The sequence below is a fragment of the Columba livia genome, chromosome 2 (assembly GCF_036013475.1).
Source record: "Columba livia isolate bColLiv1 breed racing homer chromosome 2, bColLiv1.pat.W.v2, whole genome shotgun sequence".
Lineage (NCBI taxonomy): Eukaryota > Metazoa > Chordata > Aves > Columbiformes > Columbidae > Columba > Columba livia.
In genome coordinates, this window is record NC_088603.1 from 47,583,348 (window position 1) to 47,647,195 (window position 63,848).

Genomic DNA, 63,848 nt, shown 5'->3' on the forward strand with positions numbered 1-63,848 from the left:
CTCTCCAATTTAGAGAACGATGTTGTTGGGGACCGTGTCAAAAACTTTACGGAAGTCCAGATAGACGACATCTGTAGCTCTTCCTTTGTCCACTGAGGTAGTTACTCCATCACAGAAGGCCACTAGGTTGATCAGGCAGGACTTGCCCTTGGTGAAGCTGTGCTGGCTGTCTGGAATCACTCCCTGTCTTTCATGTGCCTTAGCATAGCTTCTAGGAGGATCTGTTCCATGATCTTGCAAGGCAAAGAGGTGAGGGTGACAGGTCAGTACTTCCTGGGGTTGTCCTTTCTACCCTTTTTAAAAATGGGTGTGAAATCTCCCTTTTTCCAGTCACCATAGAATTCACCTGACTGCTATGACTTCTCAAATGTCACAGAGAGTGGCTTGGCAATTACATCAGCCAATTCCATCAGGACTTTGGGATCCATCTCATTGTGTCCCACAGATTTATGTATGATCAGCTTCCTCAAGTGGTCACGAACCTGATCTTCACTTGTAGTGGAGAGACTTTGCTCCCCCAGACTCCCTCCTGCAGTTCATCCACTCTCTTCAGGTGTGGGAAGAGATCTTGCCCATGAAGACTGAGGCAAAGGAGTTGTTGAGCACCTTCAGCCTTCTCCTTATCTGTTCTTACCAGTTTACCAGTCTTTCTCATCAGTGGGGGTACACTTTTTTTGACCTTCCTTTTCTGATTGATATACCTGTAGAACCTACTCCTTAAGGAAAACAAAGGCAGTTCCCTTAATCTGAAGTTCATAATGATTGCAGTAATTCAGCTACCCAAAACCAACTCCCCTCCCAAGTAAACTCCATTAGAAAGGCAGAAAACAAGAGTCTTTTCCTAGTACTTTGCTATTTGATGACAAGTGCCAGCCCCATCTTCTTCAGGAGAAGACACAGAGGCTACAGTGTGTGCACACCTTGACAAGAAGGGATGGCTGAAAGGAAGGCTGGACCTTGGGCTGAGGGCATTCAATCCCTGTTCTTGCATGGGCTGCCTGGTTGATCTCGAGCATCGCTTTGCTTCCATTCGCCATATGTCAGATGGGATTATTGCTCCACTCAGGCACTGCAGGATGGGGCTGGACAGGAGCCTGTAGCAAGAGGAAGGCTCTCTGATCTTGCATATCCTGACATCTGTGCCTACACTGGTAACAAAAAGGCCACTGGTGTAGGTGGCTTTTTGATGTGGGAACAGGGACGAGACCTGAAATGAACTGAGGCCACATGCTTCTTTGCCTTAACAAAAGCAACTGAACAAAGAGTGGAGCCTCTTTATTTCTAACAGGTTTGATCTATGAACAAGAAGCCTGGTTCTCTGAGGGATTGGGATTATCACTTCCCATTAACGTTCATGCTGCTCCCCAATAATACCTTCCCTTGTCTTTTGCTTGTGTCCTCCATTTTCCTCTCAATTCCCTGTTTCTCTCCCACTGCTCCTGCTTTTACTTTCTTCCTTTCCCTTCTTCAGTTCTCGGAGTTTTTTCAAAGCAAGCCTAAACAGTAGAATCACACCCTTCTTTCACAAACTGCGACTCAGGCTCTCTGCTCACATTTTAACCCAAATTTATTTTTCCCATTCTACCTCTAGGTGGTTGAAATTATCAGAATCCATAAACACACTGAGGAGCACATTCATAATGGGTAAGGGTGGGAGATTAAGGAAAATCAATAGCCCTGAGACTCCCAGGCGTACTGGGAGTGGGCACTGCTCCTTTCCCACAGCACTGCAGGTACTGAACTGCTTAGTCCCTAATCCGGCGGCTGGGCTCACACTGATGTGATGGTGTCTATATTCACACTGTAATCAGCATCCACCTCCTGGCTATTTTTTAAGTTGGGTTAGGGTGTGAGTTTCCTTCTCACTTTACAATCAACATAAGCAAATGCTTTGTTTGTCAAAGCAGTATGAGCAATGCATAATGGAAAGCACTGGATTTGTCTGGAACAATTATAACAGTGAAATAGATGCATTACAATAATGGGAAATCTATTATGCTAAAAGCTTCCTTCAGGATCATTATCTAGAGACCTAAACCTGTAATTGTTCCCTCAGGACAAGGATCCTCTTCAGGAAAAAATAAAGACCACAGTGGTCTGGTTCAGAGTACAAACAGTCTGGCTTGCTGGTGCTCTGATGCAGGCAGCTCCCCATGTGAACACAATGCTTCCCTCCCCTGGATGAGAAAATACAAATTAAGCACTTTTCACGGGGATTCTTTACTAGTGTAAATCCTTCTTGTTTAAAAACATTGAGGGAAAGATTACCTCCATGTCAAACTGTCTCTTTGATTTCTTTTTAACTAAAGGGAAGAGTTTTATCTAAATTAGTCCCGAAGGTACATTTCGGAAGAATGAGAGACTGATTTCTGTGTACAAATCAATAGCATCCATTTGTACAAAGCCAAGTATTTACTGTGATATTTTCATAAAACTGTTGAAAAAAAAAGTTGCTTGCTTTCTTCTCAAGGATGTTTACTTGTTTTATATATGGACAAGAAGTATTACAAATTAATTTTTGAATGAATTTTTCCTGGGCTTATCAAACAATTCACCTATAATCCCAGCTTTTACAGCGTTTATGATATTTTATTCGTCTGACTGATTTTGCTATTTAGAAAATTATTTGTATCAAGACACCTTATCCTCAAACTTCTTCACAAACTTGTTGCTATGACTGTCACCATGTGCCTGGTAAAACAGACCTGTTCAGCCTAGCAGCAGACCTGGCTTGGTCTGAGCAGAGTAGGGACTGAGCCCTTTCTTTGTCTACAGCTGGTTGGAGGCTCTGCCTTGGGCTCAGTCTACCTAGGTTACCATAGAGGTTTGTCCTGCCTCTGCACAAGGTTACTCCTGGTCTGTCTTGGCTGCCAACTGGACCGTTAAAACTCTCGATACCTGAATATTATCACAGAAACCTCCTTTAGTTTATCTACTTAAATACTTAAACAAGCATTAAGCCTTTCTTGTTAGAGCTTTGGCACTCACAAAAACAGATGCAAAAATAATAATGAACCAAAATGAAAAAAAAAAAAAAAAAGTACAAATAACAGCAAGACAGTCAGACTTGCAAAGGAGATGATTAAGAGCCTTGCAAGGTTGTGCTGCTTATCTCCCATGATTAATCCCAGGAGGCACCTCAGTTAAATTGGATACCCTTGGAAAGGCAGCATTGGGTGAATAACAGTTGGAGGAGGTGGAATCAGAGGGGAAACACTTTATCAAGTGGATATTTGAGTGTGTTAGATATAGAAGGGAAAACAAAGGCTGGGCAGGTGAGTAATATCTGTGGCAAAGCAAAAATCTGCAGAGAATGAAAAGCAGAGACGAGGCCAGGAGGGAGCTCTGCAGTGATGGGAAAGGAGAAGCTGAAGTCAGGGTGAGAGCTCAGCACCCTGTGGTTCTTGCTTAAAATCCTGGCTTGAACACAAAGTGCCTGTGTGACACTGAGCTGGTTGTTTTGGGCAGTAGATTGCACTAACCATGGCAACCCACGAATCAGGGCAAAATCATCATTCTTTGAATGTCTGCCAGCCAGTGTAACGTCTCCTGGTGTATTACTCCTCTGTTAGAACCTGTTCCAGCCGTCCTCAAGCCTACATCTGTAAATCAATGAAATTGAACTAATTTTGTAGCTGTCCTAGCTCTTTCAGAGTGGCGAAGCCTCCCACCACATCAGTAATATGCAGCATTCACAACAGGGAAATATATGGCATTGTTCTGGGCGTGCTTTTGAGGAGATACTTCTTGGGCAAAGAACTTTTTAGTGTGTGGAGGGAGGGCTTTCGCCATCCACAGTACCTGTAGATTTCACACCAAAAATAGCTTTTTTGGTGGTATAGTTTTAAAAATTTCATTATATTATATCATATGACATAACATGACATGACATGACATGACACAACACGATATTGATTGCATTATTATTGTATTATATTGGGTTGTATACATTATTTTTAGGAACATTAAGCATCTAAATGATTTAAAATCACACTTGAAATCCTCGCAAAGATCAAGGGCTAATCGTAGTAATGATGTTTCTGCTTTTTGGAAATCCTAACCCTTAGGTTTCAAGGCACTGAGGATAAGGGATTTTATTGAGGACCGATACAACACTAAAAAGCTACTGTCTCTAAAGACAGCAGAGACCTCGGGGAGGTGGGTACCCTTCTCCCTCTGATAAAGGCTGCACGCTGCTGCTAAAGAAATGTTGATTTTCCGAGCAAAGTAACCACCTGCTAAAATGAGCCAGGACTAGATCCATCTGCCTCTGAAGTCAAAATAAAAACTCACATTAAATCAGGTCATTATGGTCTGGCCACACAACATCAGGAACATAATTTTTATTTCTATTACATACTTTTTGCTGCTGGGAACGGAATAAAGAAGCTCTTCAATGCCTATCAGCAGGACAAAAGCATGTTGTTCATCTGCTGGGAATGCGTTAGAGGGACGAAGACGCCAGAATTTGGAGCGAATAATGTCTTTTATATAGCAGTCTGATGCAGAGACCTGCATGCATCAGCTGCACTTGAAGGACTGGAAGAAGATGTACAAATAAACAAGCCACAAGCCAATATCCATTTGAATTTTAAATACATTCATTCTAGTTGTACTGTCACGTCTTTTGTGTTCTTTTTCTCGCAGATATGGGGGAAATGGTGGTTTCTAAATTCAAATAAACTCAGAAGAAAATTTTTAAAATTTTTGTGTTGACTATTAAAATAACTAAGCATTACATTCATGTTTATGAACATTTGTATTGGAAGTGACTGCAGATTTATTCCACCAGGGAATAAAAATGACATTACTTGATTTATCTGACCAGCCACTAGAAAATATTGTGCATATTAATAAATGTGAATAATTACTTAAAATTAACATTCAATCTACAGAGCAGTAGGATCATTAAGATGTATCAAATAAACTTAACTAAGGAATAAATTCAAAAGAAATTTGTGATCTTCTAGCAGTTATTATATAAATGGGTGAAAAGACTGCATTAATTGTATAAATTATTCATTTTTAATTATTTCCTTGGCTGCAGTAAGTATTGATAATATTCTGTCCCAGGGAGGGAAGAATAATGACAAACAAATTTTGCTTATTCTACTCGCAATGGTAAAGTAAACAAAACTGAGGAACAAACTGAAAAGTCTGGGAGTGTTTTTATGTGCATTGGGGAGATCTTGTTCATTGTTTTTCCTTCTTTCTGCCCTCTTTCTATGCTTCCGCACAGCAGTAGTAAGCCTTCCTTCCAGACCTATTTTTTGAAAACTTGACTGATTAAAATGTTGTTTGGAAGAAGAATTACACAAAATAAAGCAAGTTTTGATCCGTGGAAAGGTCAGATGATCCACGGCAAATATACTCTCTACAGAAAGCACACATATGCTTGGCTCCAAATTAAACTTGCAACAGCCTGGTGAGCCATTTTGATCCTCAGTGCTGTGCAGGTAGAAACTTTGTGTGCTTTGGGGATCCATGAGCATGCAGTAAAAATAAATTAAGATTTTTCTACTTCTCAACGTGTAACCTCCAGCTTTCCACAGCTGCCAATACACAGTGGTGGTCCCCGAGCTCCTGAGACCTGTTTCCTGGAGCTGGTGTTGGGTGCAGAGGGCAGCAGGGATGGTGCTCATGGAAGTGCCAGCAGATCATCCTCCTGCTTTCTCCCCACCGAGATGGGCAAAGCTGTGCACCTTCCTTGCCAGGCACAATGCTGGAGACCGGGCTGCAGACCTCCTGCTGGGATTTCCTCTGCTACTTGCTATGGGATCTGGGTGGATGGAATTTTCAGGTAAGACAAACTTTTGCCAAAAGTGTTTGTTCTGATGTTTTAGCCTGAGACACCGTTAGAAGTCTTACCATGACTTACAACAGGACTGCCATGTCTCCTCCCTCTTTGCCTTTCACACGTTATCTCTAGAGCTTGTTGCCACAAGCTTGTTGGCTCAGCAAACTGGGGCACCTGAAAACTACACGGTAGCAGCAACAGAAGCCAAGGAGCTTTCAGACTGCTGGAAATCTTGGAAAACTCCAGACAGACATGCTAACTCCACACTATTTCTAGTTCTTGCTACAAAGTGTGTGAACTGCAGAGCTTTTTAGAGAGGAAAAAAAAGAAAGGGCAAAAAAATGCTCATCTTTTACAGGTAATAAAATGATGATTTTATTGAATCAGTTCAATCAATTTGTCTAGAATGCATGCAAAGAATCCAGGTTGAAATACATAGTTGGCATGAAAAATTTCAGCATGAAGAGTATGGTAAGCTTACAAACAATCAAAATCAATTTTAGAGCAGGAAGCATCAAGCAGTCTTAACCAGAGGTGCCATTTCCAGTCTATAATGGGTGAATATCATATACTCCATCAAATGCCACGTATGATATTATGGGTACCTCCTATGGTATCGAGTTGTTTATGATGAGGGTGATGATGATTATTATTATTATTTCCTTGCTGTACAGTTATATCTTCAGGTATTCAGCAAGCACTTTTATTAAAGAAGCACTGTTCCCCCATGCAGGAAGTATGACCTTGGCAGATCCAGTATAAGTTTATACTACTGGTATAAGACTTTTGACTTCTGCAAAGAAACGTATGTCCCAGTGAACTGTTGGGCACTGATTTTTTTTTCTGCTTGCAGCTGTTATCGAGTGAGAAATGAGAAACTGGCTTTGCATTTAGCATAGTGTCCCTCCAAAATGAACAAGCCATCACTTTAAGTAAGTAATCACGCTGCTGACATAACCTGAGGGTCACTCAGCCTCCACACAGTGAATGTGGCATTCGGCAGAGCAATCAGTCTGAATCACCCCACCAATCTCTGTTCCCTTCCAGGAAACCTGCTGGCCTCACCGTTTTCCTGGGGACAGCGTATAAGAAATTACTGCATGATCAGGAGGCACCGATGACATAAAAGGATGCTGTAAGCTGTGACATCTTGTATAGCACACAAAAATGACATCCGACAGCACGAAGGTGTTCAAGAATATTTCAGGAGGCAATTAGCATCTGTGCACTTCATGCTCCCAAGTGGCTAAGCTTTAGGAACACTCACTAGGATTTTCAGCTGAGTTTGCATCCCAGCTCTAAACCTAGAGAGTGTTTTTTGCATTTGCTGCATACTGCTGGGAAGGAGGGGACAGAAAAGGTGTCTCGTCTCCTTGTTCGTCCCTACAAACCTGCACCGAAAGCCTCTCCTGAACTCATCTGTGCATAGCTGGCTACCCCGTTGTTCTCTCTGGGGACTCAAGGATGCAGCACCTTCTTCTGGGGCTCTTGCTACAGAACCTGGTGCCCCTCTGCCATGTTACCTCCACAGGACACCAGCTGTAACCTCTCTTTCGAATGCCTTGCAGAACCACATGTGCAGAAAGCCAGGAAAGTTTAAGCAGCTAAGCAGGGGATAAGTATAGATGTCATGCCAGGATGTGCCCCTACTCACTTCCATGAATGTGAAATTCCCTGATGTAAAAAGCCATCAGATGGGCAAAGGTGCCAGCAGGGGATAGGTTTGTGCATGATCTCTTGGCAGCAGTGACATTTGCACTCAGCTGCCTCTACCTGTGTTGAACAGCAGGAATGTTTGACAGCACAAAGGAAAAGTCAAATGAAACCAAGCAAGGAAAATAATATAATTTAAAACATACAGCAAGGGCTTAGGTTATGTCCTGTTACAGAATTAAATGGAGACATTTCACACCTACTTTTCTCAAAATATTTCTCTGAATTAGAAGATGTGAATTCATGTTTTAACAAACGTGGAGTGAGAGCCAACTGATTTTTACAATTAATTCGTGGTACGGATGCAGCGTCCTAGAGAATGTGCTCTCTCTCCTGTTTTCTGTACAGCTTTGTTAGGAAGAAGGTAGCAGACTCAGCCTGTAAGGGCTCATTTGAGAGGGCTCGGTGCCCTCTGCTGAGCTTGAATGCACAGGCAGTGATCAGGAAAGAAAAAGACGTTAAGAGTTTTCAGGAAGGATCTTAAATTGTTATGCCATCACCAGTGCCTTCTCCTTGTTCAATAAACTAGGGATTTGTAGAATAATTTTTCACCTAGACTGTGTTTCCCCTAGGGATTTGGTAAGCCTTTTTAGTATAAAGTAGATGTTTTCTGAAATCCAGCTCTAAAATCCTAGGAGAGAAGTTCTCCTTACTGTAGACATTATTTGCTCTTGAAAAAGCTAGTGTCTGTTCCAGGTAAATGCATTCTGACTTGCAGATACAATGGTATTTGTAAAATCATCATAGGTAATGTGTGGCAATTATCTTCTGAGAAATGCTGATTTTCCTGTAATGACTGCTATCATGCCTTTCACCTGAGTTTTGGTCTTTCATATACAAGTGTTGTGGCTTAACCCAGGCTAGCAATACAACCATGACAGGCGCTCACTCACCCACCTCCTCACCCCCTCCCCAAATAGGGGAGAGAATCAAAACAGCAGGGAGAAACTTGGATTGAGATAAACACAGTTTAATAAAGTAACAAAATAGCAATACACTACTAGTAAATACATATCTAAAATAGAAAGAGAATATAAAATAAAAGATACTCAAGGGAGTTCCTCAGAAATGATGCTAAAGGGATGGAATACTCTTATTGACTAATCTGGATGTCAGTCAAGCTCTGCCCTATCCATGCCCCCCTTCCTTGATGCCTCACACCTGTGGGCAGAGTGCTCAGAGTGTCCTTGGCTCTCAGGCCAGAGCAATTAAAAACATTCACTCTGTCCTGGGGTGTTATCTCCTGTTCTCAAACTAAGTCCAAATAATGACCGTGATAGTTATGAAAAATAAAGGTGTCTAACTGCATGAAGAAAATTAACTCATTTTCAGCCAAACCAGCACAAGTCTGGGGATTCATGAATGTGTCGTCTCTGTGGCAGAAGTACAGCAGCACACATTAAAAAGTCAGTACCTAAGAGAGCAGCAGATGATCTGTGGACGCAAAAATAGAGCTAGACCTCACCCCAGGACTGTTTGTTCTTGGTATTAACAGGTTCTACAGAAATTTTCTGCTGATCTGTGCCCTTTCAGCACCCAGACTATCTATCTTCTAGGACGGGTTCAGCTCTTCTGAAACCCAACTCCTCTGCCCAGAGGGCAAAGCAGCCTCTTCTCCAGCTGCTTTTGAAAACAAGAGACCCACTGAAGTCTGACAGTAGAATTTCTCACACTTATACAATGTCGATTTCCACAGAGTCAGAGAACAGCCGCCTCCCCCCTGCCCCACCTTTTAAATGTATTTAATCTTTCTAAACACTGATGAAAAAGGTGCTGCTATTTTTCCTTGTTAAGCATTAGCCAACTGAGGCACAAGAGGGGCTAAAACTACAATGGTAGGACATAAGGCAGCTTTCAACCAGCAGGATCTAAAGAAGGTGACACAAAACCCAGTACAGCCCAGTAAGTTCTCCACGTAGTTTACTCACTCCTCTGGGAAGCTTGGTGGAGCAGGGCTAATGAGGTGCAGAACAAGGCTGGGTGGGAGATGATGGGCAGATGTCTAATTATTGCCACATGTAAGGACTGACTGCTGTGCTCCCATTCCCAAGCAGGTTTTTTAATATCACACTTTGCTCCTACAAACCTGAGTTAGGGTGCTGGACCTACACACCAAGTATTCCTGGAAAACTGAATTCAAATCTGAATGGCAGCTTCTTAGTTTGGCATCCTGTAGCCTGCAGAAATCCTTACAGTAACATCAGGAGCTGCTTGAACAACCAAGGTGTAAATGCCACATCATGGGAGCATCATGTCCAGCTCTTCCAGGCTTTGGTGACATCTAGATCTAACCACAAAATTTCCAGTTCAGACAAAAAAACTTTAACACTTCACATTACCCTGTTGGGCTGAATCTCGCTTTTTTGATACATTCTATATAAGTTAAAATAGCCTCAGCATATGCTCGCTTCTTTCTCATTAAACATTTCCAGGAAAGTCTTAGCAATTTTATGAGTGGAATAAGAACTTTCCTTCAGTTTCCTGGACAACCTGCTGCAATTGCACATACATCATTACCACAAAATCTCATTGAAGTCCACAATTGTCTTTAATCACTGACCTAGTCCTTTTTTTTTTCACCTTGTCCACGTGAGATGGCAAATATTTTGCCAGAATGGAACGAGGTATGAGTGACAAAAAAAAATCCTGGGATGCAAACCCCCTGCTTGGGAATCTTTATACGTCTGTGATGGAAAGACTGTCAGTGCCAGGCATAATTTTGTCTGTGTGAACTGGATCATTTCAATACCTAAACCAGCCCATTTAAGGGCAGAATATTATACAGGAGGCACCTGAATCACTTTTCTGATGAAGCTGTAGACCTTTACACAGACACGGGAATGGTAGACCACAGGGAGGAAACCTCAATGTGTCAAGCTCTTTCCAAATTTCCTGTTTTAATCAGAAAAGCTAATAGTGCAGGCACATCACTAATAGCTCACATATATTAAGGACCCATTACAAATATGTCAGTGTGAGAGCCATGGGGAAGTGCTGGTCTCTCCTTGGAGTCCCTTACGTGACTCACACTGTCCTTGGGGTTGCTAACTACACATATAGGCAAACATGTTATTTGGTTGTGGCATCCTATTCTACAAGATGTTTACCACACATACTATTTATATCTTTTGTTATCAGGGCCTGAACATCCGTATCAGAGATGTCTGTATAAACTGACAAAGAGATACATACAGTATGCAGTAAATAACCAGTCCTTACGCATTAAGGAATGTTCCTGCTGTTAAGCTGGTTTGTTATGATTTCCCTTAGCAACACATAAAGATGATGGAATATGACTTCTCCCTGACAAAAAATTGGGTTTCTTCCCAGAGGCTCAAAAATGCCTGAGCCTCAAGACTCTCTCTGCTGTCTCCTTTGCCTGTTTGTGTGATGTATGATCACACAGATCCTTCCTTCCTATACAAGCAGGTTACCCCTTTGAGACCATGGTGTCGCATCTGGCAAGGCAATATGTTTTATGCTGAACCACCATATGGAAGCAGAGGGATACAAACCAACCAAATATCCACTCTTGTGTTCTGATGTGTTTTCTTCCCCTGCATTTTGCATAGCACAAAGCAGAAGAGGGGCAGGCAGGCCATCATAAAGTCCTGCTTCTACTTCTTTTCCTGGTTAAACTTCCTTTAAAATATAAGCATGAAGAAAACAATAACTTTATACCAAAGAGAAATGAAATGCACCGGAGGCAGCAATTTCTTTCCCATGCTACTGTAACAGCACCACATTCTTTACACCCAGTTTCACAGGAAAATTGCAAGCTATCTGTTTATTGAAGCATGCTCGGGGATCAATCCTTGTCTTTATGTGAATGAGTAACTCCAATATGAATGAGCTGTTTGGCCAGGGGCAGAGTTACCATGCAGTTGGTGACCCACCTCCTCCTTTGCTCAGAGGGCAGCTTTTTGGATCCCCTCACTGCTTTGCCACTCCATCCCGCCCCTCTTGTGAAGTCTCAGGCAAAGGGCAAAAGATTGAAGAATAAGACCTTTCACATGTAACTTGGCATCTTTAAGGTAAGCCTGTTTGTCTAATGAAGAGCTGCAATCCAGAATTTCCCCACTGCTATGATGAGAAAACCCCCACACACTAACTAATTGTCTGAAGGGTAACTCCAGTCAGCTCAGGGCGGCTTCTTTTGCAGCATAAAATCGTTAAACAAGCTGTAACAAATGTTTCTGTACTCACTGTGCCATGTACCTGCCAAGTCAAATCAGAGATATCAACAAGAGTATTATAAATGTTTTGGAGAGAGAAAACTTCCTTTAGGCTATTGGGGTGCTTTGTGGGTGTATTTTCAGGTAATAGGCCTTGGCTCAAAGACCTGCATCCAAGCATCACTGAATCTCACTCATATTGAAAAACTAATCAGAATCTGTATTCAAGTGCTTCAAGCGGTCCCTATGCTTCCTGCAATTAATCTAACCACCATGAATAACTTTGAAATAATTAAGCTTTTGACCAAAATTATGTTCTGCATGACTTAAGTCTATGGAAGACTGATTTGTTGACTCCAAAATATCCCACCCATCATTATTATAGCTGGGTCTAGTTCTTTCCTCCATTTTTTGTGATCAATGATGTATATATTATGACAGATGATGCAGAGCTCTATTGCTTATTTAACATCACGTGTCCTTGCTAAACACTGTGATTGAGTAACTCCTAACTAGAGCGAACAGGTGTGTTACAGCTGTAGCACAGATACACTTAAACCCAGGAAACTCTTTATTTCAAGAAGAGCCTTAAGCAAGTGCCTAACTTGAAAGTAATGGCATTTAAATACATGCAAATAATAGTATTTTATTGGGAAATTCTATTCTGCCCTGCAGAGATGGGCTTAGCCCTGTGTCTAGAGGGCTGAGTGAACTAGAGCCAGTGTCAATATGGCATTGATCATGCTGACTACCAAATTATCTGACTACCTACCTACATTTATCAGAACGGCCCTGACTTTAATGCATGTTGGTATTTATGTTTACTCCCTTCCCTTGCTCCTCCTGAGTCACCTGCTTCCCCTGAGAAGTGACTCACCCAACCTGGTCAGGGGCACTGGGGCAGACTTACCCTGTGGAATCACTTTAGGAGAAGAATTTCTCTAGCAGAAGAACTGCTTTAGGAAGTTATCAAAGGAATGGAAATGTGCTCATACGGCTCTCATCTTCACAAACATGTAGAAAACTGTGTGGGGCTGTAAGCCCTGAAGGCAATAAAAATCCCATCTCCTTCCATATTTGATGAGGTAGTCATGAGACTCTAACTCCTCCTTCTCCACATAGCTGCCACACACACAGCAGAGAGATGTCGCATCCCCTGAGTGCCATGACAAATGTGCTGTATTACTCTAGCTGGATATTCCTGCTAGGATTGAAGGAGAGGTAACAGTGACTTTGATTCTCTTGAACAGAGACAAGGGAACATAGGGATGACATTGAAGTGCTGGAGAGAGTTCAGAGAAGGGCAACAAAGCTGGTGAGGGGTCTGGAGCACAGTTCTTATGAGGAGCAGCTGAGGGAACTGGGGCTGTCCAGCCTGGAGAAAAGAAGGCTGAGGGGAGACGTTATCGCTGTCTACAACTATCTGAAAGGAGGTCAGAGCATGGTGGGTGTTGGTCTCTTCTCCCAAGTAGCAAGTGGTAGGACGAGAGGAAATGGCCTCAAGTTGAACGAAGGGAGGTTTAGATTGGATATGAGGAAAAGGTTTTTCACAGAAAGGATTGCAAGGTGCTGGAACAGGCTGCCCAGGGAAGTGGTGCAGTCATCATCCCTGGAAGTGTTTAAAAGACATGTAGATGAGGTTCTTAGGGACATGGTTTAGTGCCAGTGTTGGGTTAACAGTTGGACCCAATGATCCTGAGGGTCTCTTCCAAGCAAAATGATTCTATGATTCTTGAGAAAGGATTCCAAGGGCAGACCTGTAGGCTCAGTGTACCTAAGCCAGACAGGTTACTGGGATCCAAGGAAGAGCTGGCTAGGCCTTCTCCTGAGCAACACTCACAGACATCCCTCACAGCACCACTGGTTTGTGATCCTTCTCTTCCCAGACACAGCTCCAAAAGTCCCACCAGACTGCTGCAAGAGAAATAAGTACATGTGGGTCATTGCAAAGCCACCCATCTGCTTGTGGGTCCAGTCCACTCCCCCTGCATGTATGGACCCTGCAGGAAGAGAAGCACACATAGCTGTAGGGGAAACTATCTCACACGACGGTGACACGTCATGAAGAAAACCGTACAGAGTAAGTATGAAAATTAAGACACAATTCAGAGCCCTCCCGACTGGTCTGGGTCTTGCTTCCAACAATCTCAAACTTGTTACACAAGCATTTAGATGAAGATCTTAGGGACATGGTTTAGCAGTGGACTTGGCAGTGTTAGGTTAATAGTTGGACTCAAAAATATTAAAGGTCATTTGCAACCTAACGCATTCTAGATTCTATGGAGGATGCTGGGCAGAGGGGCAGCAGGTGTTGCTGCGGTGGGCAAGGCTGCACATGAGGGGCTCTGTCACTCCCATGTCACAAGACCACCACCTGGCAATGCAGAGGTGACAGTGCCCTGGGGCAGGATAAACGGGAGCAGCCTCCCATGTTCACTTCTAGAGCTAGCCTGGGGGCAGCCCGAGGACATCTGAGAGGAAGTACTTGAGGAGCCATTGGAATCACTTGGTGAGGCTGAAGGAGGAAGACCTGGATGAGGCTGCTGGAGGTTCTCTGCTGCAAGGCATCTCCCAGCAGGGCCACGTTCCAAGTTCATCTGATGGATGAATATCCTTTTGAGCTGGATAGCAGTAGGAAAATCAAGGGAATGCCTTCTTGAGGAGCAGAGCAGAGCTCACCGTCCTGATGGACTGGGGAGCTAGGGTCAGCAGCTGTAAGAAGTGGAATGCAGAGTGGTTTCAAGGGGGCGCGGTGCTGTCACAGCCACCAGAAGGTACATGGCTCCTTTCCACAAGGTGATGGAGTGAATGGCTAAGCTGGGCAAGGTTACAAGTGTTTGTCAGGGATTTCCTGAGCATGTACTGCTAGTGAAAGGAGGGGAAAGGAACAGAAGGGGAGAGAAGAGGAAGAGGAGAGAGGGAGAGGGAGAGGGAGAGGGAGAGGGAGAGGGAGAGGGAGAGGGAGAGGAGAGGGAGAGGGGAGAGGTGAGAGGAGGGGAGGGGAGGGAGGGGAGGGAGAGGAGAGGAGAGGAGAGGAGAGGAGAGGAGAGGAGAGGAGAGGAGAGGAGAGGAGAGGAGAGGAGAGGAGAGGAGAGGAGAGGAGAGGAGAGGAGAGGAGAGGAGAGGAGAGGAGAGGAGAGGAGAGGAGAGGAGAGGAGAGGAGAGGAGAGGAGAGGAGAGGAGAGGAGAGGAGAGGAGAGGAGAGGAGAGGAGAGGAGAGGAGAGGAGAGGAGAGGAGAGGAGAGGAGAGGAGAGGAGAGGAGAGGAGAGGAGAGGAGAGGAGAGGAGAGGAGAGGAGAGGAGAGGAGAGGAGAGGAGAGGAGAGGAGAGGAGAGGAGAGGAGAGGAGAGGAGAGGAGAGGAGAGAGAGAGAGAGAGGAGAGAAGAGAAGAAGAGAAGAGGAAGAGAAGAGAAGAGAAGAGAAGAGAAGAGAGAGAAGAAGAGAAGAGAAGAGAAGAGAAGAGAAGAGAAGAGAAGAGAAGAGAAGAGAAGAGAAGAGAAGAGAGAGAAGAGAAGAGAAGAGAAAGAGAAGAGAAGAGAAGAGAAGAGAAGAGAAGAGAAGAGAAGAGAAGAGAAGAGAAGAGAAGAGAAGAGAAGAGAAGAGAAGAGAAGAGAAGAGAAGAGAAGAGAAGAGAAGAGAAGAGAAGAGAAGAGAAGAGAAGAGAAGAGAAGAGAGAGAGAAGAGAAGAGAAGAGAAGAGAGGAAGAGAAGAGAAGAGAAGAGAAGAGAAGAGAAGAGAAGAGAAGAGAAGAGAAGAGAAGAGAAGAGAAGAGAAGAGAAGAGAAGAGAGAAGAGAAGAGAAGAGAGAAGATCATCATCCTATCATTCTATCATTCTGTGTTCTCCTGGGAGACATGACCAGCCTGTGGGCCGAGGAGCCAGGTCTTGCTCAAATGCTCAGGGAACAGCCGATCGCCAGTGTTGGGGTCAGGAAGGAGCACTTGAGGGAGCTGGGGCTGTTTAGCCTGGAGAAACGGAGTCTGAGGGAAGACCTGATCGCTGTCTACAACTACCTTAAAGGAGGTTGTAGCATGGAGAGTGTTGGTCTCTTCTCCCAAGTAGCAAATGATAGGGCAAGAGGAAATGGCCTCAAGTTGTGCCAGGGCAGGTTCAGATTGGATATTAGGAGAAACTTCTTCACAGAAAGAGTTGTGAAGCACTGAAACAGGCTGCCCAGGGAAGTGGTGAATTCACCGTCCATGGAGGTGTTTAAAAGATGCATAGATGAGGTTCTTAGGGACATGATTTAGTGTCAGAATTAGGTTAATGGTTGGACTTGATGATCTTGAGGGTCTCTTCTAACCAAAATGATTCTACAATTCTAAGTTCTTTGGATTTTCCTTAATATTAACCTGCTCTGCCTTAATTAGTCTGCTAGGAAGATGCAACTACTGTACAATGGAAATAGATCACTTTCAAAAGCTTGGTAAGTAAAACCAGCTTTAAAAATATGTGCTATTGCATTTTCCCATGCGTACCTCAGTCAGGAGATAGCACATTCAGTATATTCCAGTAACAGGCTTGAGATAATGAAAAAAAATATGCCCGGAATTTGCTAGGGTTGAAAAATGCAGTATTTCCTGTGCTCTTGCAAGAAATACTGTATTTCTCACCATTCTCCTACCATACTGATCTGAGCTTCCAGCATGGGGAAGCAGATGCTGTGTATCGTTGCTATTCTGAGCTGCAGCAGAACTGGAGAGCTAGTGCATAGCAATTAGCCCAGTATGTCAGATCCCAGTAAAGTGAAGCTACAGTCACCCCAGTCCACTGCACACAAACAGCCCTGGGTTCTGCTCCATCTAACACATCCTCTTCTCCGTTATGGGCTTCTGCCACCTTTTGCTTATGTATTTGCAAGCTCTGTGGCACACAGCTCGCTCTCAGCGTTGGCTCGGTGCCTAAGCTGTCCCTGGTAGGTATGGTCTGTAGGCATCACAATAGTATATAGCCATAAAGCAGCTGCTCAGTCTGATCTTTTTAATAACAGAGAGATGAAATACTTGTAAAGTCAGCTAGAATACCCAGTGAGTGCCATATTTCCTACCAGCACTGAGTACTCTGGTACCCTTTGGGCAGCTGGATGAGTGACACATAGCTGGCTGAAAGCTGCTTGGGTTTACACAGTGAAAGCAAATGGTATCTCATACAGCAGCTGTGTTTCAAGCATGATGAACTGCATCTTGATTACTCTCTTGGAGATTGCATTGCCTCTTCTACCACCTGCCTCATGGACATCTGCACTAAATACACACCGCACCGTTCCAGGATTTGCTGAGCTTGTTTTGCTGTTGAGAGTCACAGAACAGTAGAACCACCAACCTAAAAATTACTCAAGTGAATTTTGTCTCATTAAGACAAAGATCACTTTTACCTGTGTCTCCATCTGAGGATATTGAGTACTTTCTCAGCAGAATTTTCCCCAGGCTGACTTTGGGGGTCTATGCCCATGTGCCGCGTGGGGTTGTTACTTTAATGATTTCATTCTAGGTGAAAAAAAGTAGGGAGCAGAATCTCTCATTAACAACTATGTGTAGGAACAACACCGGCTCAGTCTTTGAGGTGTTCATTTAGCAATTGAATGTGGGGATAAAGGAGCTGAAGTGGGAGATTTGTTCCTCAAAAATAGTATGGTTTAGAATTCATGGGATTCAATTTGTAGCTTTTCAGTGTTTTCTTGTAACTTGCTCTGTGTTAGTCTACAGGGCATTTCCAGGCAAAGGTTATGATTCCCATAGACAAAAGAGAGGAATAGTTTTGACTAACCACCACATGCGTGGTTTTGTGGTTTTTTTTCTCATTTTATCCATTTTTCCCTGGTTTCTCTGGCTAAATTCACATTTCCAAGATGATTAATCTCAGCTCTTCCTCAAAAGTGTATTGACACTGCTGTGGTCAGCTGGTCAGTAAAACTCACCACTGAATGAAGATACATGGCCCATGTGAAAGAGCTACTCCAAAGCACTTCAAGACTTGCTGAAGAAAAATACCATAAAACCAACAAATTACACTGAGGATTAAAACCTCTGATTTTCTACACCATTTCCAGCTGGACCAGGGCACTGTGCATTAAGCTAATGAGAGGTAAAAGCCAAATTAGCCAGTTTTGATGAAGCTTTCATTGTGTGTGGGCACACTCTGACTGCAGATGCAATTATTTCTCAGTCCCTGGGAGCTTCAATCTATAGACTTTCATACCACATTAAACTGATCCAGTAAGGCTGGCCCCCACATCTGACCTCACTGACTCCTGTTCTGAGCAAATGACTGTGGAGTGGGAAGGAGGAATGTAAAATGATACATGCTGCTTTCACTCACCTCCAGAATGAGATAGAGGTGAGAGCTGCCTGAAGGATGGTAGGTCTGCATACAGACACTTTCACATTTAACTCACATTAGAACCAAATCAGAATCCTTCCCATCAGTGTCACTATACAAGCACAACTAAAAACAGAGGAAAATCAGAAATATCTTGAGCACAGAGGAAAAAAAAAAAAATAAAAGGACAACTAAAAAAAATTCTCTGTTTTCAAGAAAAAGACTGATTTTGGGAATTGTTCATCAGCTGCATCAACCAAAATAGACACATGATCAAATTGACAGTTATCACAAGAGTATTCACCTTCTCAAGAAAATACACTGAAGTGCAAGTCCATAGCTATTTCAAAGGAAATTCTGGAAAAATGTGTGAAAGGATGAGGTTCCTTACTCTTCCTCTTGTTTTCCTTCTTACTTAATTTTAAAGACAAAGTTGAAGCAATCGAAGTCATAGCGAAGTGTGCTAAGTTACTTTTATTCTCAGCAGATCAACTCTTGTCACTAGAATGACGTTTTTTCACCTCTGCTCCTCACTCTCTGCAGATGGAAGGAGAGAAGTCTGATTTTAGTGGGTACCTTCAGAGCATGCTTTCTTGCCTCCTGGATGCTGGAGCATCATCATGGAGAGTGGTACCCCTCCATTTGCAGCGTGCTCTGAGGGTCAGGGATTTTCAGGGTGGACATATGAAACAACTCTTTAGCTTTAACCCTGCCAGCCCCCAGGACTCCTCTATCACATCCTGTCATGTCTAGACAAAAAGTTTTGATGGAGGTTGACTTCTTAAGTGTAGCTGATACTACAGGGTTGCTACAGCTGTAAGGACGTGCATTATCTGTGCAAACCTTCATGAAGACAGCGGAAAATGCCTTCACTTTGTGTTGGTGTTTTTTTTTCCCATGGAGTTAAGTGTACAGACAGTCAACGTTTTCTGACTTGTAGTGGTCGTTTCTGTATGCTTTCCCATGCCAAATATTTTAAGCATCTTATTCCAACTATCTACACTGTTTATGCAACAGCAGATGTCCAAAACCACTAGGAAGTGATTCTCATAACTAGCCAGTCTGTCACTACACAAGCCCTCTCAAACCTATGGAGAAGCATTTACTGTCCTGTCACACTGAGGGACTCATAAGGGCTGTCTGTCTCTTGGTTCATCATCTCCAAATCAGAGGAAACTGAACTCAACTGTCTCACAGGAGTGGTGTTAGACTGGCTAGCTGATGTTTAGAGTTTACGAAGGAAATTAGATGACAATGTGCTCATTTGGAAATTCTGGTGACCAGAGGGGTGACTGAGGGGAACATAAGAACAACCAGACAGGAGGTGATTTTTAGTTCTGTGTTCCTACATCAGAATGACAAACAACAGAATAGTGTTAAGAACTATAATGGACATAAAGCCACATCTATTCTGGCAAGTCTACCGGTTTTCATCTGGAAAAGAGCAAAAAGGAACTGCAAGGTAATATGAAGCTGACAAAATAATTACCTTCAGTATTGAAATTTATGAAGATGTGAAACTTGATAAGACACAACTAACACAAATTGAAAGCTATGAGTTAGCTGAAAGTCTTCCTATTTCTCCAACAGGATAAAATAAAACCCTTAGTCCTTTCTTATTTCCTTATGTTAATGAAGTGGCATCAGAACTGATTTGAGTCTAAGACACCAGTCTGTTTCTCCCCATAAGGCTGCAAAATGCCTATCCATTCATTCCTCTACAGATAACCACTTAATTACTTTCTTATTAACAATTAATTTAAAATTACTTATTAATTTCCATTCCTAAAGACTTAATTTTTTTGTCATATACATTTTCTTTTAATTGCATATTCTTCATTAGGATGAGTAAAAAGCCGTACTATGCAGAAGACCACTGAATAATAGATTTATTTATAAAAGAGGTGTGAAGATCTCCCAGGAGACCTAAGTGTGTCATTGCCAGCTGAAATCAACAAGGGCAAAGGGTCTCCAGTCTTCTCAAAAGCTTGGTCTTAAATCTGTATCAGGTCTTGAACTTCTGACATAGTTTGGACTTTTCTCCTTCTTTGAACATGAGTATTCTGTGTATGTTTCTGTAATAGCCAAGTGCTGTTGTGGGCTAGTAGAAACATACTGGGTTTTTTTGCAATGATATTGCCAAAGTAAGAAATGATCCAAAGCAATCGCATAGAATTCCTAGGAGATGAGCTGTCTCATGCTAGTAAGCTGGGCAAACATCTACTCCTGACTATGTCACAATGGTTTCTGCTCAGAGTTTTTTATTGTAAAGCCACCAAACATTTAATCAGCATGATACAAACCACTGTTCACAGGGAGAAACCTAATTCTGGGTAAAATGTGGCACTTCCAAACATCAAATCATAAAATAGTTGGGGTTGGAAGGGACCTTCAAATGTCATCTAGTCCACCCCCCCTGCAATGAGCAGGGACACCTTCAACTAGATCAGGTTGCTCAGAGCCCCGTCCAGCCTGGCCTTGAATGTCTCCAGGGATGGGGCATCTACCACCTCTCTGGGAAACCTGGGCCAGTGTTTCACCACTCTTGGTGTAAAAAGTTCAAAACTCTTTTAGTAGGAGTTCATGATGTCGGAAATGTATATAACAGCAAAAGGAAAAAAATCTTCCTAGAAAGGGCTGTCAGGTATTGGAACAGGCTGCCCAGGTCAGTGGGGGAGTCACCATCCCTGGAGGTGTTTAAAAGACGCAGATGAAGTTCTTAGTGACACGGTTTAGTGACAGGTTAATGGTTGGACTCGGTGATCTTGAGCGTCTTTTCCAACCAAAACGATTCTGTAATATGATTCTAAGTAACACGGCAGCAGCAGCGCGATCCCTCTCACGAACTGCGACCCGCACCTCGCACGTCCCCGCCTAGCCGCCCGCATCCCGCCGCGCCGGGGCGGTGGCAGCGCCCGGGGCCGCCCCCAGTCGAGCCCGTCCCATCCCATCCCATTTCACCCCCGCCACCGCCCGGGAGGAAGAGGAGGACCTTCACCTGCCTGTCCCGCCCCGCCAGGTGCGAGGTGGAGCAGGAAGCGACGGCGGCGCCGGAGAGGACCCGCGCCCGCCTCGGCGCCGGGCCCATGCGGGGAGATGGCGGCGGGCCGGGCGCTGGCCGCGCTCTTGGCCCTGCTCCTGGCCCTGCTCCCGGCCGCCTCGGGGCAGATCCTCCAGCGGGAAGGTAGGGACGGGGCTGGGGACGGGGCGGTGGCCCCTCACCCTCGGGTCGCCCGGTGGGGCTGCTCGGGCAGGGGGGGACCCGCCCGGTGTGAGGCTGAGCCCTCCCTTGCTTCGCTTGGCCGCACCGTAGGCGAGAGAGCGGTGACTCTGTTTAATCTCTGTGTGCTCATTTAATAACTATTAGTTACTAAAAGAGAGGGGGCAATAGGGTCGAATCGCATCTGTAATGTACATACGGTGCTTTTTGGCAGTGGTAGCCGTCGGTGCTTTATGGGAGGCGTGGGGTTTGCACGTGCGGTGACCGGTCTCCTTCCCGGACGGAAGATTCACCGCGGCTCTGCCCGACTCCCCGTCCCGCGGGTGCGGGTGACGCCCGGCAAAGGCGTCCTGCTGTGCCGGGGTGCTCGGGCATCGCTGATAAATAACGTTGAGACGGGGACATCTGCTTTCAGCACCTCTGCTTTAAGCATTCCTTTTTCTTTCTCTATGGAATAAATGCTAACAAGATAATTGATTTGATCTTTACATCCTCGCTTGCTAGAGTATTGATTATGCGAGTAACTTCACAAAGTCCTTTTCCCTGGATGCCAGAGAGACAGCTGGAGTATCTGTAAGGGGCTCACAGGATTGTGCTCTGTGTCTATCACACAAGCCTTTAGGCAAGGGAATGGTATTTATGTAGAGCAATGGATGAACTGTGTGTGCACGGAAACAGAATGATTTGTACGTGTATGCCCACGCGTGTTCGGAAGTTTAGTGGCAGACAGCTGCTCACAGCCAGCTCTGAGGCTCTTGACTGGATGCTTGATGCAATCCTGCGTATATAATCCATGAATAATTTTCTTAAATCCTGTCTGTGACCACAAAAGAATTCTGTTTATGAACACAGAGACAGCGTGGAGGGTTTTCCTTAGTTTCCAAAGCTGCTTGATTGCAAAAAATGTTCATCTGCAAATTTTAACAGTCGTTTTATAGCTACTGGTCCTGTTAAAGACTCCTGAAGTATAACTCCTTTTATACAAAATAACTGCTGAGTTATTTGCAGTGACTATGAAAGAATCTGATGTGGAATTCCTGCCTTTTTAATGTTTCTATTACCTTTAACTGCGTTGGTTATGCTGAAGTGTGGCTCGTGGCCATTGTTATTACAAACAATACAGTTCAAACGTTGGCTGTGAAATTGGACAATACTGTGGTTTAAGTTTCAAGCTATGTAGTCTTTTAACTAAAACATTTGCATTTAATGTATTGCCTCTGAGTCAGGTGAATGGCAGCTATTTGCCTCTACACCTCTTCAAAGGAAAAAGGAAGAATATTATACTCTGGTTAACTGTGTGTTGTTTTCAAAGGAAACAAACTTTTAAAACCTTAGATGGGTTAGTGCTAGAAATAGAGGAGCTAGACTTTCCAAAGATCTTGTATTGTTGTAGTAGCAAAGGAAAAAAATCCACGATTTTATCTTTTTTCATACATAGGTCTAGACCTTCACTGGCAAATGCAGCAGCCTGTTAACCATACATTCTCACATTCCTCACCCTCTGGTCAAACTGTGTTTTCAAAATATCAAAATCCTTTGTTCCTTTATTCTCTTCCTCCTCCCATTAAACCTCACAGACTTGCTTTTGAGGCACAGTGCAGCGATTTTTGAGCTAATGTCTCTTTTTTTGCTTATTGTCATCATCTGCTCCAGCTTCTTCCCATCTCTTGTGTGTGAAACATCCAAACAAATTAGGCATCCATGTTGGTATTTAAAACACAAAACAAAACACTTCATACTTGCCTTATGGAAAGTTGAGACCACAGCGTTAGTTTGTTCGGGTGTAGTAGTGAGCAGGACACCAGCCGTGTGGTGGCAGTGGGTGCAGGCTGTGTCCCTGCAGAGCCAAGCAAGTCTGCTTTGTGTGTTACTGTAATAGTTCTTGTCAGGAAGGTGGCAAAACCAAATCAGGTGAGAAGGTACAGGAAATGGAAGGAAAATGGTAAGTCTGATGAAAAATATCTAGCCTATCCTTGTTGTGCAAACCTTCCCTACAAACAAGATGTCTGAGTGGTCTGGATTGTTCTTAGCTTCATCTAGAGGAACCAGGAGAGTTCTCCTCTGCCAGTGACCTTGGCCTTGGGCAAACTATGAAGTTGCTCTGTAAAGCAAAGTTAGAAATAGTGAAGTGGCACAAAACACCACTGGTAGACCCAGTGATTTGTTGCCATTGATGGAGGTCCTTCTTCTTACCCCCTTCAGCCCCTTCCTTTCCAACGGCATGTTTCTGCCCGCTTGTCCCTCTCCTGCACAAGCACCACCACTCCTGTGTGCCAGGTGCTCTGTCATCCCATCAGACTCACTAAACCAGTGCTTTCCTTCTCTTCGTGGGCCCCCAGCACCCTAAAAAAGAGGTGGCTTAGGCTCACCTGCATTAGTGGCATGGGTTGGCAGGCTGGTGGTTGCAGTGCTGTGAGTGGGACTGGAGAGGGGAACGGTGCCTTCCCAGGTCTGTTGGCAGATCTTGTGTGTCCGGTATGTCCTTCATCCCAGTGGGAGTTGCTGTTGTTATTGCACAACCAAAACTGTAGCTGGAATATTTCTTGAGTAAAGGTTTCTACTGAAAACCCAAGATAGTTCAGGCTAAGATTTTTCCACCACACTCCTACGTACGTTGTGATTTTTAAGGAGTTCCCCTTGCCCTGTGTTGAGGTTGGTACTGGCTTTGCTGTTGCCACATTTTGGCTGCAAATCGCAGCAGTCTCACTTTTGGTGAGGCCAGGTTCAGGCTGGGTGTGCAGAACCACTGACGAGGTGATCATGAGGGACGCGCACTTCTTCTCAGGAACTGGTGGTGCTCTGGTGGGAGGGCTGCAAATCCTGATGTGCCTGTTTCTAAAGCTGTCTCTTGTCATCCTTGATGAAGTCCTTTCTTCTCTCACCTCCTCTTTCTACCCTTTCCTGGCAGGTGCAGTATTATAGTGTTGTCCTTACTGTCCTGTAAGAACATGCAGGTGAAGCATGGAGGGTCACATTGCCTTCAGAGAAGGTTGTGGTTCTTCTTTAGATGCAACTTTATGCATAACATACAGTATCAAATGACACGTTGGTTAACTTGTAGATGGAAAACTGCAGAAATAAGTATTCAGTGTGATAGCTGTGCGTAGACGTGGGAGTGTGAATGAAGCATCGCGTATCTGACCTTTGAAAATGTGTTTTTCAACTAAGAATGTGTTTCTTTGAAACACTAATAGTGAAGTTAATCAGACTTTTATGACGTCTATGAAACATAAACAAATATTTCAGATTTGAAGTATCCTTATGTAATAAAATCTGCATATGTATTTTGGGGTTTATCTTTAAAATGTCATTGTTATAATAAGTGAATTTGCTGTGCTGTTTTTTGCTCTATCCTCCAGTGAACTTTTTCTTGGCAACTGACTGTTTTGAGTCATGCATCAGCCTTGACGTGCAAAGCTGCTCCTTTTAATATATATATGTATTTTTAATGAGGTGCTAGCAGGGTCTTCTTGCTGTTCTGACAGAATATAAGTAACCAGTCTTTGTGCTGCTCCCAAAGCCAGCAGAAGCTGGATTATTTCCATTCTGAGTTGCTGTCTGCTCACTTGATCGAGACCTCTCCTTTTAAGATCACAACTAATGTGCATGAGTAGTCAGCTGTACCTTTGTTTGCTTGGTGGTTGTTGTTGTTGTTGCTTGTCTGATGCCATTATCAGCCTGCAGTGCTTACTTTTTACTCTCTAGAAAATAATGCATATGGAATGAATTACTTATTTATCATGTGCCTCAGCTCTAGAGCTACTACATTAAATTTTCTGCCAGAAAATACACTTTTTTTTTCTTTTCTCAGTTCCATTTTTTGGGGGTTTGAGATGTTTGTTTTTAGCAGGTGGACATTGTCTATGTGTGGTTTTCATTTGTTTGTCTTTTTTAAGTCTTAAAGGATGCAGAAGTAATGTGACAGTCCAAGTGGGAATGGGAGGTGGTGGGAACATGAAACTATTTGAGGATTGATACACTGAATTGAACTTGTTGTCCAGAGCAGCACAAATGACCACCAATTTGAGTGCCCACACCAGAGATCCTCAGATAGGGTTGTGGTCTCTGGAATCATCTGTGAATGAAGTTTCTCTGACAGCCATGCTCTTGATCATGGGGTTACTCCTACACAAAACTGAAAACATGAATAAATAGCAGCCATTTGGTTAAGAAGTGAGGCAGGAGAGAAGAAAGGTGATGTGGTGCGCCAGCTCCTGACTCCTTCGGTGGCTGGTGATCCTTTTGTGCCTGGGGTTGTCATTTAATGAGTGGTAGTGGCTCATCAGCCAAAAAATAATTAAGGAAGAGCAGGCTAAAGATAATTATTTTTTTGGCATTGGCTCAAGGCATGGGCTCAAAGGACTTGTCTGGAGAGAAACAAGGGATGGGAGGGTTGGAGGCTGCTGAAACTTATGTCCAGGGTACCACCATGGACCTGTGACATGGAGGAAACTGTTCTTCAGCTAGAAGATTATCTTCCTCTCATTTTCGTTCTGACTTGAGTGCATTGTCTTGATACCCCGTAATGGGAATTTCTAGACAGAAATCAGGGCTTCCTTTATGAAATAAGGGAAGAACCTTTCCCACCTGATATCAGGTATCCTTTGGGTCAGTTGTGTTCAGTCTTGTTAATTACTTAAAGTGATTAACCTTATCTATAAATAATATTGGACTAGTAAAGAAAGTAGGAGGAAAGCTACTGAAATAATTGAGCTTTGACTCCTTGAAATACGTAGTAGCAATATTTTCACAAGTAAGTATTGCTGGGGCTCGGTTTATTGGTATAGCCCTTATCACCCAGCATACGTCATATTTCTACATGTATGTGTGCTATACAAAAAAGCTTTGGAACCCATGTAAGGCTTAGATAGAGGCTAAACATCCTTGCACTTTGTTCATTCCAGAAATATTTCATATTAGAAACGGCATGACGAGCCATCCTTTGCCGAGGACAAAGTCAAGATGCTTTTGGTGTTACCTGTGTTGAGTGGAACAGCTATGTGTGACAGGGATACGCTGTGTTTGCAAATTACTGTAGATAATAGGGGAGTAACTCATCCTTCTTCGCCAGTGTCCCTTTATTGATTTGATTTTCCATTTGCTTTTAGTGATTGCTGATGGCTAAACGTGGCCTTCTTCAGGTCCTGGGCAGTGATAGATAAACGCAACCTGAGAGCAGTGAACATGCATGGAGATGTACCCCTTTGCCTTGTGACCTGGTGGTGCTGGGTTGTCACTGGGGTGGTGTGGTGGGAAGCTGGGTGTTGCTCACCGCTGTCACAAGTGGGCTGTTCATCTGAACTGACTGGTGATTTTTCTTATTGTGACTGCAGCAAGGACCTCCCACTGGCTTCTGGGTGCTCCTCTGAGGTTTTCCTTTGGATGCTTTCTGGTCTTGGTCTCCACACAAGAAAGGCTTGCTGCAGCAAAGTGTGTTAAGCTGGAGGATATGGGGAAAAAAGGGTCTTGGTTACCAGTTTTGATCTAAACTGACTCTTTTTACATAACCCTGTGCCCTCTCCACTTGCTTTTCTTAAGTTTCTGTTAAAATATTTTTTACACTTATAGAGCTTTAGTAGTTTTTATAATTTATAAACCTTTGCCTGACTAGTATTAAAGACTAAAGATGTTATCTTAACAGAGCACTTCCACCAGTTTCTGGGACATGAGCCATCTTACTGAGGCTGTTTGAGTACCCTTGTCAAACCTCAGCTCTGGTGCTGATAAACAACCCGCTTCATTGAATTGTTGGAGTCCAAACATTAAGCAATTCCTGGAGAGCACCTGGTGACTTTTGGTGCTCTCTTATCATAGGATTCAGCTGATAGAGCCTGGGCATCATCCCTCAATTTAGACTTCTTTAAACTGATGGAGATGTGACCATACAGAATCATCTTTTCAACATTTGCTTGTGCCACCAGGGCATGAAGGAGAGGACGTGCTTTGTGCTGTGCTTAGTAAACTGTTGACTGTGGGCTGTTATGTCAGAGCAGCATTTTCTGTTTCTGTATTAGCTGGTGACAGAAGTGAGGGTTCTCTGCCTGTAGCTGAATGTACCTCATGTAGATAGTATTGATGGGACCTCCTGGAAGACCTTCAGGAGTAGCCAAATGAAGAATTGTGTCATAACATCTAGTGGATGTGCATTTCATGTATGTTAATAAGGTCTCATCTGCTTCCGAGTGCCCAGGCTGCCTGTACTGTGAGAAAAGAGATTATTATAGTTTATTTTTTACCTATCTCGTATGGTGAAGGGCAGAAGTCTTATCTGTGCCTGTTCCATTGGACATCTTTTAATGACCATCCTCAAGGGTGCTATGGGACAGCCTGATTTGAGCTGTGCTTTTTGATTTCTTGGGGAACAAAGTGAGCGCAGTTACTTGCTGTCAGAGCAAATGCTTATTTTGAGAGGTACAGTCACACTGGCATTTGGGAGTTGGCCCTGGCTCTTCTCGGTCCGTGGGTGGAGCTGAGAGACAGCAAACTGCGAGGGGTGAAAAGGAATGATCTGAAGTTCCTCAGAAGTCAGAGGCAGAGCTGTTGTCAGGGTATCTGGCATGGGAGGGACCGCGGATTGTGAAACACACTTTTCTACCTTTGTTAACCAGAGCCAAGACCGAAGAGCTGCTCAGACATGCTCCAAGATGCTGTCTTCTCACTGGCTTACATCAAGGTAGGAATAAACTGTGCAAGCAAGGGAGGCTTCTGCAGCAACTTGTGCGGGGTTAGTGTTCCTCATGCCAGCGTGACGTTTTCTGGTCAGGCTCCACAGATCCACATACCTTACATTTTGAATGTTGTACTTGAGTTGTCGATCAGCTTGCCAAAGCCATTCACTGAGCTCTGTGTCTCTCTTCTACAGAAGCAACAAAACTTCGTACCTGTAAAATATTAATAATAAAATGCAAAAGGCAGCCTAGAGTCAACATTCTCCCTTCTGTAATTACCGCTAAACTTGCCAAGTCCTGAAATGTCTTTTTTCCACACTTTTGGTTAAAAAAGCTTCTTTTAAAAATGTCTCTTACACGCATAATTTTGTGAGTGTCTTAATTATCCTCTAAAAAGGTTCCAGAGAAAGTGGTAAAAGTAATTAAATTTATAATTAGAGCATTTTTTTAAAGTTACTGTTATTCGGAAGATACTTTATTCCTTTGAGGCATTACAAATTAACTTAATGAATTAACAAGTTTTGAGTGAGCAACCTTGTTGACCTGGAATACTGACAGACATTCTGTTGTGAACTGTGCTCTGATGGCTTGTAACATCCTTACCGCAGAATTGTCCACTCTTCTTCCCTGATGAGGAGGAGAACGGGATGTATGACACCTCGCGTGCTTCACATCCCCATCCTGGATATCAGTTTAAACCATCAGTGAAGATTAGGGGACTGTCCTGTGGTGGCTGAGGAATGGATATTCTGCCTCAGATGCCCTCTCCCAAGATGTGGGTTTTTACCCTGGCATAATAGTTGTTGGCAGTGTCTATCTGAAAGTGTTTATAGCCCTAGCATATTTTAAGCTTTAATTTTCTGGGTGATTACCTGAAAGCAATCCTTTCACAAAATATGGGCCTCATATCCCAAGCAAGGGTGGTATTGGAAGATTGGTCCAAACATAAGGAGATCATTGAGCAATGAGTACGTAGTTTACATTTCAAATGTAAACAGAAAAGCTGTTTGCTTTATGAAGTCCAACAGGATTTCAACAGCTTGCAGCAAGGAGGGTTGGCTGTAATTTGTGGTTGTGCTTGTGATCTCTGTTTGCTGCTCAAAGCACCTTTTAGTAGGAGAGAAGAGTGTAAACAGTGTATAGGTCCCTGACTAATGTTGCTAAGGGCTTGGAGAATGTGAAGGCAATTATCTGGGTGGGCACTGAAGGTGGAACTGGAGAAATGGATGATGCTTGGGCAATTGTGTGCTGTAATTAAACTGGAGAGTTGTTGGACTCAAATTGACAAAGAAATATTCAATAAGATACCAAATGGTAGAGTCAGCAAAGCAGGGAGACATTTACTCTGTGAAATATTCTTTGACCTGTTGTTGGCAAATTTGAGTCAACTGTGCAAGAATTTGTGTTGGAGGTGATGGGGAAATGGATTATCAGGTGTAGCATTGCTGCATCTATCTGAAAGAAGGCTGTAGCATGGAAGGTGTTGGTCTCTTCTCCCAAGTAGCAAGTGACAGGACAAGAAGAAATGGCCTCAAGTTGTGCCAAGGAGATTTAGATTGGATATTAGGAAAAATTGCTTTATAGAAATGGTTGTCAGTCATTGGAACAGGCTGCCCAGGGAAGTGGTGGAGTCACCATCCCTGGAGGTGTTTAAAAGATGCGTAGATGAGGTTCTTAGGGACATGGTTTGGTGTCAGAATTAGGTTAATGGTTGGGCTCAATGATCTTGAGGGTCTCTTTCAAGCAAAATGATTCTGTCTCTTTCAGCTGAGCCATTAGGATATTTGCTTGGGATGCGGGAGCTGGAGCCTACAGTCCCCATCACACAGAAGACAGCCTTGAGGTCCCCTCACTAAGCAAAGGGTGTTTTGGATGGATTACTCTGAATGTGTCCTGTCAATGCTGCTGTCTCCTGTGCTGAGGCCATCCATTACATCAGCAACAGGAGTTCACATGTCTTGAAAGTGAAATCATTCATCTTATGGTGGGATCACTGCATTATTGAGTCATACTTCTTGCTTCCTACCATCTTGCTGTGACCTTTGCAGTAGGTTATGGGTGGTGGAACAACCGTAGCAGGCTACAAGCATGCCTGTGGGCCAACATTCCTGCAAGGGCTCAGAATCTGAGATGATGAGCTCTCCAGGAGAACCTACCAAGCTGTAGAGGCAAACAGCACTGCAGTGCTATCCCTGTCCTGAGGCGGTGGCACCAAGCATTGCGGTGGATGAGCCTGTTCTCTGGAGAGGTGTTTTGGATGTGTGGTTTCAGATCCCCCTCAGGCAGAACAGGGGTTTGGATCTAGGTTCTTCATATCCGGGGCAAGCGTTGCCACTACTCGTCTCCTGCAGCAGCCCGTCTCTTCCAGCTGCCGTCAGCTCGTGAGTGGTGTCTGAGTCAGCCCTATCCAACTGGTCTTTATTAAAAATGGCTGTAGTAGAACAAGCCCACGATTTAACCAGAATTAGCAAACCAACAGTTTTTGTGCTTTTCAGGGGGATAAATTAAAATCTGGGAATTTTTTTTTTGTTGAGAACTCTCATGGAGTTTGGTTTCTTGATCTGTCTGGAGTGCTTTGATTGTTTTAATCTATCCAGTGAAGCCATGAAACAGTTTGTAGATCCTTATGGATAAATTGCTGCAATAAAATGCAGCTCTTTAGCCAAAACTAGTTGGACTCTGTTCTTACTCCTGATTTGTTTCGCAAGGCTCTGTACATAGCCATAAAAATTGCAGTCCTGCCAAGTCCTTGCCTTGTACACACATATGTATGCTCTCTGTCCCTCTGTCTTCCACATTGCACTCCCTTCTTGTACAGGAAAAATGTCCTTTTGACATTTAGATATACATATTAAAAAATACTTGGGGATTAGTGTCAGGTGCAACCACAGTAGATAAACTTGGGCTATACTCTGAGGAGTAATATGACTTGTTTTAGACTATGCAGTTTGTTTCTAACACAAATTGGAGAGCTCTGAGTGATAAAATTGATGAAAGGTTGGGAAAATCATGCTGTTGAGAAAAAGCTAGCCAAGGCGCAGTTTTGCAGAGAGGAGTGTTACTGAGTGATAGAGGGATGCTGAGATGAGACAGCTGTCACAAAGTAGCAGTCTTAAGGATGAGCAGCAGTGAAATCCAGTTGTGGTAGGGAAGATGCAGATGAGACTGGAGCAATAGAAGAAATAGTCAAGGGAGGCTGCAAAACTGTAATTGCTTAGAGGAAAACAATTTAGGGTGACATCAGATGTCTATGTCAGCCTGTGAACCAGCTGAGAACTGAAGGCTTCACCTCTGACATCTTCCAGCCCAACAGTTTCTTTGTTGTGTAGACAGAGACTAGATCCAGCTTGGCAATGCTTCCTCTTGTTGGTTTGGATATCCTGTGTGTCATCCCTGTGCAGCATAATTGAGGAGTGGAAATTCCTCATTTACCAGAAACATGTATAGTTACTGGTAATCCTAACAAAAGGCATGCAGTGGGAATCGTAGACAGTGAGAGATCAGTGTGAGTCACCAAGAGACTCACTCATGTCTATAAAAGCTGTGCAATAAAGGTGATGTTAAGTAGTCTACTGTGCTGCATGTGTGTGGCTATAGTTTTGGGGATGTTAGCAATTCAGTAATTTTTAGTGTCTTTGAGATCACTGGATATACTTTCTGCTGATTTCCGCCCTCCCCCCCCCGCCATGATTTGACAGCACCTCTCTAGCATCTGACTGTTGTTGACATCACAGCATTGTTCTCTTGTTTTTTTGTCCAAAATTACTATCTGTGGAGTTTCATGAGGCTGGCTTTGTGAACACCATAGGCATGCATTTTCCTTGCAGCTGAAAGCAAGGTCAGTCTCTCCTATGTGCTGCTGGGAGCCTTGTCTCACCTGCCATTGCCTGACATTCTTCTTTCTTGCAGGGAGATCAAATGAATGTTTACATGGTTGTGAAGTCTGGAAAGGGGTTGGGGGAGGCAAAACCCCAGGCAGCAGTCAGATCTTTCAAGGGCTGGGGAACATGATGCTTTGTTTTGGCCCTTTGTAGGAAATATTTACTTGTTTATTTCAAAATGTCATTCAAAATGTCTGTTCCTTGGTTTCAGCTCAGGGTGTGCATTAGTTTTGTTTTGAAGCTAGTCATGTCCTTAAGGTTATGCTTAAACTTAATCCTCATGACTAAAAATGGTCATAGAGCTGTGCCCAAGCATTTGATGCAGAAGTACTGGCTGTTAGTGTCCCTGGTGGGTTTCTCCAACCTTCCGGGTTGACCATGTGTTTGTGCTGTCACAGGGGTGGGAAAAGGAAGAGTGATAACTGTTTGACAGGAAAGCGAGGAACAGACTTTTCAGTCATTACTTATAGACTGTAGATGGGCGTGACAATTACCATATGTAAGAATGAAGTCTCTTTTGCCCATAGCTATTAATTTTTGGTATTATGCTATTACACTTCTTATCTTGATGACATAAACATCAGAATAATTATGACCATCAGGGTCAAAGAATATTTTGTGCACTAAGTATAATAAAACAAACAAACAAACAAACAAACAAAAAAACAACAGACAAACACAACAACAACAAAAATAAATCCCTAAAGCTTCCAGTTATAAGGAAAATAAAATTCTGGACTAGGCTGGAAGTAGTTGTTTCAGTTTGTGTTTTAAAAACTTCTTCCTGAAGCGGGAGGAGGGGCAGCCCTGGTTGCTGGTGTTACTTTTCTATATTCCCCACCCCGTGGACGTTGCCCCTGTGATTGTCCCTTGTGTGTTTGCGAGGTCATTGCACAAGGCAGTTACTAGCCTATGTGGTCTTTTTTTAAAATTATTTTTTTAAAACTCTGGGAAAACCCAGATTGAAAACCTCTATGAAAGCATTTCCAAGGCAGAAACACAGATGTCAGTAAGTGCCAGCTATTGGAAGAGGTGAGGGAATTCAGCGTAGACCTTCAGTGCAGAGAGTTGTCCTGTCACTTGAAAGCTGTGGGAAAGTTACTAAGTGACCAGGTTCCTACTAATGCTATAGAGGATTGGTAAAATCACGTTACAAGTATGTGCAAAAATTTGGTGAGCCTCGTGATGTTCAAGGTTTTCATTTAAAGCCTTTGATCCTGGTGGCAAATAGGTAAGGCAGTTTCAAGGGCTTGCTAAGTCTTTTGACTCCAAGATCGTGAAGAAAAGCCGAAAAGGCTGGAAAAAGGCTCAAGACCAACAAAACTCAAATAAATGCACAATGGGCTATCTCTTTGTATACTTTCTTCTGCCCTGCTCCACCCAGCAGTGAGATTTTTGATGCCTGGTGTTTGCAAACCTGGAGCTGCAATGTTCCCTGTGGCAGGGAAGGACAATAGCCCATGCTGACTGATCAGTCCCTGGGGCTTTTGCAAAACATTGCAATGAAAGACAGGCCCTGCAAAACCATGAGATTGCTGTAAAAATCAGGGAGGCTTAAAAATGGGACAGGCAGGGTTTTTTGTGGGAACACAAGTCACTAAAACTGTACACTTCTCTCTGCAGCTGCGACACCTGAAGTTTTGAGTTGGGTGGTTTGGTTGAGGGTCTCTGGTGTGCTCATCTCCCATGAGAGAGCTTTTCCAACCAAGGGTTCCCAAGGTGTGCTCAGCCCTGCTCCCCGCAACCCTCTCCTAGTGAGCCCCAGGGTCTCTGGGCTTTGGCCACCCTCTTTACCACCACCACGGTGACAGCAGCTGGTATTGGCCAGGCTGGATGTTCAGGTGCCCAAAGGATGGTGAGCAGTTGGGTAGAGCCTGGGATGCCCTGCAGATGTGCATTTCTGAGTCAGCTGTTCTCGCACTTTGCTGGCACGCTGCCTGGCAGTGGGAATGGCTGCAGGGGCTCTCCTGGGATGTTGCACTGCTGGGTTTTCTAGGGTGAATCTCTTTATTGCAGTTAATGAACAAGAGAATTCCCAACCTGGCATATGGGCAGAGATTTGTCATGCAGCCCTGCATGGTGTCCCACTCAAGGAACAGACCTTTTTGAACAGAACTTGGGGTTACTTTATTTCTAGATCTTTCTTTATATGTGTGTGTGTGTATATATATATATATATATATATATATATACGTATATATATATGTTGGGTTTTTTTCCATAAACACTAAAAACACGAGTGCTGTAGACACTGGTTGTATCTTCTGTTCTGTACAGTGAAATAAGGAAGGGAGAGTAGTGAAAACCAGTGGCAGAAAACTTGCCAACTAGCCTTTCTCAAATTTTCACCTGGGCCTGGTATACAGTTGACCTCAATGCAAACTGTACTTGCTTCAGCCAGGGCTGGGCTCAATCTTTGCTAATAATTGGATTGATGCTAGCAAGTTTTGTAGTCTTCCTGAATGTCCAGTTGGTGGTACTTTGTGTCTTTTATTGCAAATTGTTTTTAGAAGACAGTCATATTTGGTCAATTTTTTGTTACATTGCTAGTGATTCAATATGAGACGATTATTCAACAACTGGTTTATTCTGTGGCTCCAGTATTTCCTGTGGGAGCTGCTCCTGCATTTGGTAATGCTCGAGGATGTGTTGAAATCTGTGAAGATTGCTGAGACATTTATGTATTCCCCAAAAGCAGTAAGTCTATGATGGTCATGTCAGGGATGGAGAGGATGTATCCAAGCACACATGGTCCATCCCAGGCTACAAATGCCTTCTGTGCTGCTGAGGGGTGTTGATGGATGACCTGTACCTTCAGGGAATTAGTTGTAAAAGGTGGGAGCAGGCCATGACCACATGTCTGTTTGTATGTGCCTTTGGTATCGCTGGAGTACCTAGTCTGGCCTGGAGCAATTGTTGGGATATACCCAGGGATTCACCTGTTACTGTCCTGTACAATTTGAGGATTCCTTTGTTGTTTGGCTGCTGAATAAACCTCCTGAACTGAGTCACAACTTGATGGCTGCATTCAAAAATGAAGCAGGCTCAATGATGGGCATAAAAGACTGAAAATCAAAGTCTGGACAACAGAAATTTGAAAGAAATAGCTGAGCTACTGATTAAATGTGAAATAAATAACACCAGTGAAAGTGAACTGCAGCAGAATTGGTTCTACACAAATTCCATGTACACCTCTCTCTGGGCACATGCAGCAAGTGGATTTCTATATTGTCTGTGCTGGGTTGGAAGAGCCGAGGCATTTTCTATACGTCCAGCGCCAGGGACTTTTGGGAACATGGATACAAATATTCTTTCTGACAGCATCACATCTGTGGGATGTGTGGAGAGGCTGGTGATACTCATACATGCTTGTAACAAAACATGTCTATTTATTTTTCTCTCTTAGCTTCCTTTACGATCTCTCTTCGTACGGTGGACAACATCACAGTTATGATTAAACTGAGACCTGGTATTTTACCAATCTGCCGAATTCGTGTTAAACATGCCATCGGGTTTGAACTCAAGATAAAACCTGGGGAAAACATAACCTTTACCTTCACTTGTAGTACTCCAGAGAAGTATTTCATCATGGAAATTCAGAAAAATATTGGTAAGAGGCAGTTTTGAAATTTTCCTCCAGTAAAACCACATACCTCTTTTTCCAGTTACTGTATTAAGGTATCCCCTATAATCTTGGGTAAGAAGAAATCTTTGGACACTGATAAATAACCTTGAGTTACTGAAACTACACAAGTTAAAGAACTTTCTATTATGGCTGGCAGAATTAATGTTACTTGGCTCTTTTGGAAACAGTTAAATGATAGTTTGTTCCATAAATTCCTTGCTGCCTTCACTTTTCCCACAGTTTAAAAACCCATCGAAGAATATTTTTTTCCTTTCCGAAGCTTCTGAGCACTGATAATGATGTTACCCACATTATTTGTTGAACAGCTTGATTGCGTCTATAAAGGCAACATAAACATTTTAGACACACGTGTGTTTCCTTATATTTAATGAACAAACATTATTGAAGTTAAGAAACTGAAAATTTGGAAGTTGAAACTAAACCTTCATTTGCTTTGAATGTTATCCCTGGTGTATGTATGTTAACGTACTCTTTAATTGTATGAACATGTGCTACTTCTCAACAAGATTGGGCATTCAGTCTTTGGTAACATCCTTCCTATTTTTGGGGTGGTGTTCAAGGTGGTGTTCAAGGATAGTTCTCTTTACATTTTGTAGTTTTATTCATATGGTTCACGCAAATACTAATATTTACAATATTTCATGATATATTTTTAAGATGCACTTGTGATATTTCTTCTTTTAAACTGGAGCCTAGACATAGATTAAAGTATGCTTATTTTTAGTGTCCAGCTTGAAATATCGATAATCTGGATTTTTCAGATAAAAGTTTTCCAGGTTCTCCCCAGAATCCTGCAGTGGCAGTTGTTACTCATCACTTCTGCAAAATCCAAGCCTCAGGTTGTTTATCTGGGCACCAAGGAAAAGATACAGTTCATGGCAAGCAGTAGAAAATTTAGAGGTGAATGTTTTGTCAGGAATTCTCCGAGTGAGAAGTGATGAAATTGATTCTCTAGATCCATGATTTCCAGCTCTCCTGATGCTGAATTTTACCCTTCTGGTCATTTAGCTCTCTGCCCTGTTCAGTAAATATCTTCTAAATTCTTCAGCAAACAAGGCAGGAGTACTACAATGAATCCCTGCTATTAGTCAGCCTGACTAAAGCAGGTTTGTCCTGTCTAATCTGTGGGCAAAGAGTCCTTGTATAGTGATAACATGTGACCGTCTCATAGGAGTGTCTTCTAATGCATATAGAAGTTAAGTGCAATCTAAAAATTGTGAAAACAACAATGAAGAGGAAAGTGTCGATTTCTTTGTTAATTTGAATGCTTTCCGTAGTGTATCACGGCTGTTCTGTTCTCTCTCTGCATTTAGACTGTGTGTCAGGTCCATGTCCCTATGGAGATGTTCATCTTTACCCACCGGGGCTACCTCGCCTTAACAGGACTTTCATCTGGGATGTGAAGGCGAGTACAAAGGCTGGACTTGAACTGAAATTTTCTACCCCATGGCTAAGACAGATTGAACCAGGAGAGACGTGCCCAGATTTTGTTAGCTACAACATCAACAGCTGTATTGATAAGGCCACAGTCAACATTGGCACCTTCTGCAGGAATGGCTCAGTGTCTCGGGTCAAGCTGTTGGGAGGAGTCGTCATGTCTCTGCACCTCCCATGGGACTCACCTCTCACCACCTCGGGCTTCAACATAGCTAACAGGGCTTCCATAAAACGTATGTACCGGAGTAGTGTTTCCTCGCCTGTAATCACCTCCTGCAGAGTGCAGCAGAATTCTTTAAACCTTTCTTCTTGGGTAACCTTGTAGCTTTGGTGCTGCCACCCCTGACTCGCTTCTACTTCATCTGTTGTTGTGTGGTTTTTAATTTGGTAGCTGTTGGTCTTCTAGCATCACAATATCTTAGTTTGATTGGCTAACCTAATAATTACGAAAACTTTGCAAAGCAGCTTTTGGTGCACATTTCTCATTGTCAATTGCTTTTAATTTCCTAAAACTTAAACATACCTGCTCTGTTGCTTTTATTCTTTCAGCCAGATGAGCCTAAAAAGCATAATTAGTATGGGCCAAGAAAGTTATTTGCTGCTTACAGTGTGTAGTTGGGTTTGTTTATTTTTAAATAAATGTTCCTTGCCTTGCTGGAGTCTCAAATCAATGCCTCTCTTCAGGAGAGAAAGGTGAGCAACGAGGAAGCAGTACCTGGAAGGCACATGAAACTGCTTAAATACAGCTGTCTGTTTCAACCTGCACAGTAACATAAAACGTTGTGCAATAATATTCTTCAATTCCTGGACTATTATATAGGAATCAGTGTGTTACTTTGTGATTTTGTGACAAACCCTCTTTGGGAAATGTTCTTGCTCTTTACTTGAATTCTGTAGTTGTTGCCATCAGTTATAGAAGGCATCTTGTCCAGGTTCGAGCTTCTAGAACATGAATTTTTCTAAGTCCTGGCACTCCTCACAGCTGCACATCCTCACCAGAGTGCTAGAGCCAGACCATAATCTCTGTGTACAAAATTTCATGCTGTCAAGGATCATCCAAGCATGAAGTGTCTTACACAGTTGCTCTACTCATGTTTTATCATGTGTAGTTGAGGCTCTTTGCTGACATGCTTTTGTTAGATCTGGGAGGTTTTTGGACCATGCTGATATAAAAGTTCACATCTTTATTTCCTAAAACCCAATGAAGCAGAAGCAGTTGTCAGGTTGCATGTTTGCTCTTGTAAAGCCAGGATCAGAAGTAGGAGATAGGTTATTTCCTTTCCAAAAAACAAATGCCTCTCTGTCTGTGTGTTTGAAAGATAAACACACTAAACTGAAAATATGGCATAAAAATATCCCTTACCTTTTATGTAGTTGAAGACAAAAACATCAATGCAAGTATGTGTTTTAGTCCGAGGGTTTTGTAATAACCTAATCTATAGCTGAAGTGGATGATCTCACTGTCAAAATAAAAATACTCTGCTGCTAGGCTGCTACATATGCCAGCATGTCACCTTTAATTGCAATTTGTTTTGTATGTTGTTTTTCCTCCCATATTTTAGGTTTATGCATTATTGAATCCATTTTGAAGGGGGAGTCTTCAATCACCCTGATGTCCCCAAACTACCCGCTGGGCTTTCCAGAAGATGAGCTCATGACATGGCAGTTTGTGATCCCTCCCAACATGAGAGCAAGTGTGTTTTTCCACAACTACAGCCTCTCCAACTGCGAAAGGAAAGAGGAGAGGGTGGAGTACTACCTCCCTGGCTCCTTCAGCAACCCAGAGGTGTTCAAGTTGAGTGACAGCCAACCTGCCAATATTGCTGGCAGCTTCAACCTGTCCCTGCAGGGCTGTGATCAGGATGCCCAGAATCCCGGCATCCTCCGCTTGCTCTTCCAAGTCGTCGTTCAGCACCCCCAGGTCGATGAGAGTGAGTACCTGCCTGCCCCTTCCGGGGCTTTTACTTACAGACACCTGGGCAAAACACCACAGGGAAGAGAAATACTGGGTTGGTTTTTTTTTGTCGTCTTTTTTCTTGAACTTTGGTCCCTCTTTGCGTTTAAGGAGGTGGGTTGCCAAGCAACACTGAGGCCTGTTATGCTACCCTGGGTACCACTGGCTGTCATTGTGGCAAGGTGGACAGCAATGCTAGAATTTGCAATTTGTGATGGAGTGCAAAGCTCCATCATAGATTTTACACTGTAGCTTATAAACGGAGATTCCTATCCTTTTCCAGCACCTGCATCATGTAATTGAAAAATGCTTTTAACACCTGTGGTATCAGGTCTTGCATGTTGTATAAACAAAACCGGCTTTTCCTTGCAACTTTATTCCCTCTGGGCCCTGATCCAGCTGTCAGGCAAGGATTATAAGCTGGATCAGAATTGTCAATGCTCACGTGTTACTGCCTTTTCTCCAGTACAGAAATAAAGTTCAGGCTTGTTTGGAGAATTTAATTTTCAGTTTAAGATTCAACATTTTAAAGGTAATTCTTAAAATGCCAGCCCAGGTTTCTGCTCTGTACATAAGCAGTTATGCTTAGCCAGGTGAAACCTGCTGTCACGGCTGGTCGGGATCCATAGCATGAACTGGTGAAACTGAGGAAGTAAAATTGTCTTCTTACTACTAATGGCATCAATATGCATTTTTTTCCTTCCTCTGAGTTTTATTTTGCTTCCTAGGGAAGCCTAAACATCTTTTAGTGTGAAGAAGTCACATTAGATATGAAAGGTATCAATAAGATACTTCAATGACAATATGCCCTACACATTTGGTTCTTCATTAGTTTTCTTGTTGCTACACTATGAAATCTTTTTTTTTTTTTTCTATTTTCTGGCCCCAAATTCAGACAGGCTTAACACAATGACATGTAGTGCCACAGTATCTATCTAAAACCAGAAATAAAAGACCTGGCTAAGTAATGAGTTATGAAAAAAGTGATTCATCCTCTGGCTTCTTAGCTCTGATCTCAGTTCATGGTGGAGGTTAACAGTCAAGGTACCTCACTGCAAAGGAACAGGGGGAAGGAACTCCGTGCTTTGGACTACCACTGCAGCGGGAGCTACTTAGAGCCTTTCTAAGTCATTTTAGAGGGGATGAAGTTTGAATGGCATGGACCTTGAAGTCATGTATCCAGAAAGGGTCTATAGCATCTCACCATTGTAATTCTCAGTTCTTTGCCTAGTCTGGCTCTGTTCACGAACAGCAAATCCTCCTGAAATTGTTGTTAACCAAATCATGTTTGCTTACATTTATTGTGTATTGCACTTTGGAAGCCAGACAGAGAGAAAACATTGTATAAAGTTAATCAGCTTTATCTCCTTTCTACTTTGGAAAGCAAAGATGAATTTTAATATGTTTATGAGCCATAGACAAGAGGATAATCACCTAAAAAATAAAAAACAAGTTGTCATTTATTGAGTGAAATGCAAGTAATAAACCACTTGGATTTAAGAGACAGCAGTGGTTTCTCTAGGGATTTTGTGGGATATCATGAGTGATTTTGTAGTTATGTAAGTTCCATCAAAGATTCAAATTCAGCCCTCAAGACAGTATTGAAACTTTTATTAAAAAAAAAAAAAGGCATAAAATGCCATCTGCAGTGTACAAGTTAAACATAGCTCTTATTAAAAATGCATTGATATCTGCATATTCTCAAAGCCTCCCAAACATTTGAGTAGTCCACAGCTGCCTGTGATGCTTACCATTAAGTAAGAGGAAAATATAGCTCTTTCCAGTCAAAATAATGTATTGATCTAACCCTTTCTGTGTTTAGCTGCAGCAGAAAAACAAACCTCTGAAGAATTAGTAACCTTGTGGTAGAAATCCTAGCTTCTGTGCTTGGTTGTGGCGATGACTTGGAGATTTTCACCTGACTATTTGCCCTTTTGTGTGTGTGATTTCCCACACAGGCAAAAGCTATTTTATTCACCTTTTGTTTATGCCTTTAAGATCCATAGCTAAAAACCAAAAATTAAGAGTAATCATGTGTATGTGTGTGTGTATATATATATATTTATTTTTAATCTGGCCTTTATAGAATCATAGAATCACAGAATGGTTTGGGTTGGAAAGAACCTTAAATATCATCTAGTTACAAGCCCTCTGCCATGGGTAGGGACACCTGCCACTAGATCAGGTTGCTTTCTTTGACATCAGAGACACATGCTCTGTGCATCTGATGTCTTTCTTTGCACGTGATAGTTAATCTTTGTGAACTAAGCTATGGCCATAATATTCAATATTTTTTTCCTCTTCGTTTTCCTCTCCCCCTTCCAGATGTTCCAAGTATTTGCAACTGCCATTAGCTTATGTGAGAGAAGGTGTTTGTCATCCCTGCTTATCCCTGTTGTTCCAACTTGCTGTAGCAAGTCATCTAGGATATCACAGATTTACAAAGTGGCTGAGGTTGGCAGAAACTTCTGGAGATCATCTGGTTCCAACCCGCTGCTCAAGCAGGGTAAACCAGAACAGATTGCCTAGGACCATGTCCAGTTGGATTCTGAGTCTCTCTGGAGACTTCACAAGTTCTCTGGGTAACCTCTCCCAGTGTTTGACTTCCCTTGCATTTTTTTTTTTTTTTTCTAATGTTTAAGCAGAATTTCCTGTATTTCAGTTTGTGGCTTTTGCCCTGTCACTGGGTACCATTGAGAAGAGTCTGGCACTATATCGTTTACACACAGGTTCACACATCCCCCTGAACCACCTTTTTCAGCTAAATAGTCCCGGTTCTTTCTGTTTCTTCTCCTGTGAGAGATGCTCTTATCCCTTAAGCATCTCTGTGGCTCTTTGGCCTTATTTCAGTACATCCACCTCTCTTTTGTACTGGAGACCCCAGAACTTGACCCAGCACTTCTAATGTCTTGCCAGTGCTTTAGCAGAGGGGTACTCACCTTTCTCAACCTGCTGTTGATGCTTTCTAGTGCAGCCTAGGAGGCTGTTGGCCACCTTTGCCTCAGCAGCACACTGCTGGCTCATTTTCCACTTGGTGTTCACTAGGATCCCCAGGTCTTTCTGCAGAGCGTCTTTCCAGCCCTGCTCTTGCAAACTTGCTGAGGGTGCACTCTGTCCCACTAGTAAAAGCAGTTTTGGCCTCAGTATGTGCCTCCTTAAGGAGATCTTTGAACTGAATATAGGTTTGAGAGAGGCTGCCAGGGATGATGGTCACTGTGCACCTGAGCACCTCAGGTCCAGCGAACTCAGAGGGTGTTACAAGGCTTCCTGCAGCAGCTTGTGTGCAGTCCGTATGGCAAAAGGGGTGGACAGCAAGAGAAGTGGTGGCTAGTGTTGGGGAAAAGGAAGGTGCTCTTTACTTTTCAGAATTAACTCTGCCAGCTCTCTGATTTGCATTTTAAAGCAAGTCAGAAAAAATTATGGAAGAATGATTTTGATTAATTAAATGGAAGGACAGTGTGGTAGTTCAGTTATGCTGTTTGAAGGAAACAAAGCAGTCTAGCAAGGCTTGGTCCTCAGCCTTCCCACCGGCATGGTGCCAGACTTTGATAATTTGCGACATCTCTGTATGTTTTTAACTGCCAAACAGAAGATGCTTTTAGAAAGCACCTTTGAAGACTCCAGTGCCCCTCATGATGACTGCCAGCACTTAAGCCGAAGTACGGCACTTGGCATTTTTCTTTCACTTCTGAACCATATTGCTGCTTGCATTTACATTAGTTTAATTTTTAACTGACTCCAGACAACCAGATGTGCTTAATTACTGACTTTGGACAATTTTCTTCAGCTTGGCTCTGAGAAACCTAAACTAACAAAAAGTTAGCTGAGATGGCAATCTTGCAATAAATACAAAATTTGAGAATGGAGAAGCTTTTTCTGATCAAGTGTTGTGTGATCAGTAGAACTGACTTTAAAAGAAATACAAGAAACATCTTAAGGAAAATGAATCTAATATAGTCAGTTGAGCTCCTTACATTATAACCTAACTTATTCAAAAGGGGCTAGCACACGTTACCCTGTTACAGCTGGAAAACAGTGCGGAAATGGGGTTTGCATGTGAAAAGATCCAAACTTCTAAATTAGAAGAGTGATACAATACTGCCTGAGTTTGTATTACACTAATGGAAACAAGTAAATGATGTTGTCTGAGGTAATATACAAATAGCTATGACAGCTGCTCATCTAATGGGGTGAGAAGAGACTGGGAAGTTTTGCTTCACACGCATCTTGCCAGTAATTGCTCTGGGGTGTTCTTCGTTGCAGATGTCACCCATTTGGTCGACCTGAGCAAGGAATGGAACATGACTGTAACAATACACTTCGAAGGGTGGCCCAACCGCGTCCCACTCATGTCTGAACCGATATGCCTGATCTGCAAGGATCCTCGCACCTGCGACCGTGTCTTGACTTTGGTGTCTGGTGCCATCTACAAGATCTCCTTTCTGTGCAAGGACTTGTCCCGTCTGAGGATCACAGCTGAAAAAGGCATAAGTATGGCAAAAGTGCCTTAATGTTTTTTCCTTAGGGAATGCTTTTGCGTGCTTTTCCCCAGTGTTCAGCCAAACCTTCTCTCCTGCTTGGCCTTCAAATAGACTGGGGTTGGAAACCAGGTGCTGGCCAGCTGCGAGATGGGTACTATGCACCTGGAGGTGACCTTGTTATTTGCTACGCCATTCTACATTTTTAAAAATAGAAACTGCGTAGCTATTCTTAGAAGGGAAAGGACAGAAGGCATCCAGGAATCCTCTTGCTGAAAACTGTAAAATAAGGAAATGGAATAGGAGAGACGTGAAAATTCAGGACCAAGGTGGCCACCAGGAATGCGTCTTGTGCTGCTTGCATGTCCACTTAGTATGGGATTTCCCCAAATGCTTTCAACTACCAGTAGAGTTTTAAAATATGTATCTGGACCTTGACTACGCTGCAGCTGTGGCCAAGTCAATCAGTGATATAGTAAAAGTGCTATCTTGAGTGAGAAATTTTGAATGTGTTTTTGTCTGTTGGTTTCTTTGATGTCATGCACCCTTTTAAGGAAAGCTCTTTAACTACAAATGGTACATGCTTGGGTGAAGGTTGCTAAGAGAGGGTATTTTCTCACACAAATTCTTTTCTGAGTCTGTAACACAAAACTGATGGTACTCTGGTACACAGGAAAACTTGCTTTTCCTAGATACTGCCTCTGCAAGAAACATACAACCCTTGGGACTTGTTTTTGTGATTGCAGGCTGTGTCGATCTTCGGTGGTGTGAGAGGAAGATATATTCCCTGTTGGTGCCCAAGGTTATTACCCAATTGCCAATTCGTCTGCATAAGTTTATTTGGAAGCTCTCAGCTCCTGATCTGATCAACGTAGAAATTACTTCTCCATCCTTGAAACTTCAGCAACACCTCCCAGAGCAGAGGTGCAACACAAGCTACAGTTACAGCATTGTTAGTGCCACCCCAGAGACAGAGTTGAATGTTGGTGTATTCTGCCCTGGTGGATCCATTGAAAAGATTCAGATGCGGAATAATATCACCATATCCTTAAAAACATACGGTAAAGGATTCCTCAATGACTCTGACCACCAGGATCTGAAAATGTCTTTTGTGCCACATATTAAAGGTAAGGTAGTGGTTTGTACTACTTTGTTGTACAGTGCCCTTTGGAGCACATATGAATAAACAGAGGTAAGAATTAAATTCTTTAGAGTCTAGTCTTGGAACCATTGCTAGGATCAGTCTGAATCGATGAAGTGTTTTTTCCTGGAAGAAGGAAGAAACTTTCTACTCTATGTGGCAATTAATTGTTTGTGGGAAATTCTGCAGATATATCTGTGCTAATTGGGATAATTACTGATGTGGAAGGGATGATACGTGAGTTGTATTGCTAGTACTGAGATGCAATTGACTGTATAAATTTGCTGGTCGCAGGTGTAAGTGACACTTCTTTGTTATGTAGAAGAAAGACCAGATAATTTTACGTGTTGAAAGAGAAAGTTTAAAAATTAAAACCAAGAAGTATAAAAACTAAGTTTTAATTTCGTTATTCCTTGTCGTTACTACAGATGAGAGCACTTTCACTGTGAGTCCAGATCCGAAAGCTAAAGTTTACTTGCAGACTCCCAACTGGCCCTATGGTCTACCGCCTTATGTCTCCATATCCTGGTATGTCGTCGTGCCCAGCAAGCAAGTTGCCCGCCTGGGGTTCTCCAAGGACCGCATGGGCATCATGTGTGAGACAGGCCGTGCCTACGTCAACATAAAGGAAGAGACGCTGGGGGCAGAGGAAATTGTGCGCCGTGAGGATGAGCTTCTGCCCAAGCCCCGAAATATGTATCACGACTTCTGGGTAAACGTCTCCAACTGTAAACCTGTGGATAAGACACAGCTGACCTTGCAGTTCTGGGTGTCTTTCGCTGACAAGCAGATAGGTGAGTCCTGTGAGGCTGTGGTGGTTTGCTTTCTGCTTATTTCTTTGATTTTCCTTGGGGGAACAGTAATGGATGCCAGTCCACCTTGGGTGTGGGTTTTATGAAATCCTTGCTTTCAGAAATACATGTCCCACAAAAACCTCTGAGAGTTACATCTGGGTGCTCCTAGAGGCTGGAAAGGAAGGATGGTTTTTAGTGTGTTTGGGTGGGGTTTTTTTTGAAACAGGGAACTGCAGGGCCTGAGGAAGTAAGTCTGGATTTTATTTTCTTTATTTAATTTAGCTTCTTAAATTGGAGATCACAGCTAGAAGGTATTAGAAGATCGAGTAATGTTTTTTCACTCCCAAGGTCACAGACCTGGTGAACAACCTGGGACCTGATTATGAAAACGTGTTCATCCAAGTAGTCTCTACTTCATGTTAGCAGTTAAATTAGTCTTAGTGTTCACATGAGCAAATAATCATCCCTGGGACAGGTCTGATCATTTAGTGGAGAGTGTGCTGACTACTAACAGCAAATTCTGCATTCTTCATGTCTCTCATCTCTCTGAAACATAAATAGTTTTTTTAAAAGACATCTTTAGGGTAGGCTTTGCTTGTACAAATTTGCTTCATATTTGCATTCCTCTTCATCTGTGGGACACTGCTCCCTTTAGAAGTATTGGCTACACAGGCTAGAACTGAAACAGTGTCAAATTAATTTCTCTTTTTTTCTTTTTTTTGGTAATGTATATTTCTTTTAAAACACACAGCATTTTTCTTTGCTCACATGTGGACTTTACTGATCAATTTTATGACTTTTAGAAAACCCTAGTTCAACATAATCTGTGTATTTCAGTGGAAAGGATTGTATTGAGGAGAAGTTGGTGAAATGTCACTGTTTCCTTTGTTGAATCCCTCTCTGTCTCTCTCTGCACTTTGTTCTCTTCCCTGCCTATTCAGCCAGAGGTATGCAAGACGTTTCATGTAAGTTTAGCAGCCCATCAGCTGTGTTGAGTTCTCAGAGGTGGGCTGGTGGGCTGGTTGGGTTTTTTGTCTGTGCTGCACTGCTAGCAGCAGAAGTTTGTTGTCGCTTGGCCTCCAACTTCTTGGAAATGGCTTGTGTTACCCCATGGTGAGCACACCTTGGAAACTCCTGCTGCACAAGCAGCTCATACACTTAGAAACTCTTGAGGAGGTTCAAACCCAACTGGTTTTTAGGAAAAGACCTGAATGATTTCTTTCTCACTCAATGCCCTGTACCTTGTCTGTTTGCAGACCTGGGAGTGATACTTGCTGTGGTGGCTGGGGTTGGAGTTCTCATGGCTATTGGACTCACTGTGTGCTGTGTTAAGAAGAAGTAAGTTCATAATTTGGCATGTTTAACTTAGCAGTTGAAGATGTTTCAAGAGAGCTGCTGGGGCCTCTGTTTCATGTGTTGATATGGGTCCCTTGAGCAAGGGTCTGAAGCATGAGGTAGGCAACACGTTGCGGGTTGAAGTAGTGTGCCTCCAAGAATGCTGCTTTACTCTAAATTGATTGACTTCAAGAGTAGAGCATCATTCCTTGAGTGTCCTTACTTTCACCCCCAGTGCATTGCCTACTTTGGCCTTACTTAGCGTGGACTTCTGGCTGTACTGGAAGTAAAGTATTTGGCTTCACCAGTAATTCCTGTGAAATGAAATCACAATGAATGTGACTTCTGTGCCTCTAGTCAAGGCTTTGTTCAGATAAGCTGTAAACTCACTGAGATACACTAAGCTATTTTTCATCTGCATAAACTCCAACAGCTTCTTCTGGAGTTTGCACACTAAGTAGGAGCATTTTTCTATGAGATGATCCCTTGGGAAGAGAACTAGGTTGTGTAAAGCAAACACATATAGCCTTACTCATGCAAGTAGAGTCTGAGGTCACTTATAGCTTGGGGTTTCTCAGTGCTAGTAGGGCGCTTGGGTCCTGAAGCTGTGGAGCTGGAATGAATTTGTGCAATATGATAACTAGAGCAGTTATGAGCACATTTCTCTACCACACGGGAAATACAAGCTTAAAATACAGGCAAATACAGGCTTAAAATGCAAATACAGGCTTAAAAATTCACATTTCAGCCTTTGGTCTTCCCACTCTTGGGACAGTCACTCCAGAAAATGCAGTTAAGAAAAATTCATTCAGCTTTCATAGAGCACCCACTATCTTACTGGTTTTCAGCAACGCTCAGCTGTGTTTTGTGAGGATCTGATGGCCTCTAGGTCCTATTAGTGTCTGTGGATGTAGGGAGGCTCAGTACACTGCACAGCTGGACCTGTACTTGGGAGGCTGTTGGAGTTAATCTTGCAGACTTCAGGGTCAGCAGAACAGCAGTAGGTAACCAAATATTGCAAGGTTATTTTCTTCTCTGCCAATAAAAGCAGGTCTAGATTCAAGAGTTATTTTTCCTAAGGTTGCAAGTAAAGCCTTCGATCCAGATAGGTTGCCTGACCCTGGGTAGGTGGGTTGGGTAAACAGGAGCTTCCATTATTGAGTTCAAATGCAGCAGCCACATGTTGTTTCTGACCTGTTAACAATTCCAACTCTGTAACAGGAAGAAGAAAAGCCAAAATCCCATGGTGGGAGTGTACAATGCTAACGTGAATACCCAGGTGCCTGGAAAAAAAGGCTTATTCACAAAAGGGAGGAAAAACAATGAGTCTCACGTCTATGCAGTTATTGATGATGCTATGGTCTATGGGCACTTGCTGAAGGAATCCAATGGCACTGTCACTCCAGAAGTTGATGTGTACAGGCCTTTCGATGGACCCGTTGGTAGCTTGCCACCTTCTCCACCTCCGTTCTCCTTCAGAAAAGACATTAAACATTCTCCTAACAATGAGGAACCTCCACCTCTGACGGACACAGACCATGACACTTACACATTTGCCCATCAGAAATCGGGGCAAACAGAGGACAATGGAGATATAAATGAAAAGAATAATGGAGATACGACCACGTTCTTGATGGAAAATAAGGAACAGGATGGATTAGCAGAGTGATCTTACGCCAGGTATAGCAGTTTCCTGTGGAAATACAGGTTACCTGTAAGGACAAGCATCTAGGGAAGAAAACTGAAGAGGACTGTTATTTTAAAATGTGTTGTGATGTTTTGCGTTTGTAGTTTGTTTTGGTTTGTTTTTTAATTGAGCTGTTGATAGCTTTCAGTTTTATAGTTAGCATCTAGCGAACTCAAAAACAGTCGAGACACTCCAGGACTGCACGCACTTCTGGTTGTGAAACAGGTGGCAAAGGTACGTTCCTGCTTTCTATTATACAGACATCAGGAAAATGAATTCCTAACTCCCAGCTTAAATGGAGTGGGAAGAGTGTTCTGTCCAGAATGTCCTCCCTTCTCTCTCACAAGTTATTTGCTGCTGTTTGTCGGTGACTTCTCGAAGGTGTAGGCTACATTGCCATCTCAAGGCAGCTCCAGGATGCACAGATGTCTAAGGAAAGGAGGCAACACTGTCATTTTCATCACCTGCTACTTGAAATTTCATCGTATTTAGCAGACTGGTGGCAATGTAAGTGTAGTGAAAGACCACATATGCTGCCTGGGAGAGCTCTGTGCCTGTAAATCAGTGAGAACGCTCGAGCTTGGCCTCTTTTAGTTTAGAAGTAAAGTTATGGGTTTTCTCTAGTTTCCAACAGATGTTATAATACTTGTGATAGCACTGTGTAAGCCTACACCAAAGACTGTGTTTTCTTTACTTTTTTACAAAAACAGTTTCAAAAGTCTGAAACAATTTGCGATTCTCTTCAGATGCCTATAGCATTTACACTTTGCACTTCTGGCTCAAGTAAGAGTAACTATTGAGTGACGAAATAATGATTTTGTTATTTAATAATTATCAGAAAAAAAGAGTAAAGAAAACATTTCCAGCAGGTAATTTGTCTGAAATGCAAAGTATGAGAGTGAATTCATAAGGAAAGCCTAGATTTTTTTTAATTGTTATTATTTTTATTTTTTCATCAATCTGAATTTAACAACCATGTTGAAATGATGATGGGGACAGCTCTTGGTTTCTAGTGGGACTTACACTTCAGTCATCTAGTTGACTTTGAAAGCCACCTCTTGAAATCAGGTAAACAGTAGGTCTCATTTTTAAGTGCTGTAGTAGCACACCCCTCAATTTCTGTGCCTTTTAAAACCTGAGGGTCAGATCTTCATGCAGAGGACTACAGGTATATTAATAAAGTTGCCTTTTTTATACAAACATCTGGCTTGTCCAGGTGTGCAGTTACTGAGGTTGTTTCCAATTTTGCATGCAGTGTTAGACCAAACGACTTGAGAATTTCTCTCCAAATGTCTTATTGTGATTTTTTTTTTTGTTGCCTAAAGATACACAAAGGTGCCATTAAACTTTTATACAGTATTGCATGCAATAATACTAAACATATAATAATGTCTAAAATGAAAAAGTTTTTACTAAAAACCTTACTGTTTACATCAAAAAAGAATGTGGATCTCTTCCTGTGTTAACCATGCTAACATTGCAAATTGACTATTTATATGATCAAGTGTGTGTATTTAAAATTGTATATACCATAATACTGCTTGGACCACTGTAATATTCAGTGTAATGTCATACCTGACTCAGTTCTCTGTAGCATATTGCAAAACATGTGCCGTCTAAAAGTGCCTTTTAATTGTTTCAGGTATTTTCCTGATTATGTTTATCACTTTTAATATAGAAATGTGTATTCCTAGATCTCTGGCTAGTCACTGGGATCACATATTTCACTGTGTACTGGGTCATTTTCGTGTAATTTGAGAACTTAAAAAGGTTTCTGCAATACCAGTTTCTGTTTTTCTCAGGTAACTGAATTGCCACAATACCTTTTTATCAGGGTATTCCAGTTGTGCTTTCATCCAGTCAATGTTTTTCACTTCTCCTTTATTGAAAAGGAATGAGAAGTCTGTGAGAGAAATTCAAGGTGGTCTTATCCCTCTAGCTCAGTTTCTGCGTTTTCTTAGATGAAATTTTTTAGGTCATGTTCTTTCTAACCATCTGAAGAAAATGTAATGGAGGTCGGGCTTTTGTTCACAAGCTCTTGATCTTTGAAGGAAGAATATGATGCTTGTTGACTATTGTTTTTATTTGTTCTATTTTAACTCAGCTTTTGTTATGGCAATACGAACCTTAGTTTACAGTTGTTTCCAGTCTAAGGTTGACTTTAACAGCGCTTACTTTGGTATGTTTAGAGTTCAGGCACGAATCTGAGTTTGGTTTTCATTAAGAGAAAGTTGTGACTTAATTTTTTTAAAAAAATAAATAAAATATAATTATACTATCAGTAACTAGCGTATGTCTTCCTCATGTGTGTAAACTCAACCTCGAGTATTTCTATGTCTGGCTGTTGGTAGCTGCCCCATTGCTCTAAATGGGTTTCTAGAGAACCAAGTTTCTTGGGATAATATACTGCTGACTGTGCTTATCCTTTTTCTTGCATAGCCAGCGATATGCTAATAATTGCTTGTTTAAAAATCATGTGTTTAGATTGTTGGTGAGAAGGATTGTAAAATATTTGAAGCTTTCAATATAAAAATAAATAGTTCAGCAGCTTCTCAGTAGGGTCATGATGTTTGTAATTTATTCATGCCCAACTGACACAGAATCACAGAATCACAGAATGTTAAGGATTGGAAGGGACCTTGAAAGATCATCTAGTCCAATCCTCCTGCCGGAGCAGGAACACCTAGATGAGGCTGCACAGGAATGTGTCCAGGTGGGTTTTGAATGTCTCCAGAGTAGGAGACTCCACAGCCTCCCTGGGCAGCCTGTTCCAGTGCCATGTCACTCTCACTGAGAAGAAGTTTCTTCTCAAATTTAAGTGGAACCTTTTGTGTTCCAGTTTGAACCCATTACCCCTTGTCCTACACACACAATTGAATTCTAAATTAAATTCTTTTCAGGGATAATACCATAAAAGTATGTTTCAATGCTAGTCCTTCAGCCCAGGGGAGACCCTTTTGAAAATGTGTGAAGCCCTTTTTAATTCTAAATTAAAGTGCTTGGAATCAGTACATACTGACTGCTTTCTTGGTTTTTGTGTTGTTGGCTGGTTTGTTTGATTTTTTTTAATTGTTTTGACGCAAGTTTAATGCACATGGAGAATTATGTTTGAAATTCTCGTTACTGAGCATCCCAGTAATTTCTGGGAATGGATCCTAGGCTGAATTATATCTGCTCTTAGAAGGCATAGGAAACTCAGCAGTCCTTAGTCTCCAAAACTGCCACTTAATATGAACATAAATTAAGGTACCTATCATTTGGATCTCCACTGAGATTGTGCCATCCTGGAGCGGTTCCTGTGCAGCGGTCTTTATCTCAAAATGAAAATTTCTAAGTCTGTTTAACCATTAATTGAAAGATGTGGGTCCATAGGAAGACAGCAGTTCAGAAGTGCCTGGCCAGGACGTAATTTGCTTTTGAGGAGCGGAGGGGTTTGTTGCCCAAAGCAGCAAAGCTGAAAATATACTTCTTTCTTCTTGGGCTTGAGTTGGTGAGGTTTGGACAATTTCAGTCTATCAAAACACTCATTATTTTAAGCTTATTTTAAGTGCTTTATTTTAAGCATCTATGCAAATAATCTAGTGCAATTTCCAGACAAATCAAGAGTCTTTGGATTACTCTTTGGATTACAGCAAAAGTTGTAGAGCACCAGTAAGAAGTGAAAAAGTAGTTTCATCAGACAAATATGGACACTTCAACACCTCAACCCTAGCAGAAAAAAAATGATCATGTTACTCTTAAGAAATTACCCTGGGATACCGTTGAGTGTGACAGAGAATAAATGTAAGTATGAGAATTTGGTTTTGGTCAGGGAGGAAGAAAAATGCTCACTGACCCTCATCCACGTGCACATCTTCACCAGCCAGCAATTGTGGGCTGCAGCGTACACAAAGATGGGAGCAAATCTGTCTCCCCAAAAACTCTGAAGCGAGAAACTAAAAAAAAATAATTATATGATTTATTCCTTTAGTCTAAATGGCTTTCTATATCCAACCTAGTGATTGGTTTATTTTTGATAAAGTATAGCTTCCCAGCAATTAAGTAAGCATGGATTACCTAATTTTCTTTGAAATTGGGGAATTCTGGTGCGGAAAACTGATCCAGCCTGGAGGAAGGGACTGTCTTTTTACAGGGATTTAGAAACTTCTGGCATGTTTCTTCAGCAACATAAAAGAAGCATGCCAAATTGTTTTAATTAGCAACACTCCTGACATTTAAAAAGAGTTTTGTGTGTGTGTGGTTTGGGCTGCATCCCTCTCTTGTATGAAAGAGTTGCTACGCTGCTGCACACAAGTCAGGCTTTATGCTTCTGGGCAAGATGAATCTTCAAAAACTTGAAGGAGCTGTTTCGTTTCTTGCCATATTGGTGTGTGTGTTTTATATATAGATATGGGGTTTTTTTAATCCTTGTACAACTGCTACAGTCCCTCACAGCTGTATAAAGAGTGCCATGCTGCATCCTGTCAAAGGTGCTGTAACAGAGCAATATTCTGCCAGGACACAGAACTTTTTTTAGAAAGGAGGCTAGAAAAATGACCCCACTTTGTGTAAGCTGTTTTCTCAGAAGAAAATGGAGGGGGGAAGTTCTAGTGATATCCTGTCCTCTTTGCAGCATTTTTTTTTCTAACTGGAAATGATTTTATTTTGGGAAGTATTCTTTAGAACAAACGACATGTTCAATGTAAAGTATGTAGTCCCCTTTTTTTATTTTTATTTTGTTGTCAGCATAAAGCTGGATTTTGATATTGCTCACCAAGGAGAATGTCTGTCCTACACACATGGCTGCAAATCCATGCTGAAAGGAACGGCGATCTGCTCATGGGGTGGAGGAGAGTGCTTTTTGTTCCGAGGTGGGTTTTTTTGTTTGTTTGTGCTGGGGTGGTTGTTGGTGTTGGTTGGTTTTGGTTTAGGGTTGGTTTTGGTTTAGGGTTGGTTTTGGTTTAGAGTTGGTTTTGGTTTAGGGTTGGTTTTGTTTGTTTCTTCTAAATGCAGAAAATGAGAGCAAGTTTGTGAAAGGTCCAAGAGCTTCACGGTATATCAGGGCCCCTACAACTTCATATCTGCTGTTTTTCCCAGCAAGGTTTAAATACTGATTTCTACAGCAGTACTTGCACAGCCACAGCCCCTCCATGAAAGGGAAGGGAAAGGGAAGGGAAAGGGAAGGGAAAGGGAAAGGGAAAGGGAAAGGGAAAGGGAAAGGGAAAGGGAAAGGGAAAGGGAAAGGGAAAGGGAAAGGGAAAGGGAAAGGGAAAGGGAAAGGGAAGGGAAGGGAAAGGAAAGGAAAGGAAAGGAAAGGAAAGGAAAGGAAAGGAAAGGAAAGGAAAGGAAAGGAAAGGAAAGGAAAGGAAAGGAAAGGAAAGGAAAGGAAAGGAAAGGAAAGGAAAGGAAAGGAAAGGAAAGGAAAGGAAAGGAAAGGGCATGCTCTGTGTGGCTGAAGTGCACTTTGAAACTGATTTCTCCTTGGGGCATGCTTGGGCATTGCCTCTGCTGTTGCATGGGACTTTTTCCTTCAGAAATGCAGAAGTTTTTAGTGGCCTTAAGCTTCCTGGTAGTGGAGGGTGTTGAAGCTCTCCCACTTAGACTGACCTTTCCCCATTATTTTTCAGAGGCCTTCGGAGCCATGGGTGCTCATTTCTGAATGTTACTTGAGGCCATCACTGGTGCCTGCTGAGCTGCATCCAGCTCTGGAGCTCTTAGTACAGGAAAGATATGGACCTGTTGGAGAGGGTCCAGATGTGGCCACAAAAATGATCAGAGCTCTGATCAGAACACTTCTCCTGTGAGGACAGGCTGAGAGAGTTGGGGTTGTTCAGCCTGGAGAAGAGAAGGCTCTGGGGAGACCTTATTGTGGCCTTTCAGTATTTAAAAGGAGCCTATAAGAAAGATGGGGACAGACTCTTTATCAAGGTCTGTTATGACAGGACACGAGGTAATGGTTCTAAACTAAAGGAGGGGAGATTTAGGTTAGACGTGAGGAAGAAATTTTTTACAATGAGGGTGGTGAAACACTGGCACAAGTTGCCCAGAATGGTGGTAGATGCTCCATCCCTGGAGACATTCAAGGCCGGGCTGGACAGGGCTCTGAGCAACCTGATCTAGTTGCAGATGTCCCTGATCATTGCAGGGGGGTTGGACTAGATGACCTTTGAAGACCTCTTCTAACCCAAACCAATCTATGATTCTATGATCCTGTAAGGTCAGAAAGGCTGCTTCCTCCAGTGGGGTGGTTTGGTAAATACTGGGAGACGTGAGGAGATGTTTCAATTTCAGGGGGTACTTCAAGTGAAACAGGGACAAGTTTGGGTGTTCTTCTTTCTCAGAAGCCCTGGATATGGTTTTGCCTGAAGGGTGGTATTAGGATATTCTGAACCTTTGTCATTTGCCACCATGAGAAAAGTATCCCTGTCTTCGATCATTGTTTTAAGGGCTGAAAAACAACAGACAGATCCTATACAGATGACTTTCTCCCTACATGAGATTAATCACAGCAAGACATCTCTTAAGTATGTGTGTATAAACCTAATTTTCTGCACAGAAGAATCTGGCCTTAAGTGAGATTTACCCCTTGGTCTCAGGAGTATGAACTGCAGGGTCCTGAGCCCAAGCATCTGTTTCAAATTCATCATTACAAATCCTTTTATTTAAAAGTTTCGGGTTTATTTTGTTTTAATTAAAAGAGAAGCAAATTAATGGGGCGTTTCTCCTCTCCAAATGCTGCTTTAATTGCTGGATTCTGAAAAAAAATAACCTGAAAACAAATATGCATAGATGTTGTTCTGTAACATATGGTAAAGTACAGAGGCAAAAAAGTGACTGCTTTACAGTTTAAGCTGCCAAGTAGAGTTTTGTTCATACTAAACACAGCATTTGCACTTCAGGGCATGATTTCATGAAGCTTTCAACTTTGAAGGCCTGCATATCCACCAGTGCCTTCCCACGCTCTAGAAACTGTCAGTTATGCTACTTAGAAAAATAATGCGAATTCTGATGTCCTCAATAGTGAGGGCTTTAACGATAAATGCTGTGATAAATGTTTTTGTATAAGAATAATAATCTTAGTAAGATGCAAACTCAAAATCTTGAATATTTATGGATTTCGCATTTCCACAGTAAATTAAAACTGTTCTACTTTCTGCCAAATCAAACTTGTTTAGATACTCGGTAATTACTTTCACAGCTTAATGCTTTACCCATTCAAAAGTTTGAAAAGGTTCATGTGTTTTCCCTTCATTTGTTTCCTTAAATTAATGAGAGTTTATTTAGTAAGTGGTAAAGCCTAAAAGGTAAGCAAAGGCATAATGAAATCTTCTAGTACAATTGTTTGGTAACCATTTTATAGCTTAGCCTTTCAGAGCAATTAAAAAAAAAAAAAAAGACAGCAAGCCATTAGATCTTCCTATCTAATTTATTTTATTTGGATTAACAGACAAGTTTCTAAATATCTCAGACCAGCCTAGGAAAGTATATCGGTTCATGCATATGTCTAATATTCCAGTAGAAAATTTAAATTTTTCCTTACTAGTCAAACATCTGAGGAAAATGGGCATTTTACTTTATACTTGTGTGTTCTGACATTTGAATTTTTTTTTGGCTGATTAGTTCTGCAAGTCAAACTCCTACATGTTCTCCTTAAGATTTTGTGGCTACACATCTGGGTTAAAATAGTAGATTCAACTTCAGCTGAAAGGAGATGCTGGATTTCTGTGACAACACTTGCTGATACTACCCATGGGGCATAAGTCTCAAGGAATCTGTGCCCAGGTTACAGCTGGAAAGGCAGCACTGCTGGAAGACAACTCAACTGGAAGAGGTTGAACCATGTGTCAATGAATTTGCTCCAAGAGTCAACTAAAAGGTGGATTTTTGTCATCATCCCCCTTCCTTTTCCTATTGTTATATTTTCATGTCTTGTTTTCCTTTCTCCCCACACACCCAATCAGCTGAATTCAAAACAGAAGTCTCCAGAAACTACTTTTTTGGTGAACGTTCTTTGAGATTTACAATAATCAGCTGATGCTGAGGTGAAATACTTTCAGCCTCTCTCTACAATGTATTTTTCACTCTAGCCACATCTGAGCTTGCTTGGATTATGGCAAAGCTGCTGGGTGAGATTTGCTACAGCAATGTCCCCAGATTTTGCTGCCACAAAGCTGGTTCAGGGTTGAATGAACTGGCATTACTTGAATTGTTTACATCTCAAATAGTTGGAGAAGTACTTGGGAAAACATTTATACACATAGGGAAAACTCAAATTGTTCCAGAAACTATTGCTTCTCTTGACATGAATGACCCCTCGTATGAGTAATAACTAGCTAGACACCAAACTAGATGGAAGTGCGCAGAATAAGCCAGGTCCACGAACAGTGCAGCAAACCATGTCGCTACCAGTAACCTCTTTCCAAGAAAAGCCTTACAAAATCTGTAATGGCTTCACTAACATTTACCATAATAAAAATGTCTCCACCAGTCCACAGTTTGCTTTAGGTGATGCAGTGGCAATGACTCTGTGGCTTTCTGTCACTGATGAACAAAACAGAGGAGCTGTTCCCCTTCCTGCTACCTCGAAGTAGAAAAAGATGGTGAGAATAGTGCATCCCTTCACCCTTGAAGGCTCAGATATCAATTTTAACTTTAATCATCAAGGTGAAACTGACCACTTATTCTAAGGGTAGGTGTTTTCCTGTATGTTTCCTTTTGGACTAACTTCACCTCCTTCTGGTATTTCATACTGTTAACAATTAATAATGTATGCTGAACTCTGCATTGTCTTACATCATCATTGTGAGGATGAAGATCCAAGAGGAGGATCCCATTATCTGTGGCAGGAGCTGTGAATGATGCTTTCTCTGTTCCTGGAAAAAATCACAACCACCACTCTTTCCTACCAGTATCCCTGAGATGCAGTGGGTAGGCAGGCTGGGCTGGGTTTTTGGGGATGGCACAGACCAAGTGTGCCTCCCTTGGGTGTTCCCAAGCCAGAAGTTGCTTTTGATGACATTAGTTGAAGTTAGCACTCCTCTGGCTATTGAGTCTCTGCTCCTGGCCATGATTTAGTTAAATCACTGTTCTGCACTAACCTTTGCCAGCAGAATGTCTTTAGGTAACTCTATACAACAGTAGGAACATGAGATATCACCTTTGCCAACATTAATAGTGGACCCTAACCCTAATCCTTCAGGTTTTGGCTAAAAAAATGGTCACATGTAGGTCATGGCCTGGGAAAGTGAGGGAGGGAGGGAAGGAGGAGGCTGCTTTTCTGCCTGGGTGCTTAAATTTCATCCTTTTCCACAAAGCTACTGCTGTAATAGCATTTGCTACGGTTACTGCTGCTGTCATGCTTGCAGTAAATGTATTAACCCTGCTATGAAACTACTGGTACAGGTAATGAATGATGATATAATTGAAGTGGTTTGTGTCAAGGTTTCCGGGTGACCTTAATTTTCACATATTCCTGAATTTACTTTTCTTTAAGGACTGGGTGCCTTAATATCTCCTACTTTGTGTGTGTGTTATCCTTCATTGTACAGGATTCAAACCTGAAGTCACATAATAGCAATGTCTATAATACTCAACTGCCTCCTGCATCACAATCACAGCCTTAAGACAGATGTTTCTGGGCGCACATGGAGCCTGGGTACCATGTACCCAGGAACCCTGCCTCATCCCAGCCTATGCCTCTAAACCAGCTTCCCACAGTGATGCCTTTCCTGATGAATTAAAAAGCATTAGTGTCTCTGGGACATGACAATGGCAAAGTGCTGGAACATAGATGTTATGATCAGGGACCTTATTGATGCTTGTGTCACAGATCTTATTTATGCTTATAAATATCTCAAAGGTGGGTGTCAAAAGCATGGGACCAGACTCTTTTCAGTGGTGCCAAACGACAGCATGTGCATGACAGCAAGCACAAAGTGAAACATAGGAGGTTCTGCCTAAACATGAGGAAAAACTACTTTGAGGGTGCCAGAGCACTGGAACAGGCTGCCCAGAAAGTATGTGGAGTCTCTTTCTCTGGAGACATTCAAAACCATTCTGGATGCCTTCCTGTGCAATCTGCTCTGGGTGACCTTCCTTTAACAGGTGGGTTGGACTAGATGATCTCCAGAGGTCCCTTCCAACCCCAACCATTCTGTTTAATTCTGTGTGTGATCTGGTAGTCTTTCAAATTTTCCCTCACCTTTGACAAAGCTGGACTTTCCCTGCAGCTCTGCTGAGAGCAGCTGAGGAATGAGTCCATGGGCACTTGTATATGAGATGAGCAGACATGAGAGGATCTGGCTGCTATAGTCCCTGCCTATTTTATCTGCCTGGTAAGGCTTGAATATAACTGAGAGCTTGGTTCCTGGACCAAGCATGGCTTAAGGTTCCTGGCATGTGTAATTCCTCGTTGCTCCCATTAGCTGAAATCCCAATGCTGCACTTGTGCACCTCAACACTACACTAAACATCCCAGATTGCTCCATGTTGTGGGGATGCAACTGAAGAAATAGTTGGATCCTGCAAAATACAACATGTGCAGATAAGCTGTGACATACTGCAGTTCCTGCAAGTGGATAGCTGGTCCAGAGACTAAGAAACTGTTAGATTATGTGTTGGGGCTGTTTTTAATAGATAATTTTTATGCAACCTCATCTCCCTGTGCCTGAAACTATCAACTTTAATGCCCCAGGAGTGTGATTTCAAGGAACTGGGAAAGGGGAAGGACAGCAGGAAAGGAATGGTATCCTCGCCCCCACGTCTGTTAGATGCTGCTTCTCCGTGGTGCGACATGAGAGTATAGGTGCTCACACGGCAATATCTCAGGACCATAAGTTCTGCCTCAGACCTTTGTATGATCTAGAGCCAGAGAGCTACCACCTCTGTGTTGTTCTCCCCCAAGGGAAGAGGGTTGGCTTCCTGTGCCTTGGGGCCATCCATCTGCTCCAGGGATTTTGGCAATGGTCAGCTTGCTCCATCATGTGAGAACTGGTAAAAGAAGAAACCAAGTAATAGATGTCTCAGGAGGGCCTGGCAGCTTATGGACACCTCTCCTGTTGATCCCAAAATAGGAGGGGAACAAGAAAACTGTCTTACCCATGATACAGCCAGTTCCTGAGACTCAATATTGTGATTTTCTATGGACCTCCAGGGTCATCCAAGTCCCCTGACTAGCAGATGAATCAAAGGCTTAATCTTCGCTTTTGGATACATGCACCACTCACTGCAATTGGGCCTTCAGAGCTGTCTGCTCTCTTTTTAATCACTTGATAAAAGCCATGAGGTAGTTTTATATCTGACTGTGGATGCTACCTACATCTGAAGTTCCAGCAGGCTTAAAAACAAGCTACTTGTATAGACTGACGTAACAATTCCTGTGAATGCTTAAAAGAAGGAAAAATTCTCAGTAATGATTTTTTTGTTTTGTTTTGTGTTCAGACTTTCTACATTGTATATGTAAATTGGTTTGTTGTTTTGTTTTTCCCCCAGTACCGTGGTTTCAGGATTGCTTATCTTTCTCCGGTGATATGCTATGATTACTCACTGTGTTTGCGTTTGTTTTGGGTGCGTACATTTTAAATCAGGAATAAAAAGTACTGATTGTTATTCTGCTTCGTTTTTCAAAGGAAGTTCAGTTTCTAGGCTGTGTAGAAAACTGTCAGTCTTTGGCTGTATACAGGTACATAGCACCCCACCCACACAACTCCTTCCAAGTCCTCGCTCTTCAATGCAGCCAATTGTTTGACCATGTTAATAACCAGTGCTATTTCTGGAGTGTTTCCTAAAGGTTGTCTGGCTTAAGGTCTACCCACTTGAGGGTTTGGCTTTCTGCTCTGACATATTATAGAACAAAGTGCAAGAGCCAACCTCCTGTGCTGTGTTGCAGCACCTCTGAGCTGGTGCACAGGCAGGTGGGACCTGTGGCATCTCCCATCTCCTGAGGTTTGGATTTCCCCTTGTCAGTGTGGCTCAGGGTTTGAGGGGGAGGGAGGTGGGTTTGGATCCAAGCCTTCCCAGCAATGCAGCAATGTCCAGGTTGCACATGAATCTGGATGAACTGGAAGCTGCCCACGGGCCAACCTGCTCTAACAGTGAAGCAAATCTGTCACTGTGGTTGCACTGATTCACAACTGCATCTGCCCACTCCTGAACTTTGTGTTTAGACTAATCATTTAATATATAAAAAAACATATCTCATTTGCTTTGTGGTGCTTTGGTGGAGTTTTTTCAGTTTACTTTCTGTTGAATATGAAGTTGCAGCTCTTGTCTTCTGATCACACTTGCCAGAGCAGCAAGACCTAGTATAAAGAGCTCTGACAACACTACAGTGAAGAAATAATCTCCCACAGGAGATTATTTTATCAGCTTTCATGATAACCTTTCTATGTAGGAAGGCTTTTACATAACAGCTCATCCATCAGGTGCCCGAGGTCATCAGGTCCCCCTGAAATGCCCATTTCTCCCCTGTGACTGTAGAAGAGGTCCTGGTTACCTAGGCAGGATCCTGTGCTTGGTCTCTGTGTCTTCATATATCATCTGAGGTTGGCAGGGACCACCTCCTGCTCAGAGCAAGGTCTTCTGGAGAAGGTTGTCCAGGGCCATGTCCAGTCAGGATATAAGTATCTCCAAGGACTGGAGGCTCCACAGACTCTCTGGGCAACCTGGGCCAGGGTCTGACCACCCTCACACAGAAGTTGTTTTCAGTTTAAGGAGGATTTCTTGTATTTCAGTTTGTGCCCACGGCTCTGTCTTCTCTGCCTCTTCCTATCAGGCATTTAAACATGTGGATAGGACCCCCCTTCACCAGGCTGAGAAGTCCCTGCTCTCACACAACAAACAGCTGCCCCAATCCCTTCATCATCTTTGTGGCCCTTCACTGCTCTGGCTCCAGTAAGTCTATGTCCTCCCCTGTACTGGGGAGCCTGAACTGGACCTGGTGCTCCAGATGTGGCTTCACCAGTCCCAAGAAACACAGAAACGTGGTACAATATTGAACACCAGAGGCCTTGCTTTTGGGATCCCTGTTGATGGGTGTGATGGAAATAAGAAGCATCCCTGTTTCTGTAGTGGGAAAATAAGCTGGCCTCGGGTATTTCTGCAAGCAGTAGGTGGTGTAGGTTTTATTTCCTCTCTTGCATTTTCTTTCATAAGCTGTAGTGCTTCCCAAACAGCATTTGCTACACATAGCTTCTCGAGACATGTTCTTCGTTGCTGGCCTGCAAGGTTGGCATGCAGCTTATGTGTTTCATTCTCCTTGCCAGGCTCTGGGTTAGCTTTCTAACAGGGCTGAAGTGAAAGCAAATATTTTCCGTGATTAGCAGCTGGTCTCACCTCTTGGCAGCACAGTCATCTGTGGGTTTCTGTCTCCTTCCCAGGGTGAGGCTGGACACTGAGTGTACACGCAGGCTGCAGGTGCTGGGCGCCCTATGGTGCCCAGCGTGGGTGCAGGAGGTCGCAGGGAGGTGATGCAGCCACCAACCTGTTTGCACAGCGCAGGACAGAGCGGCGAGGCTGCTGGGTGCGAGTCACGGCTAAGGGGTTTGTGATTTTATTTTTAGCTATATTTGCAACAGTCCCCAGCTGTTACCTTTGGATTCTCTCCAGGTTCTTCTAAACTGGAGATGCTTTTGGATGTTGTTAGGGAATAAAGCACTATGTTTTCATTCTGTACACCATAGTCTGATACTTTTTCAACCCCTGCTTTATCTTCTACCTACAAGGAGAGTATTTTTATGCTCTCCATCAGTGTAGTGACCCCCAACTGTTTTATATTTATGCTCCCAGTGGTCATTTGGCTTACCCTTGTTTGCTGAGCCTCACAGATCTGTGTTTCTTTCCTGCCTATGGAGGCTCTGAGCTGAAGAAACATAACTTTATTTTAACTTTTTATTTTATTTGCAAAAGAAGAGGCTGAGAGGTCAGGTACTGAAGTGGAGTTCAGAGCTTAAGTAAGAGCGGGATCGAATAGTAAAGCCTATAGAAATAAGAAGGCTCAATGGGGCAAGGGAGGAGGTGCTCCTTCCCTTTTGACATGTATCCTACTGATGGTCTCATCCCACAGCTGGACATATGAAGTGCCTTCCCCTTGGGGCAGGCAGAAGCAGAAGTGTTTGGGAGCTGCTCCTTGCGAAAGATGATGGAGAGAGACTACATGTGACAGGGTGAGCGACTTGGGTCTGAGTAACCCTCAGGCTGAGTAGACAGGCACAAGGAGTAGAGGTGTCAGGTTCAGTTCCTTGTTCTGAGTAGGAATTTTCTTTCTCTCTCTGCTTGGGGTCCTTTTCCCATGTCACCAAACTTTATTGATCTGAATTTACCTGGGACTGCTAAGGATCGAGTCCCATAAAAGTGTTCAAGATTCAAAACAAGCTTTCGGCTTGTGACTCCCAAATTCTTGCCCACCTTTACCTGCCTGTCCCTTTTATTGACCAAAGCCAAAAGCAAGTTGGCCAGGGCGCTGACAAGTGTTAATAGTTTGCTGTTCTGGTCCTTGCTCAAAGGGGTACTTCTGAAAGGTATTAACTGTTTTATGGTTAATAATTTTAACCATTTGGTCCTTTGCCTGTACTTCAGGACCTTGGTGAACTGGGTTTAGGGCAATCAGCTGGATAAATGAGCGTAGTTCTACTGAAGTCAACTGTGGATGGTGTAGTGCTGGGTTAATGCTTTCCATGGGCTCACTCAGTAACTTTTCTTCTTTTGTTTATATAAATATATGTGCATTTCATGTTTCATCTTTCCTCAGACATGTTACAGAGCCACAGGCAGTCAAGTGGCACAACCAGTGGCACAAGCTCTTACACAACATCTCCTATTTTCATAACACAAGGTTCGTTTGAGATTGCAGACATCACAATATGCTGGTTCAGATGTGGTCACTTCCACATTTCTTTTTCTTGGGGAAAAGCTGAAGTTTCTTTCCACTAGTCTGCATGACTTTGGTTGTGATCACACTTTGTTGACAGCAGATGTTCTTCTCTGGCTTGAGTGCCAGAAAGATTTAATAGAAGATCAAAAAAAGTGATGCTTGTCCCAGCCCCCAGCAGATGGACCCCATCAGGCCATGCTGGAGTAGAGGCAGCCAGTGTCCCCCATTCAACCTCTCCACCCCAGCATCCCTTGTGAGCACAAAACACAGGGTTGGTCACAAACAAATTAAAGAAGAGTGCTGTGGTAAGCAAGGATGAGGACTCTTCCAGAATTTCCTTTTCTTTGACTTTTAAAAGAAAATCTGTAGTTCATAATATACAGTAAGAAAAAAACATGTAGAAAAATATTAAAATCATAAATGCAACCCTGAAGATGCAAAGTCAGTTCTGGCATCCTGGCTCCAACAAGTAGGGCAGGAGCAAAGCCACCCCTTCCCTGCGCTCCTCCCAGCTTCAGAAAAGCAAAACATCTACAAAGAATGGGGTTGGTAGGAGTGTAGCTGTGTGAAAATAGAAAGCAACAGAGATACAACCAAGAACTCTGCTGAGAGCAACTTGTTATTCTCTGGATTTTGACAGATTGACCCTTTAATGTCCTCTCTGGGAATATCCTTTGGCATTGACCTCCACAGCTGTTTTTCAGATTCACACTCCTTGCAGAGAGATGGTTTGGCTACACCACCCTCATCTTCCCCA

General features: G+C 42.7%; 1 protein-coding gene and 1 long non-coding RNA gene across 3 annotated transcripts; both read left to right on the top strand.

Moving 5' to 3' along the window:
- Positions 1-20,948: 20,948 nt before the first annotated feature.
- On the top strand, positions 20,949-50,528 carry CDCP1 (CUB domain containing protein 1). Of its 2 annotated transcripts, XM_065051770.1 has the most exons (10): positions 20,949-21,186; positions 27,831-27,895; positions 35,178-35,381; positions 36,731-37,087; positions 38,417-38,785; positions 43,072-43,299; positions 44,033-44,413; positions 44,856-45,221; positions 46,478-46,559; positions 47,778-50,528. In XM_065051770.1, the coding sequence occupies exons 1-10, from the start codon at positions 21,089-21,091 to the stop codon at positions 48,223-48,225; spliced, it is 2,598 nt and encodes an 865-aa protein (XP_064907842.1). In that variant the 5' UTR covers positions 20,949-21,088; the 3' UTR covers positions 48,226-50,528. The 2 variants fall into 2 exon arrangements, with proteins under 2 accessions (XP_064907842.1, XP_064907843.1); XM_065051771.1 differs by lacking the exon at positions 27,831-27,895 and having other exon boundaries at positions 20,984-21,186.
- A 2,262-nt stretch (positions 50,529-52,790) lies between these two features.
- On the top strand, positions 52,791-59,829 carry LOC135578483 (uncharacterized). Its single transcript, XR_010470163.1, has 2 exons — positions 52,791-53,093; positions 55,843-59,829. It is a non-coding gene; the product is annotated as an uncharacterized LOC135578483 (long non-coding RNA).
- The last annotated feature ends 4,019 nt before the right edge of the window (positions 59,830-63,848 follow it).

What these genes read in the sequence shown, in the direction of transcription:
- CDCP1 (XM_065051770.1), top strand. Translation starts at nt 21,089, where the DNA reads ATGCGGGGAGATGGCGGCGGGCCGGGCGCTGGCCGCGCTCTTGGCCCT. An exon ending in TAACAGGGCTTCCATAAAAC is followed by an intron (nt 37,088 to 38,416) that starts GTATGTACCGGA and finishes CCCATATTTTAG; the next exon opens with GTTTATGCATTATTGAATCC. An exon ending in GTGTGCTGTGTTAAGAAGAA is followed by an intron (nt 46,560 to 47,777) that starts GTAAGTTCATAA and finishes ACTCTGTAACAG; the next exon opens with GAAGAAGAAAAGCCAAAATC.